At 37.5% G+C, this 72089-nt stretch overlaps 1 protein-coding gene and 1 pseudogene across 1 annotated transcript; one reads left to right on the forward strand and one right to left on the reverse strand.

Annotated features, from left to right (window-relative positions):
* Positions 1 to 469: 469 nt before the first annotated feature.
* LOC117419342 (thyroid transcription factor 1-associated protein 26 homolog) lies at positions 470 to 4018 on the reverse strand. The gene is made up of 4 exons (XM_034032003.2): positions 3639 to 4018; positions 2825 to 3113; positions 2586 to 2682; positions 470 to 2069 (listed from the first exon to the last, which is right to left on the reverse strand). The coding sequence occupies exons 1-4, from the start codon at positions 3796 to 3798 to the stop codon at positions 1893 to 1895; spliced, it is 723 nt and encodes a 240-aa protein (XP_033887894.2). The 5' UTR covers positions 3799 to 4018; the 3' UTR covers positions 470 to 1892.
* On the forward strand, positions 3866 to 28866 carry LOC117419710 (probable methyltransferase-like protein 25; annotated as a pseudogene).
* Positions 28867 to 72089: the final 43223 nt, after the last annotated feature.

Below are 72089 nucleotides of genomic sequence, written 5' to 3' on the forward strand. Positions count from 1 at the left end.
TAAACCTTAAATGATAAGTATTAAGAAATATTACACTGTGCAGAACTGCTGTAGAGAGGGAGTTTTGTTTCAAGATATCCAAAGGGGGGGATGTTATACAAAATTGTGCTATGAAAAAATGATACAAAAAGGTCTAAGTCAAACAATGCACAATACGGGCTGAAATACCCCTCTATTATTTAATGTACCAGGCACTACTCTTAAAAAATGACTTGGCCATTTCAATCTCCATTGTGTTCTCTGAAATGCTCCCCATACTTTCTAGACCCTGTGTGCTCAGCTACAACAGGACCTGTCTACGCTACTTGATAACCTTGGATTATAACATATTTTCTGTTATTTATTTTTTTAGTTTTTACAGATTATTCAACAATATATTATGTGTGCTTCGCTGTTGTGTTTCTGTGTAGATGAATTATACCATCATCCATTCCAGAAAAATCTTAGTATATTTCAGGCAGAAACAGTATAAAAGTAGAGATCAGCTTTTTGCTTTTATTTATTTTTTTAAATCCCTGACATTGTGGCTCATACACAATAACAAAGTGACAAACTACACATTTTAAATTAAATAAACTGTAGGGCACTGTACATTTACAGTCCTCGTGTCAGAAGATACTTGGATCACAACAAAACAAACCTTTGATCACTGTACTTGACATTTACCTTGCAAGTTGTGCCAGTGTTTGGAAAGCGTAAAAGCACACCTGCATCCATACTCTGACTCGTATGCCAAATCTGAAGCATCACTTCATGTTAATCCCTACTGTCCCACATATCATTTACCATTTTAGAAATCGGTGCAAGACAAAGCACGTTGTGATAATTATTTTGAGTATGTACCAACTGTGTAATTTATGACAGACACTAACGTTGTTCGAATATTGTGATAGTTTCTCAGAATTTAAGAAAATCATAATTACTCCATGCCACTGTTTTCACATCTCACTGCTAATCTTCTCTTGTTGATCAACCAATGAATTTTGTGACACATGCCAAAATGAAATCTAATCAGAATGCAAGCTCAGCCAATCAACATGCAGTGTTTATACTGACTTTAATGGTGGCCAGTAGCTAGGAGAGAGAAGTATTAGAAAACAGAATGCGAGCAGCATGAACTATGCTGAATGAAAGCACATTTGAGAAACAATGCACTAGTGTGAATGAACAGAATGCACCCGCATTGGAGGAAAAGCAGATGAAATAAGTCCCGCTACCCAGTACAGGCATTAAAATAAGATCTGATGTGGAGTACCGGCAGAATTTCACCCCTGAATAAAACAAACATTATTATTATTTGTTTATTTAGCAGGTGCCTTTATCCAAGGCGACTTACAGACTCAGGTGTGTGAACTATGCATCAGCTGCTGAGTCACTTACAATTACGTCTCACCCGAAAGACGGAGCACAAGGAGGTTAAGTGACTTGCTCAGGGTCACACAATGAGTCAGTGGCTGAGGTGGGATTTGAACCAGGGACCTCCTGGTTGCAAGCCCTTTTCTTTAACCACTGGACCACACAGCCTCTTACTGTTACATATCTTTACTTACTGTTAATAGAACAAAAATTAAAAATAAATCTAAAATAAACATCTGATTTGCGTGATGATGACATGAACAATGAATGAAATGACTGCATTGAGGAAGTGCACAGCAATAAAGCATTTCCGCAGTATTCCATTTCCAGCCATATTCACCAATACTATGCAATCAACAAAATACATGAGGAAGAGTAAAATACATGTCATCTTACAAAACAGTGAGTGTATATATTCACAACCATGTTTATTTGGAACCAGAAGGTAAGTAGGTACATTTGAAAATCCTTGTGATGTACGACTACTACAATACAGTGAACACTGCGCCTTCTTATACTGGAAGCCATTTGTCAAGTTACTTGCTTCCCTTGGACTGATTGTCTTGAATTTTCTGAAGCAGATATTCCATCTGTACATTCAGGTTAGGCTGTCCCTTTTTAGTCTTCCTGCTCAATATTTGATACGTTTCCATTTTCTTTTGCTTGTATATCCTCAGAGCCTCCTGTCTTTGTTGTTTGTTCTTCTCTGCCTCCTAGAAAAAGAAAAAAAGAGAAAAATACCATTAAGTATAGTAAGTCATAGTCGATTGATGTTCACTGTGCAACATAAGCAGCTTAAACAATTGAGATCAGCAACCAGGAATAACTGTAACTATTAAAAAAGCTTATTTAAAATGTAGCATGACAGCCAACACATTAATCTTCTGGCAAATAGAAGCTTACAGCTGGAAATTAAAAAGGAAATGAACAATTTAAGAGGATTACAAACCTCATGTTATAAATGATCAATTTCATACAAAACACCTGCACGGTCCCCCTAGGGACATCAAACCATAATTACTGTATTAAATTAAATTGCACCATACAATGTGGCTTTGTAGTGCTAGAAACCGTCCTTATGTCCTAAAACAATTATCTAAAGCAAGTTAATACTTTTTTTTTTTTTAAACTAAACGCTGTCCAGTCTCTTTTAGCAGTACTCAGTTTGTGATACTGTATTTCAGAATACAGGACAAGGCTCACAAGCTCGCTTATTTGTAGGTACTCACCCGTCTCTTTTGAGCACGCTTGGTCTGGATCCATTCATACTCCTCTTTCGTCTTTTGGTATGATGTCTTCTTGAATTTCTGTTCTTTTTTATCAGGTCTGAAATGGAAATAGATAGAAAACCTGCTGTCAGTTACGTTTTATCAACAGGGAATTTATAATGCCAACAAATGTTTACAGAGATTGGTGATCTCTCTGTTCAATGTTTCTCTGAAGGACGTGGTGCAGTCATAGTGCATACCTCTTGGGCTCAGTATCAGAAGTAGTCGAAGTAGCCACAGTAGTTGTACTTGCAGGAGTAGCTGCCTCTTCTGGCAAGGGGTTCACATCTCTCGCTCTCCTTTCTTTCTTCTTCTGCTGTTCCTCATTCTTTATCATTTCTTCCTCTGCCAGATACAAGTGCTTCAGATGCTCCGGGTAACTGTCCGTGTACTGCACCACTGGTTGGGATTTTGCTCTCCTTTCCTTGCGCAGCAGTTTCTTGTATTCATACTGAACCTTCTGTTTTCTATGGAACGCAAAGCCCTGTCCTGAGCATAACATTAAGACATTTTAAGATACAATTCAGAATGGCGCGATGGTTTCCTCACACACTGCTGAAGTGAAATTGACCAGGAACCACATCCCAAATTATATTAACCAAAAGATCTTCAACATTGGAACAATTGGGGACGAGTGACGCTGCTGCTAACACTATAATTTAAATAAATAAATAAATAAATAAATAAATAAATAAATAAATAATAATAATAATAATAATAATAATAATAATAATGTAATTCTGTGTGCTATCCCAAAGTTAGTCTGCGCGAGGGAAACCTAATGTGTCTGCAGTTAACCTGCGTTAGCAGTGTCACTCACTCAGAGAAATACAATTCAGGAATTTGATCGAGGCAACATTGTTGAAACATGCAACACATGTCATATGTTTTGGCTGAAAAGCACATATAGTACACTTACAGATCAGATTAGCAAAAGCACACTCATGTCTGTACTCATATAATACAGCGGTACTACGAAACAGCAGCAGACATACAAGTTAACACATGATATACCTTCTTTCACGCTACCAGCAAACGCTTTATCTGGTGGTATCCATTTGCGTTTCGTTTTCATAATACTAGCCGAGGAAGGAAGCTGTCCTTTGTTTTTATAAGCATGGTGGGCAGAAAATGCTGCCTTTTTCGTGTTTTCTAATTTGGCTGCTGATGCCATATTCCAGATAACTTATCAACAAAACACGTTTATACAACCACGCCGTACTTCACTTCAGCTACTTCTGATGAGTTTACAGGAGTCGCGGGTTCTTTGCGTCATCACATTTAGTTCAGACATAGGCGTGAATGCAGAGCCCAAAGGGGAGACATATTTGTTGTGGCAAAATTCACACATTTTGGTCGGCCATTTGGAATACCGTGAGGCAAATGCATTTCGGTACTACCAACATGACTTCTAAGAGGCGTTATTAAAAAAAAAAAAAAAAATGAAAGAAAATCTGCATGCTATTACTCGCGCTTCCATTGAAGCCGCAGCTTTAGAAGGTTTCTGCAAAAGTTAAACTGAAATAAAAAATGTTATCATCGTTAATAGGTGGTATCTATCGAAACTGTGAGAAATAAACTGGATGCTATCAAAGATTTCTCAGTGCCTCGCTGAGGATATTAAACGCTCACACTGTCGATTTTTATACCGAGGATGTTTGGAATGAGTTTGTAGCTGTCGCACCTGAAAAGTCTTGGTGGTAATCACAGGCTGCAACCAGCAGACGGCGCTAGTGCCTGTAGAAGAAGGTAGGTGGCCCACAGGTCAGGACTTTTCTCAGACCAGAGGGTTGTGGTTATATTTAAAATACCAAAGATGAAAAATGCAGTGCTGATAGAACATTACCATTCTAATTTGAATGTGCTTTCAAGGCAATCAAGAGTAGCGTCCCAGCATGTTTATTAAGGAAATGCTCGCTCTCAGAAACCCTTAACATTACAGCACGTGTGAGATCACCTGGAACGCTTTTCTACTTCTAGACAACACTGCCAATCCACTCAGCCACTACCCATCGTAAAGGGATATTTCATATTTGACAATTGGCGATGATCAAAGTACAAGAATATTGAAAGTGAATGCGATATCTTAGATTCCACGTCTCCCACGAATGCTTCACATTGCAAATGTGTCTTATGCATATGGTCGTACATTTAGCTAATACTATATATTGTGTTAATTGTTATTATTTAAACAGAAAGCAGCCTGTGTTTCTGTGGTTTCGGTGATGACTCTCTAAAGTTAGTGGTTGTGGCCAGCTTTCTTCAGGCAGCGAAAGCCCACTCCCTGCCGCATCTTCAGGTGTGCACGTCGCTGGAGGATTTGCTGCAGGGGCTACAAGGAAGGGGGCGGGAAAGCACAGGTAGTGACATGGATGTCCCATCTGTGCATCACTTACATTTTCACACATTTCTGGAGAAGCCACCCATAACTTTATAACACTCAATGAGAATTATAAGAAAACACTTAGAGAAACCTACTAAACTAAGTCAGACTTAGTCTGTAGTTCCTTATGAGGATTAACATATATAAGGAAGCGCGCGCATCTATTTATTGAAAGTGTCTGAATTTTTGGGTCTATGGAGGCATCTCTGTCTGCTTGTCAAACATTTTTACATGGAAATGTTGGGTGAAGAGCATGGCTATGTTTATGCTGATAGCTCTGATTTTGTATTTACTGTGTGACGAGGGATGTTTTCAGAACAAAGCTACCGTTTTTAGTTCTCAAGTGGCATGGAAGCAGTATGTGAAATAGACCTAAGATACAAACAAAAACGGTATTGTAAGGAGAAATTAAAGGAACAGGCCAGTAAGTACTGAGTAACAGGAAAACAGAATGTCAAGTTCAAGGGCTGTTTGAGTGATCAACACACTCTTGAAAATGCCAACACTGTATTTTAATGTTGGCAAGTTAGGCGCACCAGCTGTGTGCAGTCCTCTATTTAAAGGATATCAAGCCAAAGTATTTTTTCTCTCCTTTGCATGTCAGTGTCCATTATACATATTGTTGAGATGCGCTGTTATTTGCAAGATTGGAGCAGCTCAGAGGCTGTTGAAACTATAGTAGTACATGTCAAAGCCTGTTCCTTGCTGTTTACAGTAGCTACATACACAGACCACAATACATTGATCTAAAATGCCTGTATTGTTATAAATGCATTTGAAATATTGCAATGTTCATGTTTTAACCACGACTAAGTTGCTAGTTGAGCCAAAGCAACAGCACATCTTTGGCAATAAATGTAACTTGTACCATCCCTTCTAGATAAAGCCCTGGGAACAGATGACTTTATGAATGACAAGAAATCCCATGAAGTTAAAATCATGTCAGAACTGGTGGCAAGTTTAGCCAAGTACTGCAATATACAGCAGGTAAGTGTTTCTTATACTGTGATCTACTTGCTTCTGATAAGCCAAGTGCCAAGATTCCACATACCTTTCAAATATCAACACTCGGTGCAAAAGAACAGAGAAAAGAACACTGATTAAGCACTCAGACACTTTTTATGTTCTGTAGTTATGAATTCTTAGGTAAAAGGGCTTTATTTTGCTAAACCTCTGTGTAGTTAATGTTGACAGTTTGTGCACAGCACCAACAGATTCTGGTCAGTAAACATTAAACCAAAGGACAAGAGAGCCAGTGATAGAGGAAACTGTATCAGAGATACAGGAAGACCACAGCAGCATGAATGAGGCTGGGCTAACTCCCAGTGAAAAGGTACAAGAGCTGTTAGTCCTCATGCATAAAGCTGCTGTAGATGGACCTGCTGGTTCATTGGACTCCCCAGAGCATACTGTTAAAGTGGGAGGGGAGAACATTAATGGAGAACAGTCGGAAACGGAGGACTTGGAAGCAGATGGCAGCCCATTCTTTGGTATCTTGTCAAGTGAAGTAGTGGAATTACCTACCCCACGGAAAAACCCAGCAGAACTGAGCAGCGAGGAGAAAGAGAGAAGGAAGCAAGAGAATTTAAAGAGAGAGTCCAAAACCAGATGTGACAGCAGCTTGTATTCACCTCTGACCTCCTACATTACAGCGAAAACAGAACTCTAGGAGATCATACCTGTTCTGTGGCACTACTGAATGAAATATAGCTGTCTTCATTGATCTTTGTTACTTTTAAAGTAGGAATCTGATTAATTCTAAGAGTATACAACATAACGTGGATCAAAATCAAAGTAACCTACAGGGTAATAACACTAGGGTGCAGATTTCTTAAACTGTAGTCTGCTCTACAACCCAGTAAGGTTAGAATAAAGCAGAGCAGGCACACATTTAAGTTAGATATTTCTATTACAGGAAAGCAGCATGTGTTAGTGCTTTGCTTCTGCACCACTGAAATGAAATTTGTCGTAACCTGTATGTGTCACAAGGTGGCAGACTCTCCCACGTGGTTGACAATACATATGTTGCTTGCAGTAATTCAAAATAAATAAATAAATAAAATCAAAATGACCAAGTAGTGCAATAAAAATTACATCTTGACACGCTTAGTCAGGATCGTGGAGCTTCTCATATTTAGTTTTATTTTGTGTTGGGATACTACACCTAATACAAGTCCCATTTTAAAGTACAGTAGATATGGGACCTTCACTCGCCAATCATAGTTATGGACTATACTGAGGTGGAACATTGCTGGAGATTAACCACAAGGAAGGCACACAAACCCAAGGCACTACCGTATTGTTGAATGTCTCTGCCTGTTTCTCCTGCATTAATTAACCATCCTGCTGGCTGTAGAATTGAGTGCATGACAGCACAACATATAAAACCCCAGCCTCCTTCACCCATTTCTCAGGACAGTCTTTCAGCTCACATAAGATTGAAGCAACATCTGGAACCGTGTGCATTTCTACACATTAGCTAATAAAGCACATTCCTGAGTTCTGCTTGTAACGAGTCATTGTAAATGTGGTTGTACTGTATATATACAGTATGTATATATATTTTTAGATGTATTGTTGCTTCTGCCTGCCAGGGCTGTATCTCAATGGGAATGGAATCTGTTCTTATAAAATAAAATGAACTGTAGTTTTACTCTGCTAATATAAATCTTTTGTATTTTTTTTGTAGGACTCAGTAATGGTTGGCCTCCACACATGTGGTGACCTTGCCTCAAGCACACTGAGGATATTCACTGCCAAACCCGAACTGAAGGCTGTGTGTAGTGTGGGCTGCTGCTATCACCTTTTATCAGAGGAGTTTGATTGTCCAAGACAAGGTAATATTCAGCTGTCTTTCCATATAATACAGAACACAGTGTAACACTGAGTGTCATGTTGATATGTGGTTAGGGTGCTGCAGTCATCATACATTATTATAAGTATTTGTTATTTAGAAAATCTAATGGTCATAAAGTTTACAGTACTGTTGAATGTGGTTTCTCAGCAGCTAGTCCCTGTTCAGATTAATCACAAACATTTCTAACATTGTTCTTAAGATCAACATAATTACAGATACAGTGCCCCCACTTTATGATGTTAGAGTCGGGAGCCAGAGGTAAGAGGCAAATGACCATACTGCCTTATAGCCTGTTCTGCGATCTAAAGGGGTGCCTTATAATGAGGGAGCGCTGTATGTGCAACTATTCCTAAAAGTAAAGTGTTCTTACTATTATTATTAGCAGTTTAAATGAAGAATTGATCCTTAATGTAAGTGTCTCGTCAGGAAAAAAAACGCATTGAAATGTAAATAATGAGAACTCTCTCAGGACCTAATCCTTGTGTAACTATGGTTTCCATTGCTTTTCAAAGAGAAGCCAGCCTTTACTTAAATTTCAAGTAAAAATAGCAAAGTACTGGAATCCTGCATTCCCAGAACTCTTGAGTAACTTTTCTAATATTAATCAAAAAGTGCGTCCATTTGTCACTGAAATGGAAACTCGCTGTTCAGCAACCACTTCCAAGCTACCAGGCTTGGTGTTCCAATGAACTCAGAGCGCTCAGTGGCAGAGTAGCACTCTTACATATTTACCATTTTGATGTTTTGCTTTTCTTCCGTTTAGTTTTGGTAGTGCCCTGAGGTTTCTATTGAGATTAACTGAACTCGTTTTCAAATGAATGGAGTCATTTAGGCAGTGAGCATCTCTTCATTTAAATACTGTGATTTAATTTTGAGCCATACATAGACATTTGCAAAATTGTTACCTGAGTGTAATGTTGCGTAGTTTACACGCTAACAGTTGTAGATTTAAAGCAAGATTGTCAGTTACTGGAGGAAAGTAATTCAATCGCTATATATATTACTAGGGAATTTTACATAAAAATATGTACTGGATTTAAAAGTATGTACTGTGTTACAGTCCACGTGTCGACTCTTTTGGCAAGTGATATTTTCAGAATCATATCGTTCTGAATTAAAATACTACTTCTGTTGAAAATATAGTACTGTACCAACAAAACCAATACAATACATCTAAATGGAAGCCTACTTATTTTCAAACTCAGTCCTTCAGATTTGTATTTTTGATATTGTATCTTTTTTGTGTTCCCTGAAAAACAGACAATGGTTGGAACAGGCCAAAATGAAATAATCAGATATGCGTCACACGCGTTTAACCGTCACTAAAGTAAACATTTTGTAGGGTCGGATATGTGAGTGCTGACTGTGTACCCCTTCTCCAGTGGCACATCCGACCCACGAGGGCTCGGTACGGTACGAGTACGGGTGGTTCTCCACTGGCTATTTGTCGAGCCGAGCGAGAACCAAACCGTGAAACTCCAGCCTCACAAGACATCTGAATCTGGCTGCAAGCCGAGCCAGGGGCGGGGTTAAGGATTTTCGTCATTTACGTTGCATCAGTCAGTACACTCCAGAAAGAAAAACAACAAACATGCTGGGCAGTGAGTGTGTTGAGAGAAAAGTAGCATTGGGACACTGAGGAAGTGCAGGCTCTAGTTTCTCTGTGGGCAGATAGAAGTGTTATTCAGGAAGATCTGGAGTTGTGCATGAGAAATGAGAAAGTTTATGCCCGAATTTCTGATGATTTGAAGCAAAGGGATATAAACCACAGGTGCGGTACACTTAACTCACACACTCAAAAACACAAAATTCTACCAAATTTCTCATCCTTAACCATTATTATATTCATATAAGAAGAAAAAAAGCAAAAATAAAACAATTCTAAACTTATTTACAAAATATAGTCAAACAAAATACTGTACCGCTGTACAACTATGGCTCTCGTTGCGCTTGCACACAATCTTTTCACCTAACAAAAAAAAGAGATATGTTTGGCAAATCATATTTTTAAAACCTTCTTTTTTCCCCTTCAACAGAACTCATTTAACTTTAGTAAGTCTATATAATCAGTAAAATGTGTTGATTATAAAGACATTCCTAAATATATTTACAAAATATAGTGATCCAAGATACAGCTGTACTGGTGGTCTGTTTATTTTTGAACACCATTTGTTTGCACATCTTTTGGCAACTGAATTCATTAATAACTATCTTTCGTTGCATGTGACATCAATAGCATGGCTCGGCTCTGCAGTGGAAAAACATCCAAGGCTCCCCTTAACTGCACCGTGAGTTCTTAGTACAGCCCTGGAGCAGCTCGGTTGTACAGTGGAAAAGAGGCATTAGATATTGCACTTAACTGCTGTCAGCCACCAACAGACAGCAGTGCATCAATTTGCAAATCTTCTATTCCCACCTTTCCAACTGATGATGTTTTAGTCAGTGGTGGTCTGTAAGATGCAAACAAAAATTGATGGACTCCCACTAAAGTATAAATGAAACACTAGAGACAGTCCTTTATGCCAGAGTGAAACTTTCATAGTATTCTAATCATCATGTGCTCATTTGAACCTAGTCAATTCTGTTTTTTTCGTATACGAAAACACAGGTTTTTTATTTTATTTGAGCCGTTTGCTCCCAGCAGCCTAAAAATTACAGCCCTCAAGAGTGCAAACTAAATCAATAAAAATAATAATAATAAAAAGAGGACTAAATGTGAATTTGTTTTTTCTCAAGGTTTACACAGCTTGAACGTAAACCCTAAAATTCAGATGGTATTTCATCAAGCTTTGTTGACCAGCTTCATGATAAATGGTTTCACTGTAAACTTTATTAACCTGAACTACACATAATTTATGATTTTTGGCCTAAATCTTTACCCAAGAGGCTGAAACCATGCCTCGGACATCTCTTTGTAGCTGTTGCTGCAGTAGTGCATAATGCTTGGCTGCTGTACCCTTCTATTGCTCTTGTGTCTCACTGAACACATTACATATACATTCAACAAAAGCAGAGCCTTGCTTTAATAAAGGAACCTGAAACGTTTCAGCTTTAATGCCAGCTGTATATTCTTGTTAGGTCGGCACCCTTGTGTTTGAATTGCGCAGACCATGTTTACAAAACTTGTGCCAACTATTTGCTGACCAGACTTTATGTACTGTAATGTTACTGTATGGTTAGATGTGTGTTAAATTGTGATCCAAGAACACATCACAGCGATAAGTGCATTGTACTAGTCTGGTTTAGTCTATGTGACAGAAGAAAATATCCCTGCTATATTTTTCTTAAAAAAAAACAAAAAACGTTGCATTGAAGTTTCCAGTGTATACCACTGATATTTTAGATTATGTTATCCTTTATATGTAAAATGTGCTGCCTGTTTTTCTACCATTTGCATTTCAGGCTGTCCTTGAAATTTAAATGTAAATCTCAATAAGCTCCTTCCTTGTAAAGCAAAACTAATTGCATGCCAGTGTAAATAGTCCCTCCTACATTTAAGTAGTCACACAGGCCTTGTATGTTTTTTGTAAATGTATTTTCTTGAACTTTTAGCCAGTTAAATATGGGCTATTTTTCATGGTTGATATCCAAGCAGGAATATACAGACTATGCTAGCAGGTGGGTCTGTTAGTATACCTTTTAAGATACAAATTTGAAAACTGCTAAATGGTACATTGTGGTACATTTCCACACCAAGAAAACATGTGGTTATTAATGTCTGCCCTATTAACGTCATTTGTTACAACGTGCCAATTGAAATTCATGCCATTTTTATCTGGCAACTACCACACTGGCCTAAGAACAAAAGAATAACTATGCTGTTAAAACAAGCATGCTTTTCTTGTTGCTCAAAGATTCAACTAATTTAAATAAATATCCTCCTAAATATCTGTATCATATTAAGCTGCAAGCTACAATACATTATATTTAGTTACATGTTTTTACTGGAACAAAATCTCTTATTTTCACAATTGAAACCCTTCTGAAACATATGAAATATACAGTGGATTAACCGGTCACTGGATTGACATTTTTTCTGTTTTTCTGGATTTACTACTTGTGTTAATGGCTGCATTTTTAAAATTGCATATGGCACAGCACTAAGGATTTTGAATAGCCAATTTATAGCAAATAACAATTGTTTGTCATGTTGTAACAGCTGGTCAAGTCTGAATTTCAAGAGCATTAGGAGTTTGTCGATATTTTTCGTAAAGCTTTTATACTAGGAAGGCTCAGCCATTAAGCCCTGTTTGTACCAAATGCATGCATACATTAGCAGAATTAAGGTTGTCTGAGATTTTGGAGTTACATGTTTATTATTTCCTTTTAAATATGTGTTACAGTCGCTAACAGTAGAGTGTGTTGTTTTGATATTTCAACACAGAGATTTTGTCGTGTGATGTGGTGTGGTCTGAAATCCAGATTTGCAATAAAGGACAGTATTTGAGGTCTGTGGATAAGGTTTGTGTGAATCAAACTGTTTGATATACAGACTTTATATGTGTACGTTTAATCGGAATTCCTTTTCCAAAAAGTGCAGCGGGGCACAAGCACCTGTGTTGTCTTGTGCTTGAAAGCTGTGATCTTGTAGGCTAACACTGATGACTTCATTTAAGTCTCTGCAGAAGGTCAGAGCACTTAAACATAGTGCTTTAGAGATACCTTACAAGCTCCCTGTCTCAATTATACATGTGGCTGGCCATTTTATAGCTAATTTCAGCTGGGCACTGCCAAGGCACCCTGGTCAAATCATCCAGTGTAGTCAGCTGACATGCAAATGTGTGCCAGTCTTTTACATTGAAGCTTCAGAGTGGCTTTTTTAACTGGATTTCTGTATCGTGTTACTTTTTTTCTTATTCAGCTTTGAAAGCAGGCCTTGCCAGATAGTATGTAGATGCACTGCTTTGCCAATCCACTGACAGTTACCTCATGCAGACAGCTGCAGATGATCTCCATTCAGATTTTGGCACACAGGAGGGACTGAGTGCTTCAGCCTCTTTGAGTGAACTTGCGGATGAACTTGGTGGGATGCTGTCCATATGTGGAGTTGGTCTGTGGGTTACATCAGAATTCTTTAATCTGGGTCTGTTAAGAAAGATGGGTCAATCCAGGGTGGGTATGATTGCTCAATCAGACCATTTGTTTAGAATAAAACTTCTCATTTACTAATTTCTTCCCAACCAGTTTCTCAGCCAGTGCAACAAACTGTGTCCAGTACAGAAGAACGCACATTAATATTCCAGTTTTGTTTTATAAATGTAAATGTTGTATTTCAAAGAGAGAGAGGGAGGATAAAGCTTACACCCTGTTGAACCAAGGTGGGACGACTGTCACAGAACATGATATACCAAGTGACTGTAACAACATGAAGAGTACGTTAGTTAAGATACCTGTGATATGGGGGCTCCCGAGTGGCGCATCCAGTAAAGGCCCTCCGCGTGGAGTGCAGGATGCGCCCTATAGTCTGGTCGTCGCGAGTTCGAGTCCAGGCTATTCCTTTGCCGACCGAAGACGGGAGCTTCCAGGGGACAGCGCTCAATTGGCCGAGCGCCGCCCAGGGGGAGGGAGGGTTAAAAAAATAAAAATAAAAAAGGACAGCAGTTGTTGAATAACTGACTTCTTAGCTTTGTAAAGTCTCCTGATCAAGTTCATGATTGTAAGTGTTCTAGATATTACACATATTCTTCCATATTGAAATCTAGACACATTGGAACTGGGAAGCTGTACAGACGGGGCGTGCTTATGCATGAATATAGGACCTCCTGTCAGCCAAGCCATTACTGTGGGCACCTGTTGTGTGTATTTTTTCACTTTTTTCTAAACTTAGAATAACATAAAAAAAATGTAGCAAGCTTGTTAAGTGCACTTAATAAGCATATTAGTTCAGCTTAATATCAAAACAAAAAAGAAAACTGCTATGGTAACCATTGTAAAACAATACACTGTAATGCCATGTAACTGAACTTGACACACTATTAAAAGTGTAATTTATAATTGATAGGATCTGTTTAGATGTAATTTATGGTTAATTTCAATGTTTCATCCTAGTGTATTTCCTTTAACAAAAAACTGTGTAACTGGCATATAACCTCTAATATGTAACTTTTAATAGTTTCATTCAGTCTTATAAATCACTGTCATTATCAATGTATTACCAATACATAATTTGTGAAGCAAAACCCTGTTTTATAAGCAGATACAGTAGTTGGTTTAATTGTATATATATATATTTTTTATTTTTATCATACAGTGTAAAGTAGATTGATGAATATTTTATTGGTTCGGTTTGAACCTCTAAAATTTACTCAACAGTCCTGTTTCTTCCTTTAGCAATCACTACTGATCTCTTTGCCAAATGTAGTAAATCCAGATTTGTTTTTGTAATGAAGGTATTACATTATATTGGATTTCTTTTAGTCACATAAGGTTTAATATTTGAAAGAAAGCAGACCGAATTGGAAAGTAGAGATGGTATGAACCATATGCCTAACCAGGGCTATTACATTTTAGTTAGCTCATCAATTTGATGACAGAGATCTTTGCATCTCTGCCAGCACGTGGACTGTGACTTGAACTTACCCAGGCAGGACTTTACAGTGAAATGTAGATGGGTTATCACTGAATATCCATGAAACCTAACATTCATTACCAAACAGTTCATGAACTAACTCAAATCAAACATTTATGTTACATTCTCCATTTACTGTATTTTTAAAAAATGTAATTTAGTTAGACAATTTGAAAGAAAAACTGTAACACAAGTAAACAGTGAAAAAATAAGAAAACAGAACTGTCCACAAATCAAATTATTCAGTTACAAAGTTGTAATGTATTATTCATTTATTTTTTCCAGTAAAGGAATAAGCAACTATTTTGAACAAGATTTAGATAAATACGTTTGGTGTTTTGACTTCAAGCATGGCAGATTCATAATTTATTGTGTTATCCCTTCTTTTTCTTACTGTTAAACATTCAGAATATTTCTACAGTAATGTGACCTGCCAGTTTGCACTGATTGCTTTATTCCCCCAGGTAACTGATGGTGTGATTAACTGAGTAATCCTGAATCTTACTAAAAAATAAAAATAAAAAAAACAGCTCTGCTCATAGACTTTTAGAAATTCTGTTTTTCACGTATATTTTTGGCAGCTTGTCAGTCATTCTTTTTGGATGTTATCGTGCCTGTACTGTTTGAATTAAAAAGTACCACAGTGTTCGTTCTGCAGTGAAGAGTGAAATCCAGATACATTGCGTTGTACTGTGCAGTCGCTTGGCAGCTTTGAAGATAAAACATATTTTAAAATATACATTTGGTTTTGTTTTTTCAGGTGCAGGTACCAAAAACATGGTCTCTTTAGTGGTCCACATGTGCAGGATTCAAAATGAAGGCTTACCAGTCAGCATAACAAGCACTGCCTCTGTTAAATACAACTTTTTGATTTGGGATTTCTCTGTTCTGAAAAAATGAGAGAGAAAACGAGATTAAACAAAAGTAGTTGTGGTAAAGAATCTCACCCAGTTCAATATTATACTGTTTATTATGCAGTACATGTATGATATATTGTTGAAGATCTAGTGTTTTGAATAACTTTTTTGTATTTCATTTAGGTTTAAATATACTTTATTTTCCATACGTTGTTCTTGTTATATAAACAGAATTCTTCATGATCACACATAGAGTGCTGTGTTTATTTCACTCGTGGGGATGGCAGTAAATAACCCACTTGCTTCCTTTCGGCAATCCTCCTTTGTGGAATAACTGGAATAACAGCGTTCGTGGAGTATCCTCTATATTCTATAACATTATTACTGGAGCTATAGTTTAGGTCATGCTCCCCCCCCCCCCCCCCCCCCCTTTCTTTACTTTTGACCTCCAAATTATATGCTGCTTGTGCTGAATGACATACTTGCTGTAACCCACAGACCAACATACTGATTCCAAACCTTCATTTTGAGACCGTTAGCAAAGAGTGGATCACACTGTTTTACTGTATAGATGTCAAAAATATATGTGAAAAACAGAATTTCTAAAAGTCTATGAGCAGAGCTGCTTTTTAATTTTATTTCATCTAAATAAAGCTAGATCCGCCAGTAGAAATAACCGAAATTAAAAGCAGTTAGTTTAAAAGATCTAAATATTTTATTGATAAAAGTGCTTCTAAGTTTAATACCAAATAAATGAGCACTTATGGAGTGCTGCGTTTATTCTCCTTATGATGATGTCCTTACACAAGCCACTTGACCCCTATTGAGTGCTGGCTGATTATTCTGGATTCCTCATTTAGTTATTAAATAGAGCAGCCCATGAACAGTCAACTGTGAAATACAGGACACAAATGGTATTTTGAGTTGTTAGTAGTCACTGCAACATTTAATAAATAACACAGCTGAATCTTGGGGTTTGGTGTAATCAGTTTTACACTCTAAGCCAGGTCTCGGTCTATAGTCCCATCTAGTGCCTGACGCAACCCAGGCAGGATATCTAACCCACAAGCACCACATTCAAAACACGCCTTCACTTGTGGCGACTGCTTGCTGACGACTGGGTTCAAAGAAATTTACAAAATTGTGCAAAATCAATATTTAGTCTCAATATTTAGGATCTATCTACAGTCTCCTGTGGGGGTTCCGGGAGTGACGACAACTAGTTTAAAATAAGGAGCCGCAAATTGAACAACTAAACGGGCAATCCTGTAATCTTCTCCACAAGATTTTAAGGCTTCTAGATTTTCTGTAGCTGATTGGGGAAATATTGTTAAAGCAGTAAGAGCATATGGGAACTAGGAGCTTTCAAGCCAAGTTCAGTTCAGTGTATTTCTTGGCATCTGGTATTCATCTGCTTTCTGATTATACTGATGTGTCATTATAACTGGATTCTGTTCATAAGTTACGGTACATAGTAAAACACCTTGTACCATGCAACACAACGGTTGTATTGTGTGTTTGTTTATTGTGCCATGTTTTGTAATGGCAATGCTGTTATCTGCCTGCTTGCCTGCAGGAAGTGTTTTGCAAATGAGATGAACATCTCCAGCTAAGATGTTTTGGGGCAGTATGCTTTCAATACAGTACAGTTATTATTTTCATTTATTTTACGATGTGCTGTTGCACCACCGCGAGCCAGGTCCATAATAAGACAGAGTAAATAACTGTGTTTCTGTATGATTAGCTATGTTTATATGGGATTTTGAATCTCATAGTCACCAAAAAGTAGACTTACATGGGGAGTGGATGTGAGCTAATTGAAAGTGAGCATGAACATTTCCACTGAGCAGACAGCTGTACTTTTTATATTGTTAATTTGAAATAGTCCTAATCATAACATTTGCAGTACTGTATTGCAATAATGAAAAATTTAAAACAGAAACCTATGTAGGTAATGCCATACAGTATCTGTTCTGTTAATCATATCAGTTATCTGCAGTTATCAGCTATTTGCTGCAGCAATTTCATTTGGGGAAACAAATACATGAGTTAGAAATGTAAGCTACAGCATAACTTAAGTTCCTTTTATCTTTTTCCATTTTGACACAAAATTAAGATCTCATCACTTTATTGTCCTTGCCTGTTTCTTTCGCTTGTTGTCTAAAGTTAGTGGGGCATATTCCATCACAGTTCTATTTGCGTCGACTTATTAGGAAACATGTATTTATCTAAATGCCACTTGCTATCAGTGCTGAAGTGTTCTTGATTTTAATGACACTAATATGGATTAAGTTAACCGGTTGGAAGGGATGAGAGATACTGCGGTTACCATGCTAGGCTATGGGGAAACTGAGAAGAATCATTAAAGCACTGAGTGATTTCTACAGTATATATGTTGTCTGTAAGGACACAGTTAATGATAAGAACTGCAACTACAGTGCACCCCTTTATATTGAGGCCCTTTGCACTGTGGAACCAGTTATAAGACTTCATCGTCGTGGATCCCATTTCCCTCATAATGCCATTAACACCCCCATTAAAAGGGGATTTCTGCTTTAGTTTGGTACTGATAATGACTACGTCTTTAAACTTTGTTTATAGTGCTTTACAAGCTATTTCAATGTGATGTGTTGGTCAAGGGCAAGTGCAAGGTTACATTTTGTGAAAAGAATAAAACAAAAACAGTTTTAAAGAGCAAGTAGGTTTTTCACATTTCCCTTTTAAAGTCAAAGCTGCAAAAAAAGTTGTTTCTTGTTAGTGATAGACCATTTAATGGTTGTATTCCTTTCAGAAATGGGTTTGTCTATCTGTTTTCTCTGCAGAATCTCCCAATGGCATATGGGGGTTCCCTATGAGTCAGTACATGAAACAACAAAAATGGAACTGTGGGAGAAATGCAAGAATGTCAGCGTGCCTGGTATGATTATGTTTATTTATTTGTTGTAGTAGTGTGCCATATAGAAATCTATTACCCAAGTATACTTTGTTAAAGGATGTGTGTGTGTTAGATTACAGTGTCTTTGTCATATACTAGCAATTCATGTTTTAAATATTCTTTAGCTTCCTGAGCTCCAACAGCCTAGCAGTACCATTCTAAACACACTATGGAAGTAGCTGTGGAGGTGCGTGGCTGTTTGGCTGGTATAGTGGCAATCAGGTTTCAGCTGTGTCTACATTTAGGGAATGACTTGTCAGCAAGGTGCTCTTTCTGATGTGGTATAAACCTGATAAAAAAAGAATGCTGTAAAAATATAGTAAGTACACACCAAAGAATCACATTTTATAACATGAATAAGGATCATGATTGTTAGAATTCAGCATTTGCCAACTACATTAATGTGGCCTTACAAAGGGTAGAGCTGTGTTTCTGAAATTAGTAACACATTTTCACCTTGACTAACACAGACAATGATAGAAACATCATTTGTGTGATTGTTCCGGAACGTGAAGGCCGCAGTTCAGCATAATCCTGTACAAGCACATCATAAAAAGTAGGTCTTTAACAGCCTTCAAGCACCAGTGTTTATGATATAATAATTTAATGGATAAACATGTCACTGCTTTTTCTTTAAGGCATTAGAAAGAGTTGCTGTTGGCCAAGGGGTAAGTCTCTTAGTTTACCATATCACATTTTAATAAATTAAATTTAGCACTGTTATGTAAATATGATCGCTTTCTGAACCTGCAGAGTTGATGTAATATGGTTGCTTTTACTGCTTGTTGTGGCTTCCAGTAAGTTAAACCTCTAATAATGGGACGTAAATCAGGCCTGCGTTCATGCAGTTTAATCACAGAAATCAGAACTACCAGACGTTTCTCATTTGAAACTGCGTACAAACATTCCAGGCATCCTTTGAAGAACTACAGCAGGACAAATAACATTATGTCCTAATGATTAGCACTTTGCTTATGAACTGGGATCGGAGGGGTTCCATTGTGCAGAGAACACCGTCCAGCTTTACAACCAGTGTGTTTATTCAGGTATAACAGTGTTACGAACTGTAACCCCCATATATCTGTTATTTATGTGCAGTGGGATATACGGTTTTGTCCTCTGCAGGGCACTGGTCAGTGTGCTGAACAATAGGATGTTTTAGACATGGCTTATTAACTAGATTAACATGCAAGCCGCAACTGCTGTCGGTTCCACAGTTTGTACACACAGGGCACACTTGACTCAAAGTTTGCCTCTGGGCAGTTTTACAAGATCCAGAACTGGTGCGGCTTCAGAATAGAGCCTGTATTATCCTGAATATGAGCACACACAAATCTATGTGGAATACAAGTGTATTTTACTATGATTTCTTTCTGTTCACATAGGCACGTTATTATTGGTTAATGTTTTTTATGCCTTAAAAAAAGTCTCCACATCCACCAAGTTCTTCTTATATCATTGATTTTTCCAAAAGTATGAAATTAACAAAAAAAAAAAGTTTTTCTCTGTCTTGCCATTAGGGCAAACTCTGCTGCTCGTTAATGTTTTTTTTGCAGCGTTTAAATCACTTTTAGTGGTGGTGTCGAGACATAGCCCATATATAGAACTGTTTACAGAAATCGGTAGCAGTCATTGGTTCTGATCTAAATGTCCAAAATGAAACCGTTGGGAGAAAATTAGAGAAAAGTGAGGAACAGTAGAACAAAAAGTTCAACACTTTAAAAATATCCCTAGACATTTCAGTTATATGAATAACACCCAAATAGTTAATCGTGAAATGGCATAAACTGCTATGCAATGGGAGTCTCATGGGAACCTATCTTTTGATACATTTCATGTTTCTTTTGTTCTTTGCAGCTTCCGACTCAGTCACTGTTTTACAGAGCTGTCTTCCATGTAATTTTAAAGGAACATTATGGTACAATAAAAAGGTAAGCAGTGCTTTATTGACACTTCCAGGGAATGGCTACATTATATTAATCATATTCAACAGGTTAAGGCCTGGTCACACAATCAACTTATGTTGACTTCAATAAGGGGGACAAAATTAAACCTAAAATATGTTTTTGAGGTGTAGCTCAGTTGAATTTCTGTCTGCAGTCAGGATCAGATGTTAGTAGACAGTAACACTGAGGGAATTCAGAGTCACTTCAGTACAGTAGTATTTACTACTATGCACTTGGGGTTGGTTGAGGAATACTAGAACAGAGAAAGAATTAAAAAGGAAAAAACATGAATAAATATTAAACCATGGATGAGTTAAAGGTCAGTATAATGTTTTCTAAACTGTCTATTGATGGAACAGCTGCCCTAAGAATAATTTAAGCCAAGAGACTGTGGCCAAATTAGTAGGCATCTGTATTGTATATTGCAATAGCAAACAGATGAGGGTTAGGGTTTCAGATAACAATTCTGAAAAGATTTTACAGGTACAGTACTTTTAAATATAATTTAGGGTATATTTTTACTTCCAGGTACAATTTTCCCTGGGTAGTGTCTAGTCTAGACAATGTCGGGAACAAAGCAATGGTTGTCTTTGTCATTTATTACCCTGCAGCCTCCTACACAGACGCTCCACCAGGTCCCAATCAGACCAAACTGTGGAATATATTGAACCTCTAAACAGAAATGCAGGAGAATCTTTTATACACATGTAATCAATAGGAGACTTATATAGTGCCAGTTCACATTCAATCACAGTCGACATGTATCAAGGCTTCACTACAAATAAATCAAACATTCATATTGCATTGTTGTAAACTTTAGAGGCCCCGTTTTGAAGGGCGAAAGCAATTTTTAGAAGGGTACAACACTTTTAACAGTATAAAACTAGCAAGAAAATAATGTTCCTCTCTTCTATTAAGTTATTTTTTACTAGTTTAAAATGTATTATTTGTCATTCCTTTTTATGTAGGTATATTCAAAGATGCCGTATAAAAAGGAAGGTACATTTTATGTTTTCTCAGATTGACTTTTTTTTAAAACTATTTTTGAGGTAATACTCTCTGTTTCGTAAGGTGTGTAATATATTGTACGATTTAGCACTTACCCTCACAGTACAGGTCATGATTAATGATAAGGTAGAAGGTGTAAGTTAATAAGGAAATGGATAAGACAACTTTATCATAGTATGACGGTATATTTTAACAGCTGATCCCTTTGACCACTTTATGACTGAGAGTAATTTCAAGCCTAGGTGCCTATGGCTTAAAATTACCTTCAGCTGTGTTTGTTATGATTTAAACCAGTGTCAAAATGTTATCCGAGGTAATTACAATTTATTTCCAGCTCCCAGACAGTCTAATACTGGATTACTATGACAAATACATTCGAGATGGAAGCCTTCAATATGGTAAGTTCTTGAGATCCATATACAGTACTTGGCATATAAAAAGTGACTGCAGTTGTGTTAGAACACATTGTACTTCTGCTTGGTTTTGGTTGATAAATCAGAAACAGTATGGGGAAGATAGAGGATGTTTCTCGAAGAGCTTCTCAGATAACGAGCCATTCAGCCACCACATAAATACAACTCATTGGCTTCTGACCTTCAGCTCAAATCAAGATGTTTATTGTATTTGTGATTGGGACACTCTGGACATACGTCTAGAACATACTTCTTTTGTTAAAATGTATCTTTTTATCTTTCGCCCAGTTACAACCTTCCACCCAGCTTCCCCATTTAGTGAAGACTATGTCCCAGTGTTTACCATTCCTAAGAACAGCAGCTGAACTTTCCCCAGCTAAAAGTTATTGGAATTGGGCCCGATGTGTGATTAGTACAAATGGAAAAAAACATGTTTTGTTTTTGTTGCTTTGATTGAGGTAGCTTGGTGAAAGACTTTGTGTAATGCTTTCACTACATGTACTCTAATAAAAAAAACAATATAAAGTTGACCTTTGGGAGAAGATTTAGAGAGATACGAAATTGAATTCTGCATATAAAAATGTTAACCTCGTCAAAGGAAATAAGGAATGTGGTAAGCTTGAAATACACAAAGGAATCCCTGCTGGCTACTGTTCTGAATAAATGAGGACAGTTCAACTTGAGATGAATACAGAACTCAAGTTTTACTTGGGAGAATCAATGGCTCTCTTTCAGTTTAACATGAGATACGAGAAGTAGAAGGGTTAACTTACCACAGCTTACTCACTGCTTATTGTTCAGCTAAAGGTGGTCCTGGCTCCTTGCATTGAGGGATTAATACTTCTGGACAGACTCTGCTACCTGAAAGAACAGGCAAGTTACCGTGTATGTTATAGTCAACCAGACTGAGCAAGTGCTGTTTCAATAAACAATCAGCAGTCAAATTATGCTCCACAAAAGCATATTATTGATTTCCTCACATTATTTAAACTTATGCACTGCATATGTGTTGGTGTTTGGTAAAGCAAAAAATGTCATGTTTCTTTAATTCTTTTCATAATTACTAGTGTCTGTAGTCTCTATTCTAAAATATTACCTCCTCTGTTATATGCAGACCAAACCTATTTAGAATTCCTGTATTTCAGGATTTACTGTATGTAGAGTTAAACAGCTGTATAGTTTGTCATACAGCCTAATTGCTAATATAACTTCCAGATAATTAATATAAAGTCCAGGAATTTCTAAATTTCAGAAAATAACACTTGATGGCTCACTGCTCTACAGCACTGCTTTGTTCCATCAGTGTCTGAACAGACTTAAATGTGTTGGAACAGGAGAACCTGAGCTCTTGAGAACAATCCAGCAATATCATTAAATCCACATCGCATTCAGAGGGGTGATTATCTTACCTTCGTAATGCAGGGCAGTTATTCCTCAGGGGCAGTTTGATGGAGATGTCTTGCCAAGGTAGTGAGGTTTAGAGAAATTAAATCGATAAAGGTCTTCCCACGCAGACTGAGGAGAAGGGAAAAAAATAAAGAGCTTGTGATTATTCCACATATTGGCCTCAAGACACTACAGTACCATGACAGATCTCTCCTTTGTTTCACATTTGATTTTGCTTTGTACAGTCCTTGCGCTTGTTCTTATTACACTCTGAACTTGGAAAGGACGTTCTAACTAACCCTTCAAATTACAATGTTTGCATTGTGGCAGCATGATTCATGATATTCTTGTTGGTTATTTAGGAAGAGGAAAGATGATAAGTTTAGCCTGAACACTTGTTAGAAGCTAAATTCAAAACTATGACCTTTTTGTTTTTCTTTTTAGGAAAACACCCCATGGTCCACATTGGTGCAATTATTTGATCCCTTGAAATCCCCAAGATATTATGCAGTCGTTGGAGTAAACTCAATCCATTAAGTTTTAATGTGTATGTCAATGAGGAATACGTTTTTACCTGCAATCGTTAAACATTGTTTTTGTATTGTACCAACAAAGAAATTATGGCATTAGTTGTGACACAGGAGACATTTTAATAAATCAAATTTTTATTGTGTGTAAAAAAAAAAAAAAAAAAAAAAAAAAAAGTATGATGCTTTGTTCTATTAACGATGATAATTTCTTAAAACCCGACCATGTTACACAGTTTGGTTCTCTGTAAACCAGTCAGATTTATTGCAAGGATTTGGTATTTTAAAAGTCAGTAAATTGCAAAGGATCATTTCAATGGAGAAAGAGGCTGTGTCTAGTCAGGTGTTCATTTGAATTGATGGTCATGCTATAAAATAGATGTTACAGATAAATCAATTCTGTAAATGTATTGATCAGTCACCCTCCTAATCGCTTAATCAGTTCCAGTAGAACGGCTGACCGCTGCAACAACTGGAACAAATGGAGACGTTTGCGCCAGGGGTAATTTACAAAAAGAAAATCAGCTTTGTTATCCCTGTAACTGAAAACAGCTTGACTTGGAGGAGGGAGCATATAATCCAATTGAAGTCAGGAAAGTCTCTAAAAATAAGTTGATTTAGTACATGCAACATTGGAAGCAGGGCAAGATCTTAATTTAAGGTAATTAAAACAAATTAGGTCATTTAAAAATGTATTTTCTTTTTCTTAAAAAATGGTATGTTTTACGTAATCTTCTGTTTATTTATAAAGAATGATGCTTAAATCTCTGGAAACAAAACAGAAACGTCGCCATTTTTGAGAAACAGTGAAATTGTTTAAATTACCATATTTTATTGGGATTCCCCAGTAAAAATTCAATGCTGACACTACTTCTTCAGTATTTTAACCTTTTTGAGATTCCGACTTTTCAGTATTCTGGAAACTCCTTGGGCAACTGTAAGTGTATCATTTTGGTGACATAATATTGCAACCTTATTGTGAGTTTTATTTATTTATTTTTTTAATTTGTTTACCCCTGTTTTTCTTCTTAAATCAAATGTTGCCAAATCGCAGCAACCCACTTACTGATCAGGAGGACTGAAGAGAATCATAAACAATCTCCTGCTAGTTTAAACAGGAGCTTTTTAGGCAGTTGCCTGGCATTCCTTTAGCAGCTTTATCAAGGAAATCTTTATTGTACACCTATAAAGAGTAACAAAGTCTGACAGCTCAACACAGTTTTATTTGGTGTCTCCCTAAGAATTTCCTTCTTTTTTTGTGCTGTTTCTGTTCAATAAATAACCGAAGTATAAAAGCTAAATATGTAGTTTATACAAAATAGTTTGAATTAACAAAACCAAATAAACCATTACACTTGGTGAACGCCCATTTTAAAGGAATATGTTATTAGATGAATTAATGATAATGAATGCAGTTGACCTTACCTATTAATTGTGCAGCAAACTTTCCGTCTAAATCAATGTGTATTTGGTGATTGTTCAATGAATAATAAAAATAGTTTTTCAGCTATCCTTGCTGAGATGAGAAAAAAAAAACAAATGCAAGTGCGCTTTAAGCTGGTCGGGGCACAGCAAGGCAGTTTAAGCTCTTTGGCCTCCCTGCCTGTTATGTTTCATAATGAATTGATCTAAGGAACTTTTTTTCATTACGTAGTTCTGTGCATTGTCATAGAAACCGCTAAATATTTCATCTAAAGTATGTGTACGTTTTGTCTTGGCTTAAGTTCAGTTAAAAAAAAAAGCTCTGTAATCATTCACTTAAAAGAGGTTCTATTTTGAGTCATTCTAATTCTAAATATTCTCAGTCAACTCCTATTTACAGAGGATAGTCAATTATAAATCACATGACATCTGTACAATATCTGTTTTTATGATTTATAATACGTTTCTATGTTGTAAGTAGAGTGTCTTCTATTAAAAAATCAATATGAGATTTCGCACAGTTTGAGCACTAGATAGGACAAAATGCTTTGTATGGAGATCGTTCTTCCAAACTGTTCAAATCTCTCATACAATAAGAGTCATGAATGAACTTATAAATCGAGTGCCTGAAAAGGTCCTATGTATCTAAACATCCAAACATATTCTTGAAATGTTCTGCACACATAAGTTTATCTAGTTTAATAATACACCAACATATACTCTTTAGTTATTATCCTCACATTGTAGAGGTTTATTCCAAATATAAGACAGCTCTTCATACAGATGAGAGTCCACGTTTCATCCATCTGATGTCCGTTACCACAACAACGTTACTGAAATAACTTGAGTACTGTTCATTTTCACAAAAAAAAGAAATTAATGAACCTTGGAATCCACGTCTGCATGGCTGTGTTTATGCTGGCCTTACTGTTAGTCTATTATTTCATTGCATCCCTCAACTAGAATCCTTTCTTGTAACACATTATTCAGTTACATTAATAGTACACAAACTCAGAATTCATACATATTCCACTGGCAAAGATGGGTCTTGGTTTATTTTGTACCCTCAAAAACACAAGCACCACTCAGGGCATACCACAAACATGGGTGTGTTTTTACCAATGTAGTGTCACATACTATGATCAACATGCAGATGAGCAGGCATCCACCACTTTGAACATGTTTAAAGACAGGATTAAGGAGCAGGTAATGTATAGACAATGTAATTTATGGCACTTATTATAAGACCCATGTACAGTACACAGTCTGCCACTTCATTAAGACCTGTCCACCTGATTGGATTTGGCATTGCCCTGGTGTGGGACATGTTTTCCTGGCAAACCCTGAGTCCCTTGATTACTCTGATAGGTCAAACCAATGCTGTAGTTTAATGCTGTGGTCCAACCTGATATTAAGTGACCAGGCAAGTTTTGATTATATTGTCTGCAAATTAAATGTTAAATGTTGCATCTCACTGGGCTTCTCATCTTCTCAGGGACTTAACATTTTAAATGAACTGATTTTAAGTGTGATCTGGATTCGGAATTAGATGCATCCAGCTCCATATGAGTAAACAGCTGCACCCCAAGCCTATAAGGGAGGCGAGGAACTGCAGTTTACACAACATGTAAAGTGAACGCTTTTATTGAGGTGAACATGTAATTGTAGACCAAGGATGTTTATTTGCACTTAATGAAGGAAACAGATTTGATTTAAGTCTCGGTTCTTCAATACATCAAGGTAATTAACATAATTCCAGTCAGTTATTATGGCAGATGAAAGGGAAGCTTGCTTGCAGGCATTTAATCAACAGTGATGAGTGGAATGCCACGTTTACAATGGGTAGATTACAACATCTAAAATGTAGTTCCAGTTTAAAACAATGGGAAAAGAACCCAACCCACTGCACATTATGGTTATTCAGTTCGATCATCTTGGTGAAAAGTAGCACTAAACTGAACAGAAAACCAGGGGAGCGTATGCTAGGTTAGTATGTGGGGCACCAACCAAAGATCAGAGGGAATTATATGTCGCTTACCGGTTTAATACATTTCACAAAAAATACATCGATTTTTATTGCATTTAAGAAAGAATGTCTGTTTTTTAAGAATCCATTAAGCCTGAATAAATAATCATCCTTTCAGGAGACACCCAGTCGTCTTCAGGATAGATTTACACTAATAGGATTTTCCACAATGGTTTTAAAGCAATACAAAGCTAGGAGCATTTGATACTGATGCATCTTTGAATGGCATTCATCCTTAAATTAATTCAAGGGGCCCTCTACCTCTCTTAAACCATGTTGACTCAGTTTACTGTACCCCCAGGGGCAGACAATGTTTTTTTATGACCTAATACCTATCCATTAGGATATGTCTTATTTTCAACCTGGCGTTACCAAGATTGATTCTGTTTATGCTCCTGTCGTCATGAATGTGTAAATAATGTACTACCGTGGTTGAAATACTGTTTTATTTTTCTCTTCCCTGCCGATTAACGGTCTCCAACAATAAAGTCTCAGTGTGATTTGTGGGGTTTGTTTTTCTTGTCCCTAAGTTCAGATCATAAATGCTAATAACTGATCCCTTTCATTTTCTCAATCATGCTGGGAAAAAAACCACAGTCCCCCAGCATCGAGATGTAGACCCATATATTTGAAGTGCAGCCGACAAAAAGAAAACTTGCTGGGGACGCCTCTTAGAAGTAAAGCAGTGGGGAGGCCAAAGCACCAGGGACGAACGCAAATAAAATGCTGAGTGCCTGACTATGATCCATTCAAAAACAAAATAAATAGGGAGGAAATATCTAGAGAATTAAATATGGAGACTGGGTTTATAAAAAGTGTGAGGGATGATATAATGGAAAGCCCCGTCCCCCGTCCCTCGTCCCTTCTTTCGAAGAAACATCTGAATTGAATGGTAGCTTAACATGCCACTTAGTCAATCTGTGGATAAATACAGTACCTCAAATGTCTTCCTGTTCAGCAGTGAGGAATATCAAAGCACTAAATTACTGTAGTTCCATCCATTGTGACCTCTAACTTAATGTGGCTTCACAGTAGGTCACTGGCGTCAGCAAGTGTTTTTTTATGAAGAGAAACGTTAAACAAAGCATGAATTTCAACTTATAGAATGCATGTTTGAGATGTTTCAAACTTTCAAAAAGCATGATATTGAACCACAGAGAAGAGTACAATCCCTCTGGCACTTGACAACCATGTTCTTTAGGAGTAGCTGACCAAGTATTAACAAGCACCACATTCAAAACATGAGCCCAACAAAAAAAGCCACCCCCATGCATGCAGTGCTGTACCACTCTAAAACTATGTTATAAATTGCAGACAGACACAATCTGGGTTTATTGTAGTCGCAAAATAACTCAATTCCTTCACAGTACCTAAGCAAAGTAGTCTTGCTCCTACACACACTCCGCCTGCACTAGAAGATGCTTTACCTCCGCTACGCTCCCCTGCCTCCAGAGCCCGCTCCTTCTCCACCCTTGCTCCGCAGTGGTGGAATGACCTTCCTACAGATGTCAGGACTGCCCAGTCCCTGACCACATTCCGGTGCCTCCTTAAGATTCACCTCTTCAAACAGCACCTGTAGAACTCCTCTGTTTGTATCCTGGGACACTATCACCCTTCATTTAAATGTGCTTTATTTTGCTCTTATCTGCCCCCTATTTTACTGCATTTAATCCTGTACTTCAGAATACTGGAATCTGCCAAGTGTTTAACCTGTAGTATTTTGTATTTACTCATCCTGATGTAACTATCACTATTATCTGCTGTATTATTGAATTGTGGTTTGTCACACTTGTACTTTGCTTGAACAAAAGTTATTGTATTTCTTGCTCTTATTGTATTACTTGTATTGTAACACTTGAAATGTATTTGCTTACGATTGTAAGTCGCCCTGGATAAGGGCATCTGCTAAGAAATAAATAATAATAATAATAATGTGTTCTTGACAGCTGGTATCGTTTGAGTCATCAGCTCACCTTGAGATACATTAGCATTACAAGCTATGCCAACTATTGTATCAACATCAGACAGGAACACTTTCAATTAGCTGCAGTGTTTCAGTGATTCCAAAGCCTAAACAAGTGTTTTGTGGCCATCTTCCAAATTGCTTTGAATGTGCATTTCAAATTACTGGTCCTTTAATGATGACAATTAACACATATAAAGAAGCCCAGCAAGAGGTTTCAAATACAAAAGACACTTTGAAATGCCCTGACGAAAACATAATGTGAGTCAATGGGTAAAGCATATAAAAGCATAACATAGAAGGTGTACACATAAGTAACTTGCACAGTATTGAAATGCTCCAGATATAAAGTACAGTAGCACAATACAGAACACTGCAATATATATGTCAACAGGTTTCTTTTTAATTATTTAAACAACGGTTCAGATAAGCTGCGTGCCTGCAGTTTTTTACACATTAAAAAATCCAAAATACTCACTAAATTTAAATTTAATGCATAAAAAATATGCACAGCAATTTTGCTGCACAGCTTGTCTGCGTCCCCTCCCGCCTCCCCTAAAACTTCCACTAACAACTACATCTCCCAGAATACAATGTTTTCAGTTACTAGGAAACTGTACACAAGAAACACCAACACGGAAGGTGATTAAGGGCTGAGCAGTCCTGATATCCGTGGGTAGGTCGTTCCACCACTGAGGGGCAAGGGAGGAGAAGGAGCAAGCTCTGGAAGCAGGGAAGAGGAGGCGGGGGTACAGCTAATCTGCCAGTGGAGCGGAGGGGCGAAAGGGGGTGTAGGGTGAAATGAGGGTCTGGAGAGGAGGGAGCAGAAAGGTCGAGACAGCGATAGGCAACTACAAGGGTTTTGAATTGGATGCGAGCAGTGATAGAGAGCCAGTGCAGAGAGTGGAGCAGCGGTGTAGCATGGGAGAGACGAGGAAGGGAAAAGACAAGGCGAGCAGCAGAGTTTTGGATGAGCTGGAGCGGATTGATAGCAGAGGCAGGGAGGCCAGCTAGGAGGGAGTTGCAGTTGTCAAGGCAGGACAGTACCAGGGCCTGAACTAGGAGCTGGGTGGAGTAGTCGGTGAGGAAGGGACAAATGTGTATGTTGCTGAGGTAGAAGTGACATGAGCGCGCCAGAGTAGAGATGTGCTGAGAGTAGGAGAGGGAGGGGTAGAGAGTCACCGAGGGTCTTGGTGAATGAGGAGGGAGAGAGGGTGATGGATTCAAGAGGAATAGAGATAAAGAGAGCAGCAGTGGGGGAGGAAGAGGGGGTTTGGAGAGTTTGAGTTTGAGATGATACGAGTGCATCCAAGAGACAGGTAGAGATACAGGAGAAAATGTCTGAGTCAGACGGGGGAAAGGAGAGGAAGATCTGGGCATCATCAGTGTAGAAATGATACAAGAAGCCATGGTAGGAGATGAGGGAATGTGTGTAGAGTAAAAACAGGAGGGGTCCCAGGACTGAGACTTGGGTGACACCAGGCAAGAACAGTGCCGGAGAGTCCCAGGTCAGTGAGGGAGGACAAGAGAATAGAGTGGTCGACTGTGTAAAAAGGCAGCAGAGAGGTTGAGGCAAAATGGGACAGAGGAGAGGGAGGTGGCATGGGCAGGGAGAAGAGAGTTAGTGACGGAGAGCAGAGCAGTTTCAGTGGAGTGTGCCAGGCGAAAACCAGACCGGAGGGGGTCGAGCAGAGAATGTGTTGACATGAAAGCAGAGAGCTGGCGATGTACCGCTCGCTCAAGGTTTTAGAGAGGAACGGGAGAATGGAGACAGGACGGTAGGGATCAAGGGAGGGGTTTTTAAGATGGGTGTGATGCAGGCCTGTTTGAAGGCAGATGGGAAACAGCCTGAGAGCAGAGAGGTGTTGAGAAGGGAGGAAATGAAAGGGAGTAGAGCAGGGGCTTAATGAGGTTTAATGCAATGCAAATGTATGTTCTGGTGCAAAAGAAATAATAATATTAGCTTCTACTGCTTTATGAATATCTTTGTCAGATTTTTACCTTGTTTATTGATGCTTTCTGGTATTTAACATATGAACTAAAAACTAAAATTAAGAGGTATAAATGCATGACAGGATATAGAATAACGTTTGTGATGAAAAATAAAGACAAAGACTGACTATGTTTTCTTTCTTTTAGGCCTGTCCTGAACTAATAATTCTTTAGCACTCTCTAACTTTGACCACATTCATTTATCATCACAGCAGCGGACATGTCATCTGTAATCATAACTCTATTTTTTATAGGTTGTGCTATTTTGATACACAATGTATTTGATTTCATGTCAGCCCTGACAGGTGTTCTAAGGAGACGAGGACTGCTCCCTATATCTGTAACATGGAGGGAAGTTGTATATTGTATGTTTTCGCACGGCCAAAAAACAGCACCTGCTGTTTTGCTGCTTTAAAAGTTGTAAAATTGATTAATTTCAAATACACTTTGCTAAATAAATCATTAGAACATTTTTTTTTAATTAATTTCCCTATCACATCAAGTCAAACTTAGACATTTGTAAAAGGGAGACTTCCAACAGATAGCTCAACTTAATTGTTTTTTTCAGAGGTAGAATTTAAACAAAGAATCAATGTCTGAGCTGCAGTATCTTTTTCTTTTTTTGGGGGGGGGGGGGGGGGGGGGGTATATTACAACAGACTATGTAATACATAAGAAAATTTCATATTAGCAACAAACATGCATTTCCTTCAGAACATGACTAGGTTTAACAATTTTTTTTTTTTTTTTTTTTTTTTTACATTGCAATCCCTGTATATCTAACCATCAGATTCACTATATAAACGCTTTGAGGTCAGTTCTCCTGGGTAAATAGTGAAGAAGGTGCTTGCTTTTTTCCAAATTCAAGTGTCATTTAAATAAATACATACATGATACTCACTAGGAGCTGGGGGTTTGTTTTCATTAGTTATACTGTAACCTTTCCAAACACATGTAGATGTACATGCACATATGAATACAGTACATTATATGTAAAATATATGTACCCATGTAATTCAATGAGAAATAATGAATATATAGATGCACTGGAAAGTTCTCAAACAGGAATCTGGAGAATCGGAAAGAAAGCACAACCTAAAATGAATAAATTATTAAACATCGAAAATGCATAAATCTGATTTGTTTACAAATATGACGAACTAATAAATTGTAGCCTTATTAGCTGCTATGTGTTTTAACTGGGCTGGTCTGGAAATCCTGTAGTAATGGTATGTTATAGGGTAAATGGGGCAGAAGCAAGGGATTTTTTTTTTATTTATGTTACTTTGTATCCTTTCTTTAACAGCCCTACTGGTTAATGCACTACGCCCAATAGAGGGCGATGTTTACATCACTGCCAAGCATTCCTACTCATTGTGTGAAATCAGCTTGGGGAAAGAGAGTTGCCATGCTTTCATATGCAATGTAGGGCTGGAAAGAGAGTTGCCATGCTTTCATATGCAATGTAGGGCTGGAAAGAGAGTTGCCATGCTTTCATATGCAATGTAGGGCTGGAAAGAGAGTTGCCATGCTTTCATATGCAATGTAGGGCTGGAAAGAGAGTTGCCATGCTTTCATATGCAATGTAGGGCTGGAAAGAGAGTTGCCATGCTTTCATATGCAATGTAGGGCTGGAAAGAGAGTTGCCATGCTTTCATATGCAATGTAGGGCTGGAAAGAGAGTTGCCATGCTTTCATATGCAATGTAGGGCTGGAAAGAGAGTTGCCATGCTTTCATATGCAATGTAGGGCTGGAAAGAGAGTTGCCATGCTTTCATATGCAATGTAGGGCTGGAAAGTTATCCAAAACCAATCCAAGATGTCACTTCTGAGAGAGCTCAGCACAAATAAAAATAGGCTTGAGGAAATGAATACTTCAAGATGTTTAGCATTTCATTGAAAATAAACACATCAAAGAAAATCATCATGCTGCCTCTTCCTTTGTCATTTCCTGTTGTTTTGTCCCAGTGTTTTTTTAGTCACACAATTACAGCGTGTCATCATGGGCGCATTAGCAGATAACAAACACTTGCGTTTCCTGAGCGTTCATCTAGAAAAGGAACAGGAGGATATGATGCAGCAAATAATAAGGATATGATGCAGCAGACAGTGGTGCAACTGAAATAGCTTTCTCCTTAAAACTTAATCATTTTACAGCAAACTTTTCATTTACAAAATACCGACAAAAAAAACAAAACGTTTTGGCTAGAAGTCTTTTCCTATGACTTTAATGATACGGAGAAACACTTCTAGTTAAACATTTGTCCGTCTGAAAATCATCACTTTACATCCTGTTTTCAAGGTCATCATGTAAACCGGATAGATATGCCATTCCCAACCCTTATGCTAATTGCAAAACTCTGTTTCTTTTCTTAAACATGTAATAAAAACAGAACATCTTTTAAAACGGCATTATGAGGAGCTACCCTGTATGCTTATTGCTTTTTCATTAATTTTGGAAGTGGATCTCTTGACTAATAATGTAGTTTCCAAAATCAAGAGCAGAATCAGAATAACAATGTAATAAAACAGTCATGTACACTCTATCATAAAATCTGCCCTCGTATTAGTATACTGATTTTGCAGTTGTGTTTTTACCATGCTTACACTGTGATTTACACTGCTTACCGTGATTCCACGATGCTTTCATTTGCTTTGCTATACAGTCAAACACATTTTCATATCACTACAAAGGGACTGATAAAAAATGGTGACAATAAGCATAGTGACTGCATCAGGAGTTCCCCAATAACCTGACAAAATAAGCATTAAAACAAACATGCCTGCTTTGCTTTAGAACTCGAAATACAGATATTGCATTGATTACAAAAATGTCTTTAATACAGTTCCTTTTAAATATCTGCTGCATTATATTGTACAACACATGGTAATAATTAAAAAGAAACCTGTTGACATACATATTGCAGTGTTCTGCATTGTGCTACTGTACTTTATGTGGAACTTTTCAATACCGTACAGTTTACTTACATGTACACCTTCTATATTATGCTTTTATATGCTTTACCCATTCACTCTCATTATGTTTTGGTCAGGGCATTTCAATGGGATAAGATATTTACAAAAGACTTTTGTAAGGATGAGTACAACTAGAGAAAAAAAAATCCCAGTGTGTTTTGTACTTGAAACCTCTTGCTGGGCTTCTTTATATGTGTTAATTGTCATCATTAAAGGACCAGTAATTTGAAATGCACATTCAAAGCCACTGGCTATAAAAAGCAATTTGGAAGATGGCCACAAAACACTTGTTTAGGCTTTGGAATCACTGAAACACTGCAGCTAATTGAAAGTGTTCCTGTCTGATGTTGATACAATAGTTGGCAAAGCTTGTAAAGCTAATGTATCTCAGGGTCAGCTCATGACTCAAACGATACCAGCTGTCAAGAACACATGAGTGTGTGTAGGAACAAGACTACTTTGCTTAGGTGCAGTGAAGGAATTGAGTTGTTTTGCAACTACAATAAGCACAGATTGTGTCTGTCTGCAATTTATAACATAGTTTTAGAGTGGTACAGCACTGCATGCATGGGGGGCTTTATTTCTTGGGTTTGTGTTTGAATGTGGTGCTTGTTAATACTTGGCCAGCCATTCCTAAAGAACATGGTTGTCAAATGCCAGGGGGTTGTGGTTCAGTATCATGCTTTTTCAAAGTTCAAAACATCTCAAACATGCATTTTACATTTGTTTTCATATCTTCATAAAAAAAAAACACTTGCTGATGCCAGTGCCCTATTGTGAAGCCACATTAAGTTAGAGGTCACAATGGATGGAACTACAGTAACTTAGTGCTTTGATATTCCTCACTGCTGATCAGAAAGCCATCTGAGGTACCATATTTATCCACAGCTTGCCAGATCTACTAACTGGCATGTTAAGCTACTACTTCAATCAGCTCAAATGTTTCTTCAAAAGAAGGCACAGGGGGGGGTTCCATTATATCATCCCTTACACTTCTTATATACCCAGTCTCCATATTTAATTCTCTAGATATTTCCTCCCTATTTATTTTGTTTTTGAATGGATCATAGTCAGGCACTCAGCATTTTATTTGCGTTCGTCCCTGGTGCTTTGGCCTCCCCACTGCTTTACTTCTAAGAGGCGTCCCCAGCAAGTTTTCTTTTTGTCGGCTGCACTTCAAATATATGGGTCTACATCTCGATGCTGGGGGACTGTGGTTCTTTCCCAGCACGACTGAGAAAATGAAAGGGATCAGTTATTACTAATACTAATGTAACTGAATAACGTGTTACAAGAAAGGATTCTTGTTGAGGGATGCAATTAAATAATAGCCTGACAGTAAGGCCAGCATAAACACAGCCATGCAGACGTGGATTCCAAGGTTCATTTATTTCTTTACTTTGTGAAAATGAACAGTACTCAAGTTATTTCAGTAACGTTGTCGTGGTAACGGACAACAGATGGATGAAACTTGGACTCATCTGTATGAAGAGCTGCCTTATCTTTGGAGTAAACCTCTAAAATGTGAGGATAATATCTAGAGAGTATTACATCTGTTGGTGTATTATAAAACTATGTAGTGATGATTTCTGCATGAGGGATTAATTATGTTATTAATTATAAGTTTTACATTATGTGTGTGTTTTTCTTTTATAGTTAAGTTGTTTTTAATCATTATGTTTAAATTGTGTGTGTATGTGTTTTGTTCCTTGTTTTAATATGCAGTATTGTGAAAGTTTCGAGTTCTTTCATTTTCCATCGGCAAAACCAGCTACGTGCAGTTTTGCATAACCTAACACAACTGGAAGTCACAGATAAGTGTCAGAACTAAACGCCAAAAGGCAGGAGATTAGCAGAGATAGTGTGAGATGGGGGAGGGGAACTGAAAGACAAGATGGATGCGCCCTGCTAGGTACAACGTGGTATGCAAACCCCCCCCCCGCAGCAGGAATGTGCAATGATAGAGTGGAAACCCTTATCATTGGACAGAAGTAAGACAAATGAGAGTGGAGTCAACAAGTGTTTACAAAGGTATAAATGCCAAACATTGTAAAGTTTCGTCAGTCTTTTCATCTCTTTCGAATGGACTCCATGGATATCCATGCTTTCTAATACAAACATATGCATTGAGCTGTACTGAGGTCTTGTCTAAAGTCAGTTTAAATCTCGTGCTTATATGATTGTATTGGAGGTATACCTTTCTTGTACATACAGTGTTTTTGAATCAAAAACCATTTGTAAGCTTAATTTCTTCACTACAACTAGACAAACTGTTATGTGCGTGCAGAACATTTCAAGAACATGTTTGGATGTTTGGATAGATGGTACATTCTTAGGCACTGGATTTATAAGTTCATTCATGTGCCTCTTATTGTATAAGAGATGGCATCTTATGAAGTTTGGGAGAAAGATCTCTATAGCAAAGTTTTTTACCTAGTTAGTGCTCAAACTGCGCAAAGTCTCATATCTTGTAACAGGAGACACTCTACAATGTACAAACATATTATACATCATAAAAACAAAGATTGTACTAATGTGATTTATATTTGACAACTATAGAGTATCTGTAAATAAGAGCAATTAGAAGGTCTCAAAATAAAACCTCTTTTTAAGCGACTGATTTTTAACTGAACTTAAGCCAGGATAAAATGTATACATACTTTAGATGAAATATTTAGCGGTTTCTATGACAATACACAGAACTACGTAAAGAAAAAAAGTTCCTTAGATTCATTATGAAAAATAACAGACAGGGAGGCAGAGCTTAAACTGTCTTTCTGTATCCCTGCCAGCTTAAATCATACTTGGAAAATACAAATGTTTTCCCATCTCATCAAGGATAGCTGAAAAACAAATGAAATTAAGTAATCAAATACAAATGTATAAATAAAACTCACAATTGGGCCACAAAAATTATACACTTAGTTGCCTAAGGAGTTTCCAGAATACTGAAGGTTAACCTATTGAAGAAGTTGTGTCAGCATTTAATTTTTACTGAAGAATCTCAATAAAATGTTGTCATTTAAACAATTGCACCACTTCGCAAAAAAGGAAAAGTTTCTGTTTTAAAGACACTGCTGAAAGCAGCAGGAGCATAACCTCTTGGCTTGTAGAACAGCAAAGTAGTAACCAGGTTTCATGGGGCACTGTACCTAAAATGTATGCTTTCTGATGAAATGAGTAGGATAAACTATGCATCTTTAGACAATATGTCGAGTTGATTATCCCTTAAGCACCATTCGTATTAAACATAAGATAACATAAAACACACCATTCCTTCAAGAAAAAAAGAAAATATCTTTAATTTTAAATGGCCTTTTAAATGGCCTAATTTGTTTTAATTAACTTAAATTAAGGTCTTGCCCTGTTTCCAATGTTGCATGTACTAAATCAACTTATTTTTAGAGACTTTCCTGACTTCAATTGGATTATATGCTCCCTCCTCCAAGCCAAGCTGTTTTCAGTTATAGGGATAACAAAGCTGATTTTCTTTTTGTAAATTACCCCTGGCGCAAACGTCTCCATTTGTTCCAGTTGTTGCAGCGGTCAGCCGTTCTACTGGAACTGATTAAGCGATTAGGAGGGTGACTGATCAATACATTTTCAGAATTGATGAATCTATAACATCTATTTTATAGCATGACCATCAATTCAAATGAACACCTGACTAGACACAGCCTCTTTCTCCATTGAAATGATCCTTTGCAATTTTAAAAGGCCAGATCCTTGTAATAAATCTGACTGGAATACAGAGAACCAAACTGTGTAACATGGTTGGGTTTTAAGACATTCTCATTGTTAATAGAACAAACCATCATAAATGGAATTTATTCAAATATCTACAGTGTCACAATAATGCAACAATTTCTTTGTTGGTACAATACAAAAACAAACGTTCATGAGTGCAGGTAAAAACATATACCTCATTGACATTGACACATTAAAAACATAATGGATTGAGTTTAAAAGTCTCTTTACTCCAACGACCGCATAACATCTTGGGGATTTCAAGGTATCAAATCATTTGACCAATGCGGACAAAAATTGAGTTACTGTAATATCTTGAGTTTATAGTTTGCCCTGAGTTTCCACCTGATTGAACCCCCATCGAGCATGTCTGGAATGAATTAGGATGCTCATGTAACAAAGCAAAAGACAACTCTAACGCAACCCCAAAGAGTTGGTAGTTGTGTTGCATGAGGCATGGAATGACATTCCAAAGACTGGGAAGGGTTTTTTCAATGAAGAGATTTGTTTAATTACTATGCTCAGTTCCACCACAGTAGCTAAATAAAGGTGCTACCTAAGCACAAGGTATTATTTATTGAGAGAGAGAGAGAGAGAGAGAGAGAGAGGAGAGAGAGAGAGAGAGAGAGAGAGAGAGAGAGAGAGAGAGAGAGAGAGAGAGAGAGAGTAAAGTACTGCAGATATAGAAAAGAGTAAGAAGCCAGTGTTTACAACAACATATTCAGTGCATTTAAATTGATCTGCAAAATACAAGCATACATGTTTATGCTAGTCTGTGTTCTAGTGTAATTTGCAGATTTATTGTTCCATAGTTCTGCGTTGGAGATTCCATTTAAACCCTGAACAAAAATCAAGGCTAGGAAACTCCATACATGTATAATACCAGTACACAGATAGCAGAGTTAAAATAAAATAAATAAATACAAGCAATCTGCTTTGTTTACAAGCATGCTGTCACTGTAAAGAGAATGACTTGAGCAGAGACTTTTGTCCTCTTCTGTCTTTACATTTGCCCTTGTGTTAACACACGGGAAATAACATCAGTTTGTGTCAGACTACTGGTACTAGAGAACGAAGTCCTCTTACAGTATGTGGTCCCCATATCATGCCAGCCTCTCCACACAGACACACTAATGAGACACAACCCTGCCATGCAGGGCCTGCTCTCAGAGAAGCATCCTTGTGTAATCAGTTCTGATGATGAAGTTGCCACCAGCTGTCATAGTGGTTTTGATACTTGGGAGTTTGTCAGTTGCATGGAGACCACCAGAATGCTCACATTAATTTTGGCCATGTTGTTCAGTCTATTACAAGGCTGTTACATCTGTAAATGTATGTAAATGCTTCAACATTTTGAAAATATCCTTTTATTTTTTATGAACAATTTAGCAAATTGATTCCAAATGTTTCGGTTGAGTACATCGCTTACCTTGTGGAAAAAAACATACAACTTTTGTAAAGTTAAACATGCACTTCAGGTCAAATAAACTCTTTTTTTTTTAAGTGTGTAGGGTTTTCAGTTACATTTGAATGACAGAAGTCAATTCCCTCTCCTTTCGTACTTTCCAGAGTACTTTGGTAAAGTAAATTACAGTAACTTACATCTATGGCTTTACATGTGGTAGCAGTTATGCAGCCGATTGAAGAAAAATATATACAAAAATACTTCGAACTTAAGTCTGAGTGGTGTTAAATACCCATTGAAAAAACACATTTATGAAACATAGTGAAGGTTGAAATTGTTAAATGCATACACAGTTAATCAAAGCATCATACGAAACTGACATATTATATTACACAGCACACCCAAAACAACTCTATACAAATACAGTATATGAAAAACATGGATGTTCAACTAATATTTTTTACAAAGTGGACTATACAGTAAATTCTATTGCAATTTTTAATTTGCTATTCCACAGCTTTTTTTGTAAAGTCAATATGTCTTTCACATGGGTCATGTGGGTAAAATGGCATGCCTTTGAAATTTGAAGTCCACAGCTATAAAAAGCTCAGTCCAGTTAACATTAGGTTTTCAGAAGTAAAAATTGAATAACATAAATAAATAGAATAAAATGTACATATAGTTTCAGAAACCAACACATCTTTAAATTTAAACGAATTCCATTCACAGTGTAGGCACACCTAAACCAATGTTAAACGGTACACGGTGCCAAAGTACCAATTGAATAAATCAGTGAATTTGCCGGGGTGTATTAATGATGGATAATAAAATGATATGCAAAAAAAAAAAGTAAACTAAGTTGTACAATGTATGAAAATGTCCATGGGCGTGGGATATGTCCTTAAACCACCAATATAAGCTGTGTGAGTTGTGTGCAACTATTCAGCAACAATATTGCAGTTGGAACTCAGTGACCTCACAATAGTAAATGACTAACATAATAATAAAGGATAATTAGTGTGCAACAAATGTGCTACAGTGGCCTAAATCACAAAAACCTTCAACACTGGACCTGTTTTCCACTCAAACCTTCCTACAACCATGCTCTACCTTTTGGCCTTTGGTCTGTGCAACTAAAAGAAATGTACGTAGGAGTGCAAATTGCATTGCATTGGTTAATGTATTAAATACTTAGCAGTGACATTCACTACAATCAGCTTTATCAGCTGTGAGTGCCCAATCCATTTGTTATCATCAAGTTTACTGTTGGATTTGTTAGGTGTCTGTGGCAAAGTGCCCCCCCCTGTGTATGTTATATGTTACGTGTTGTGTGTAAATGTTGGTGTATAGGCATTGGTACATGGGATATAAGCGGTCTGTGTTTCACGTGTGTGTAAATTGTATATTTGTAGTTAGGCACGGGGATGGCACATCACATCACGTGCAAGTAAAAAGTAATAGTATGTGAGCACGGGGAATTGCACTTTAATTAATTCACGTGCAGTTGTACCGAGATTCCAATTGAATGATTGACTAGCAATCGAATCTCGGTACAACTGCATAAAAGCTGCATGTTTTCACTCACTGGGGGTTAGGTGTTCGGTGAGTGGAGAACGGGATAGGAGACGGAGGTAGTAATTGTTAGTAAAATAAGTAGTAAAAGAAGCTCACCGTGTTTGTCTGTGTAGTTCGTTTTGTCTGTCTGTTTATTTTGGCGTGTAGTGCCGTGTCCCGTGTTTTTGTACTGTTAAACCTTTTTATTTTGTTAATAAACGCTGAGTGCAGCCATTGCACTCAGCTCATCATCACCACCGTCTCTGTCTGTGTATTCCTGTCTGGTCTGACGCCACCCACTCTGGCCGTCTTTGTGACAGTGTCCTACAGACTAGGTACCACATGTCACTTTTAATAAGATCAATAAGTGATTCTAGTCACATCTGTAGCTTAGCACATTTACAGAGCAATACTATTCTGACTCTGCAGTACCAACTGCCTTCACTGTTGCCCTTATTCCTCCTCATCCATTTACATTATTAACAATATGTGATTTGTTTCAACATTTAATTTGAAAAACCTATTCATTAAAACAGTTGGTTTGTATACGGCAGTAGGGATTTAAATAACAGTGATGAACTAGATTTGGCTGTAAACATGCAGGTGTAAAACGGCCTTTGTGGGATTTGGTCCACTTTCATTACTTATTAACAGTTTTGTTTGTTCTCCTAAACTGAACAAACAAACAAACAAACAATCCAGCAGACTATTTATTGCTTAACAAGATTCAGTTACGAACCGAAAGTCAAGCTAAAGATTAATTTTCAAAGTTTCTAAAAACACACAGGCTCTACATGTAATCCCCTGGAGATTTGGAATTTCACTCTGATTTATGACCACTGTTTTTCTACTTCATTTCATTGCTCTGTATAGCCTGGCATGCATAGAAGCAACTGCTGTAGAGAGTGATAGAACTGGCTTCATCAACCCTGCCATTGCCTGGTGCTTTCTTTTTCATACTAAATCTTTTAAGACCCTTTGGGTCATTCTGGGAGTATTTTAAACAACCCAATATTATGATTCCTTCATATTAATATTACCCACAGCTGCTTTAAATGTGTAAATCTTAGGCCAAGTGGAATATTTGTTCTGGGAGCCATTTTGAAACAAAAGCCTGTTTATTTGGATGGCCTTGCAAACCATTCTGTATACTGAAAGCAGTATACATACTATACTTTTATTTTATAGATCCTTAGGACATCATCTAATTTCTTCAACTCAGTCCACCAAAATGTCTTAGTCTAGCAACTTTCTTAATACAATGCCTTATACCACACTTGTTATGCTTATACTATTGTATACGCTGTTACCTAGAAAGTTGTTTTGACAACTTTTTGACAGTCCATGTGTATTGGGCTCCAGTGCCCAATATAACAGCAGGTTAATGTTGTAGTTGTATTCCTTAAGTCCTAGGTCATAGGTTTGAATCTGGCTTCTAACCAGTGTTCAGGGTTAACTTATCATCTTTCCTCTTTCTAAATAACCAACAGGAATGTCATGAATCATGGTGCCACAATGCAAACATCGTAATTTGAAGGGTTAGTTAGAACCAAAGTCCTTTCCAAGTTCAGAGTGTAATAAGAACAAGCCCAAGGACTGTACAAAGCAAAATCAAATGTGAAACAAAGGAGAGATCTGTCATGGTACTGTAGTGTCTTGAGGCCAATATGTGGAATAATCACAAGCTCTTTATTTTTCTTCCTTTATTGATATAAAGTTCTCTAAATCTCACTATCTTGGTTATATATCTCCATCAAGCTGCCCACGAAGAACAACTTCACTGCATTACAAAGGTAAGATAATCACCCCTCTGAATGCAATGTGAATTTCATGGTATTGCTGGATTGTTCTCAAGAGCTCAAGTTCTCCTGTTCCAACACATTTAACTGTGTGCAGACATTGATGGAACAAAGCAGTGTTGTACTGCAGTGAGCCATCAAGTGTTTCTGAAACTGAGAAATGCCTGGACTCATTACTTTATATTAATTGTCTGGAACTTATATTAGCAATCAGGCTGTCTGTCAAACTATACAGCTGTTTAACTCTGCATACAGTCCTTCCTGAAATGCAGGAATTGTAAATAGGTTTGGTCTGCATATAACAGAGGAGGTAATGAAGGCTACATACACTAGTAATTATGACATAATTAAAGAAACATGACATTTGTGTTGTGGTTTTACAACACCAACACATCTGCAGTGCGCATGTTTAAATACTGATATGAAATCAATGCGCGATTCAGAGTAAAAAAATATTGTGCATTTAAGCAGAATAATTAGACTGCTGATCGTTTATTGAAACAGGACTTGCTCAGTCTGGTTGAGCGTACTTTATCACACACACGCGCACACACACACACACACACATATCCTGACATTGGTGTCAAATCATAATAAACCCTAGGCACCTAGGTTTGAAATGTCCCTGTGATAAACTGGTCAAAGGGATCAGCTATTAAAATATACACTAATACTTTGAAAAAGTTGTCTTATTAACCTACACCTGCTACTCTACACACTCTATTCCAAAGCTTTAAGACTGATCTATGGAAAGATGTGTTAATCATGGCCTGTATTGCGTGTGTAAGCTCTAAATCGTACCTCGTACCATCTATTTCTCAACTTACAAAACAGAGATTATTATCTCAAAACTAGTACAAAAAGAAAGTAAATCTTGTGAGAAAATATAATTATATTTTTTATAGGGCATCTGAATATATCTACATAAAAATATACCTCTGAGAGCTCTGACAAATACTACATTTTAAACTTGTAAGAAATAACTTAATACAAGGAAGGAGCAGTTTAATGACAGTTATTTTCTTGCTAGTATTATACTGTTAAAGCTGCAGTATTGTATTGTATCCCTCTAAAAATTGCCTTCCGCCTTCAACAATGCAGCATGGATGTTTGATTTTTTTGAAGTGGCCTTAGTACATGTCGACTGTGATTGAAAGTGAACTGGCACCATATACAGTGCCTATAGAAAGTCACCTTTTGTTGCCTTATAGCCTGGAATTAAAATGCATTAATATATATATCTATCTATATATATATATATATATATATATATATATATATATATACAGTATTGTGCAAAAGTTTTAGGCAGGTGTGAAAAAATGCTGTAACTAGACATGTTAATAGATTATATTTATCAATTAACTAAATGCAAAGTGAGTGAACAGAAGAAAAATCTAAATCAAATCCATATTTTGCCTTCAAAACAGCATCAATTCTTCTAGGTACACTTGCACAAAATCAGGGATTTTGTAGGCATATAGTCAGGTGTATGATTAAACAATTATACCAAACAGGTGCTAATGATCATCAATTCAATATGTAGGTTGAAACACAATCATTATCTGAAACAGAAACAGCTGTGTAGGAGGAATAAAACTGGGTGAGGAACAGCCAAACTCAGCTAACAAGGTGAGGTTGCTGAAGACAGTTTACTGTCAAAAGTCATACACCATGGCAAGACTGAGCACAGCAACAAGACACAAGGTAGTTAAACTGCATCAGCAAGGTCTCTCCCAGGCAGAAATTTCAAGGCAGACAGGGGTTTCCAGATGTGCTGTCCAAGCTCTTTTGAAGAAGCACAAAGAAACGGGCAATGTTGAGGAATGTAGACGCAGTGATCGGCCAAGGAAACTTACTGCAGCAGATGAAAGACACATCATGCTTACTTCCCTTCGCAATCGGAAGATGTCCAGCAGTGCCATCAGCTCAGAATTGGCAGAAAACAGTGGGACCCTGGTACACCTATCTACTGTCCGGAGAAGTCTGGTCAGAAGTGGCCTTCATGGAAGACTTGCGGCCAAAAAGCCATACCTCCGACGTGGAAACAAGGCCAAGCGACTCAACTATGCACGAATACACAGGAACTGGGGTGCAGAAAAATGGCAGCAGGTGCTCTGGACTGATGAGTCAAAATTTGAAATATTTGGCTGTAGCAAAAGGCAGTTTGTTCGCCGAAAGGCTGGAGAGCGGTACACGAATGAGTGTCTGCAGGCAACAGTGAAGCATGGTGGAGGTTCCTTGCAAGTCTGGGGCTGCATTTCTGCAAATGGAGTTGGGGATTTGGTCAGAATTAATGGTCTTCTCATTGCTCAGAAGTACAGGCAGATACTTATCCATCATGCAGTACCATCAGGGAGGCATCTGATTGGCCCCAAATTTATTCTGCAGCATGACAACGACCCCAAACATACAGCGAAAGTCATTAAGAACTATCTTCAGCGTAAAGAAGAACAAGGAGTCCAGGAAGTGATGGTATGGCCCCCACAGAGCCCTGATCTCAACATCATCGAGTCTGTCTGGGATTACATGAAGAGAGAGAAGCAACTGAGACTGCCTAAATCCACAGAAGAACTGTGGTTAGTTCTCCAAGATGTTTGATGCCAACCTACCTGCCGAGTTCCTTCAAAAACTGTGTGCAAGTGTACCTAGAAGAATTGATGCTGTTTTGAAGGCAAAGGGTGGTCACACCAAATATTGATTTGATGTAGATTTTTCTTCTGTTCACTCACTTTGCATTTTGTTAATTGATAAATATAAACTATTAACATGTCTATTTTTGAAAGCATTCTTACTTTACAGCATTTTTTCACACCTGCCTAAAACTTTTGCACAGTACTGTATATATATATATATATATATATATATATATATATATATATATATATATATATATATATATATTTCATTTATCTACACATCCTACCCCACAACTTCCAAGTGAAAAAATATTCTAGAAATTTGTAGAATAATAATTAAAAATAAAAACTGAAATAGCTTGGTTGGATAAGTGTCCACCCCCTTTTAATAGCAATCCTAAATTAGCTCAGGTGTAACCAATCGCCTTCAAAATCACACACCAAGTTAAGTGGCCTCCACCTGTGTTAAATTGTAGTGATTCACATGATTTCAGGATGAATTCAGCAGTTCCTGTAGGTTCCCTCTGCTGGGTAGTGCATTTCAAAGCAAAGACTCAACCATGAGCACCAAGGCGCTTTCAAAAGAATTCCGGGACAAAGTTGTTGAAAAGCACAGATCAGGGGATGGGTATAAAAAAATATCAAAGGCCTTGAATATACCTTGGAGCACGGTCAAGACGATTATTAAGAAGTGGAAGGTGTATGGCACCACCAAGACCCTGCCTAGATCAGGCCGTCCCCAAACTGGATGACCGAGCAAAAAGGAGACTGATCAGATAGGCTACCAAGAGGCCAATGGCAACTTTGCAAGAGCTACAGGCTTTTATGGCCAAGACTGGTCAAAGTGTGCATGTGACAACAATATCCCAAGCACTCCACAAATTTGGCCTGTATGGTAGGGTGGCAAGAAGGAAGCCATTACTCAAGAAAGCCCACCTTGAATCCCGTTTGAAAAACACTTCTGTAGCCATGTGGCAAAAAGTTTTGTGGTCTGACGAAACTAAAATTGAACTTTTTGGCCTAAATGCAAATGTTATGTTTGGCGCAAACCCAACACAGCGCATCACCCAAAGAACACCATCCCTACTGTGAAGCATGATGGTGGCAGCATCATGTTATGGGGATGTTTCCCATCGGCAGGGACGGGGCACTTGTCAGGATAGAAGGGAAAATGAATGGAGCAAAGAACAGAGAAGTCCTTGAAGAAAACCTGCTGCCCACTGCAACAAAGCTGAAACTGGGATGGAAGTTCACCTTTCAGCATGACAACGACCCAAAGCATACAGCCAAAGCTACACTGGAGTGGCTAAGGAACAAAAAGTCAAATGTCCTTGAGTGGCCCAGTCAGAGCCCCGACCTAAATCCAATCGAAAATTTGTGGCATGACTTGAAGATTGCTGTCCATCAACGCTCCCCAAGGAACTTGACAGAGCTTGAACAGTTTTGTAAAGAAGAATGGTCAAATATTGCCAAATCTAGGTGTGCAAAGTTGGTAGAGGCGTATCCCAACAGACTTACAGCTGTAATTGCTGCCAAAGGTGCTTCCACCAAGTATTAACTCGGGGGGTGGAGACTTATCCAATTATGATCTTTCAGTTTTGTATTTTTAAATATATATATTTTTTTCCCCTCAACAATGTGGCGTATGGTGTGTAGATAAGTGGAAATAAATCCTCATTTAAATGCATGAAACTGAAGCACTGACACAACAAAATGTGAAAAAAGTTCAAGGGGGTATAGACTTTCTATAGGCACTGTAAGTCATCTTTATAAAAGATTTTCCTCATCTGTGGAAGAAAGCAGGGCTGACAAACAGAGCAGACAGACGACATGGCAAAAAAGCTAAAGGCTGCAGGGTAATAAACGACAAAGACAACCTGACACTACTTCAGTAGTTCGGGACAAACACCAATCACAAAATGTTTTAGTACAAATATTTATTGTGGAGAATGCAGAGTTTGCGATTTTACAGAGAAGTATGTTGTATATACACATTCATTTGGCATCAAACCTAACTTGGTTTGAGGGCTCGCTGTCTGGCCTACCCGACGAGGCTGAGACCCCCATTGATAAAACATAGAAATTGTTATTAAGAAAGGTGGAGATGGGGAGGTGGTGGGTTACGATGAAATCGAAACACAACTGAGAGATAAGTGAAGAGGGTATTTATAGTGCTAACAATCTTAATTAGCTAATGTATAAATTGAATGATTCAATTTGGTGATGCAGAGATTGGTGTCTGACCCTCCTCCCGAACTAAATTTCATTTTGGGAAAATTGTATCTGAAGTAAAAATATACCATGAATTATATTTAAAAAGTACTGTATTTGTACCTGTAAAATATTGTTATAATTGTTATCTAAATCCCAACGCTGTTTCATGTTTAGTCCTATATTTGTGTATAAAACAAAGGCCTATTCAAACTTTTACATTTGAAAGATTTTAGGAACAAAAGCAAATTGATCCTCATCTATTTGCTATTGCAATATGCAATACAGATGCCTACTAATTTGGCCACAGTCTCTTGGCTTAAATTATTCTTAGGGCAGCTTTTCCATCAATAGACAGTTTAGAAAATATTATATAAACATGTTGGCTTTATAGTTTGTGAGAGAAGAGCATTGTACTTACTGACCTTTGACTCATCCAGTCCTAGCTTCTTCAGTGCCTTTCTAATGTAATCCACAAATGAGGCAGCTTTGGAGTAAACATTCCCAACATGCTTTTCACTGCAGACATAAAACCACACAAGTTTTAGACAGAACATAGCTTATTTTCCCAAAGTTGTACTGTATATCGTACTATTGTAACTATACCTGGGTATAGAATTTATTTATATGAACAAAGCTAATTCAGTCTGGAAATCCTTGGAACAAAACAGGAAAAGAAAAACAACATAGCTGAAGATAACTTATAAGAGTGATATACATTTTGACCAGTTTTGCATCCTGATTTATCAACATCGATCACTCCCAACTGTATATTAATTCGTTGCCAACCCTCTTAACCCATATCAAACCAGAAGGAATTACTGACAAGACTAGAGTGTTTTGGGTGCTTCTAAACAAGGCTTCATACTAGTCTGGTTCTATTTACAAAGTTATTTAAATAATGCTTTTCAGTGCCTTTTTTAAAGTAAATTAAATGAGGTGTGGTAACCAGCAACACTATAATTTTAAAAGTTTTATGAGTATCAAATTTGCTTTAATTAAAATACATAAAAACCAAAATAGCTCACAAATTAAAACTTTGTGAAATGTTTCATATTTGCAAGTCTGTGTGCCTGGCATGTAAGCAGCTTCTTGAAGGATCCCAGGGTGTCAGCTTCAACAACATTACTGGGGAGTTGGTTCCAGACCCTCACAATTCTCTGTGTAAAAAAGTGCCTCCTATTTTCTGTTCTGAATGCCCCTTTATCTAATCTCCATTTGTGACCCCAGGTCCTTGTTTCTTTTTTCAGGTCGAAAAAGTCCCATTGGTCGACATTGTCAATACCTTTTAGAATTTTGAATGCTTGAATCAGATCACCGCATAGTCTTCTTTGTTCAAGACTGAATAGATTCAATTCTTTAAGCCTGTCTGCATATGACATGCCTTTTAAACCCGGAATAATTCTGGTCGCTCTTCTTTGCACTCTTTCTAGAGTAGCAATATACTTTTTGTAGCGAGGTGACCAGAACAGAACACAATATTCTAGATTTAAATTGAACACTTTTCACTATATAGCTGAGCATCTTGTTGGGCTTTTTTATAGCTTCCCCACATTTTCTCTATTAAATGTCATTTGCCATGTGTCTGCCCAGTTTTGAATGCTGTCTAGATCATTTTGAATGACCTTTGCTGCTGCAATGGTGTTTGCCACTCCTATTTTTGTGTTGTCTGCAAATTTAACAAGTTTGCTTAATATACCAGAATCTAAGTCATTAATGTAGATTAGGAATAGCAGAGGACCTAATACCGATCCCTGTGGTACTCCACTGGTTACCTCGCTTCAATTTGAGGTTTCTCCTCTAATCAGTACTTTCTGTTTTCTACATGTTAACCACTAATCCATGTGCATGCATTTATTGGATCCCTACTGCATTCAGTTTGAGAATTAATCTTTTATGTGGGACTTTGTCAAAAGCTTTCTGGAAATATAAATAAACCATGTCATATGCTTTGCAATTATCCATTGTCGATGTTGCATCCTCAAAGAAATCAAGCAGTTTAGTTAGACGCGATCTCCCTTTCCTAAAATCATGCTGACTGTCTCCCAGGATACTGTTACCATATAGGTAATTTTCCATTTTGGATCTTATTATAGTTTCCATAAGTTTACATATAATAGAAGTCAGGCTTATTGGTCTAGTTACCTTGTTCGGTTTTATCTCCCTTTTTGTGGATCGGTATACGTTTCCAGTCTGTCGGTACAACCCCTGTGTCAAGAGACTGTTGCATGATCTTGGTTAGTGGTTTGTAAATAACTTCTTTCATTTTTTTGCGTACTATTGGGAGGATCAGTCCAGGGGATTTGTTTATTTTAAGAGATCCTAGTCCCTTTAACACTTCTGCCTCTGTTATGCTAAAGTGGCTATAAGGGGAAATGTATTGTATCCAACATGTGATAGGATATAGCTGTATGGTAGGGCCTTTTAATACAGTTTGTGTTTTGTATGTCAACTTGATCCATATGTCAACGTTGATTTAATTTGTTCACATCTTTTCACAAAATTAATCACATCATCCTTTTTAATATAGTTTTTTTTAAAAGGGGAGGAGCCACTGCAGTCTCCAGAGCCACCCTTGTGCCCCAATCTGGTGCCTAGAGGACCGCTCCCTCGACCCGAGCTTCCAGACACCCGACCTTTGTGTCAGGACTTCCTGTTGCTGGGTCTGAGTCTCAGGTCGCTTCACCATCAGGCACAATTGTTCACCATAACGCCTGTTCCACTCCCCCTGATGAACCAGATGTTTCTGCACTGTCACTGGGACTCTCATCTCCGCTGCAGCCTGCGCTCCAGGAGTCTCATTCACGCACTCTAAACCACTCTCAAACAGTCCTCATAAACAAAGCTTAAATATGTTTTTAATTTCAGTAGCAAAATATAGCAGAACTCTCCTTTAAAGGGGGTTTGTGTGGGGATTTTAATGTATTTCATACAACTCTTTAAAATAAAAAAGAAATCAAGAAACAATGCTATGCTTTTCATTTATAGGACAATATACAATATGTATCTGTGGCGTAGGGTGGACAGTTACTGATTATTCATTCAATTAAGCATGAAGATAATGTAGAATCACTACATGCAGTGCCCCCTTTATAACTCTATAGTTGGGAGCCAAAGAAACTGTTCTTCCTTATAATGAGGATACAAGTGGTAGAGGAATGGCATTATGAGGGAAATGGGATCCACGACGATGAAGTCTTATAACTGGTTCCACAGTGCAAAGGGCCTCAATATAAAGGGGTGCACTGTAGATGCAGTTCTTATCATTAACTGTGTCCTTACAGACAACATATATACTGTAGAAATCACTCAGTGCTTTAATGCTTCTTCTCAGTTTCCACATAGCCTAGCATGGTAACCGCAGTATCTCTCATCCCTTCCAACCTGTTAACTTAATCCATATTAGTGTCATTCAAATTAGGAACACTTCAGCACTGATAGCAAGTGGCATTCAGATAAATACAGATGTTTCCTATTAAGTCGACGCAAATAGAACTGTGATGGAATATGCCCCACTTACTTTAGACAATGAGCAAAGGAAACAGGCAGGGGCAACACATTTATGAGACCTGAATTTTGGGTCAAAATGGAAAAGGATAAAGAAAATTAAGTCATTATGTACTAATTTGTTTCCCCAATTAAATTACTGAAGCAAATATTTCAATTGAAACTATTAACATGTAACACTTCAAAACAGAACAGATACAGTATGGTATTACCTTAGTTTGGCAGTCTACATAGGTTCCCATTTTAAATGTTTGTCATTACTGCAATAGAGCAATGCAAATGTTATGGTAAGGACTATTTAAAGTTAGCACTGTAAAACAGAACACACATGGCCTATTGCCTACTATTTGTCATTGCGCTTGTCTGCAATCTGCTCAATGGAAATATTCATGCTCAGTTTCAATAGTCTCACAGCCGCTCCCCAGGTTAAGCATGAATATTCTTGTAGTGTATTGCATTGTAATGTTTATAAAAACAAATATAAGGAAAACATTTTAACAAGAAAATGATTATCCCAAATCAAGGAGAGACTTGCCAGGCTCCAGAGTTAGATTTGTAAGTTTTGCAGACGCTTGCCTTAACAGCATGAATGGAGGTTGTCTGTTGATTGTCAGTCTTGATACACAGTACTAGGCTTATTTAGAAATGCTACGGTGTGTAAATGTGATTGTTTTGTAGTTTGTATTTATTCTTTTATTTAACCAGTCAGCCCAAAGATAAATGGAGGGTTGCATTGTACTGTAAGAAGAGATATGCAGCTCATTTACAAAACACTTCCTGCAGGCAGACAGCAGCATTGCCATTACAAAACATGGCACAATAAACAAACACACAATGCAAACGTTGTGTTGCAAGGTACAAGGTGCTTTACTATGCACTATAATGTATGAACAAAATCAATTTATAATGACACATCAGAAAGCATATGAATACCAGACACAAAGAAATTCACAACTGAACTTGGCTTGAAAGCTCATAGTTACCATATGCTTATTTTCCAATCAGCTACAGAAGATCTAGAAGCCTTAAAATCTTATGGAAAAGATTAGAGGATTGCCTGTTTACAGTTTTTCAATTTGCAGCTCCTTATTTTAAACTTGTCGTCACTCCTGTGGGCCCCATGGGAGACTGTAGATAGATCCTGGCAAGGAGTTTTAGACTAAATATTGATTTTGCACAATTTTGTAAATTTTTTTAACCCAGTCGTCAGCAAGCAGTCGCCACAAGTGAAGGCGTGTTTTGAATGTGGTGCTTGTGGGTTAGATATCCTGCCTGGGTTGAGTCAGGTACTAGATGGGACTATAGACCAAGACCTGGCTTAGAGCATAAAACTGATTACACCAAACCCCAAGATTCAGCTGTGTTATTTATTAAATGTTGCAGTGACTATAAAATACCATTTGTGTCCTGTATTTCACAGTTGACTGTTCATGGGCTGCTCTATTTTATAACTAAATGAGGAATCCAGAATAATCAGCCAGCACTCAATAGGGGTCAAGTGGCTTGTGTAAGGATATCATCATAAGGAGAATAAACGCAGCACTCCATAAGTGCTCATTTATTTGGTATTAAACTTAGAAGCACTTTTATCAATAAAATATTTACATCTTTTAAACTAAAATCTTTTAATTTGGGTTATTTCAACTAGCGGATGTAGCTTTATTTAGATGAAATAAAATAAAAAAGCAGCTCTGCTCATAGACTTTTAGAAATTCTGTTTTTCACATATATTTTTGACATCTATACAGTAGAACAGTGTGATCCACGCTTTGCTAACAGCCTCAAAATGAAGGTTTGGAATCAGTTTGTTGGTCTGTGGGTTACAGCAAGTATATTATTCAGCACAAGCAGCGTATAACTTGGAGGTCAAAAGTAAAGAAAGGGGGGGGGGGGGGGGGAGCATGACCTAAACTATAGCTCCAGTAATAATGTTCTAGAATATAGAGGATACTCCACGAACGCTCATGGAGTACAGCAGTTATTCCACAAAGGAGGATTGCCGAAAGGAAGCAAGTGGGTTATTTACTGCCATCCCCACGAGTGAAATAAACACAGCACTCTATGTATGATCATGAAGAATTCTGTTTATATAACAAGAACAACGTATGGAAAATAAAGTATATTTAAACCTAAATGAAATACAAAAAAGTTTTTCAATGATAGGTCTTGAACAGTATATTCTTAAACACTTCTTGCATAATAAACAGTATACTATTGAACTGGATGAAATGTATAACATATATATTTTTTTAAATTATTATTCATTTTTCAAATCTCTTTTTCTCTCTCATTTTTGCAGGGTGATATCCCAAATCAAAAAGTTGTTTTTCACAGAAGCAGTGCTTGTTATGCTGACTGGTAAGCCTTCATTTTAAATCCTGAACATGTGGACCACTAAATACACATGTTCTTGGTACCTGCACCTGAAAAAACACACAACCAAATGTATGATTTTTTAAAAATATGTTTTATCTCCACGGCTGCCAAGTGATTGCAGAGCACATCGCAATGTAACTGGATATCACTCTTCTACTGGAGAAAGAACACTGTAGTACTTTTTAATTAAAACAGTACAAGCAATATAACATCCAAAAAGAATGACTGACAAGCTGTCAAAAATATATGTGAAAAACAGAATTTCTAAAACTCTATTAGCAGAGCTGTTTTTTTATTTTTATTTTTTAGTAAGATTCACGATTACTCAGTTAATCACACCATCAGTTCCCTGGGGGAATAAAGCAATCAGTGCAAACTGGCAGGTCATATTACTGTAGAAAAAGAAGGGATAAAACAATAAAAAATATATGTGAAATATAGAGGAAGCAATCTCATTGGCTACCTGATCGGATATTTCACAGTATCAGCACAGCTTGGAGCTAGTTGGCTGTTCACGTGACAACCACTTCACTTTGTAAGGGGTGAGATAGGATGGGAAATGCCATTTTACAAGCACAATAACACACTCCAGGGTGTTCACTATGGTTAAAATATCTGCAGTTCTAGTCTGTTTAAAGGCAGTAGCCTTCATCCTGTGCTGAACAACTCCCCCCTACCCCAATGAGAATGTGGATATGTGACAGAGAGCGAATGAATCGTAGTCAACAATCTCCCTCCCGACCTGTGAGGGCGCTGTATAACAGGAACAGTGTGCCCCGGACTGGATGATTTGACAGTTCATTCCAGGGGCAATTGGAAGTCAGCCATCCAGAAAGGGGGCGGAGCCACAATGCCAACATCATCTCCTTAATGCGGTAGGTGATGTGTCAGTCATGGGTTGGAGGATACGTGATTGGACTCGCCACCGAAGCAGGCATTAATAAGGGTATTTCAGGGAATGTGGCCAAACAGTCTGTTCCTCTGTTATGGTTACGGACTAACCAAGAGGAGTAAAGAGAAACCGTAAGTGTTTAGTGTTGTACTGTCTGACTATTAACTGTTATTGTTTTGTTATTTGTAGACGGCTAAATATCTGGGAGCTGTCGCTGTTAAGCCAGCATCAAACCCGGACTGCACTGCACCACTGTATTCACTAGTCACATATTTACAACACAACTTGCACCAAGGAGCACTCACTATTGGACTTGTGATCGGGTGTGTGTTTAAAAGTGTGTGTCTGTTGTTATTATTATTTCGGGACTGAACCCTGTGGTTATACTGACTTTACACATAGTTGTGTATAGTCAGTATTATTATTTAAAAGCAATTAACAAAGCTTTGTTTTCACCACTTGAACTGTTGTTGGACTGTTGTTTCTAATCACTGCATCACCACTACACCTGTGCACTACAAACTACTTTGTCACAGGATATTAGTATGGGGAGCCATGTGTTAAAAAAAGCGTTATTATCTTTTTTTTCCAGATTTAACTTAAATCTTGTATTTTTTCCCAGATTTAACTTAAAGTTAAAATCAGATTTATAAATGTTGTGAAAATATATACATATTTTTTTTAAATATGTACTGTACATTCAGATATAATGTATACATCTAGTTACAAGATTTAACATTTAGCTAAATATTTAACTAAATCTTAAATCTCTCAACAAGATTTAACATTTAGCTAAATATTTAACTGCCCAGCTGAATCTGGAGTTTGTATGCAAATGAGCTCCGCCTGCTTTGTGCTTTCATGCGATTTGTTTGGGTATTGATGCTAATCGGGAAATATGTAAATTTTAGCATTACAAGAGCCAATCAAATTGCGTGAAAGCACAAAGCAGGCAGAGCTCATTTGCATACAAACTCCAGATTTAGCTGGGCAGTTAAATATTTAGCTAAGGGACACTTTGCCTGAATTGCACGGCAATGGTTTGAGGAGCATAAAAGACATCTTCCATGACCAGCACAATTTATGGATCTCAATCCAATTGAACATGTTGGGATTAACTTTATTGAAGCATTCGTCATCATAATCCTCTGTCTAGCTGCTGCACCAATTGCGGGAAATATAAAAAAATGAACATGCCTTGAGACATCATCCAGCACCTTGTGGGGTTTATACCACCTTGTGTCAAGATTGTGATCAGGACAAACTGTGGGCCAACCCGATATAAGGTACAGCCCCTAATAAAGTGGACAGGCAGTGTATGTCTATGAAAAGCAGATCAAGTACATCCACTGTACTTACAGATGAACAAATGGGCAGGCTAGCTGTCACCTGATTTTATGAAATGAACACATATGGATACCCCTGTGCCTTGGACTGACTTGGCCGGGAAACTTGCAAAAGGTCCGTCTGCAAATCAGTGACTGAGCTGGGATTTCACCCCAGAATTTCCTGGCACACAGTCCCGAGACCTAATTACTAATTTAGACTGCCTCTGTTCTTACAAGCATTTTGTGTTGGTTCAGCAAGGATCTTAGATTTCCATTCTCTAGTATCTATTAACACCACTCGTTAGCTAAATCTTCACATTATAAATAGCTGTTTTTAGTTACATAGGCTATTTAATACAAACAAGACCTACACTTCCTGATGCCCTTGAGTGAAAAGCCCCAGTCTTTTAATACTTCAATACTTTTTCCATCCTTTTTTAAACCTGAAACCACACTGGTTTCTCACAATTCACTGCAACCACAGCTTGCAGTTATTTAACTTTTGGGCTACAAAAAGAAAAAAGATACTTGGTAATACTTCAGATAGTTATAGAATCATATAGGCTGTGTGGTCCAGTGGTTAAAGAAATGGGCTTGTAAGCAGGAGGTCCCCGGTTCAAATCCCACCTCAGCCACTGACTCATTGTGTGACCCTGAGCAAGTCACTTAACCTTCTTGTGCTCCGTCTTTCGGGTGAGATGTAATTGTAAGTGACTCTGCAGCTGATGCATAGTTCACACACCCTTGTCTCTGTAAGTTGCCTTGGATAAAGGCGGTTGCTAAATAAATAAAGTAGTAAAATGATTTGTCCATTATGCAAGTAATTGTAAGAAATGAATAGTGATTCTAAATGCAATACATTTTATTTGCCATTATAAATGGGTTGTCATGTATTTTTCTATCAGAGAAATAGGATGTAGATCAGGGGTGGGCAACCCTGGTCCTGGAGGGCTGGTGTCCCTCCTGGTTTTTGTTCCAACTGTACCCTAAATTACTTAATTGGACCAATTAAGGGTTTATTAATTAATTTAGGGTACAGCTGGAACAAAAACCAGGAGAGCCAGGGTTGCCAACCCCTGATGTAGATGAAGATGTAATACATTTAGGCAAACTTTGAGAAACGTCTAGTTGTAAATTGGATTATAGACTGCAGATGGAACTGACAGCAGGCACAGTTTGATATTGGAATGAGATCTGCACCATGGTTCCACCAGAAGTAAACACACTGAAATCATTCAAAGTGTTTAATAATGGCTGGTGATCTGAGGCGGATGCTGAGAAAACATGTCTGACACATGAGTCCCATTTCAACCCAGTTGTAAATTAGAATTGTAAGGTTATGCCAACCATGCATTGTACACTGTAGAAATTCAACAGGTACTGTCAAATTCCAGGGAATCTGTGCATTCCTTGTGACCGTAGAACCCTAATATTCAGAGATGGAATTTTTCACCATGTGTTCCAGATATTTGAACTAACCATTGGGCAAAAATGATACTCTACTGTAAAACAGCCAATTGGACAAGCTGTGAGACATGGAAAGCACACTTTATCGACTGAAGGGCAGTTATCATTGACAGCCTAGCACTATCTTCCCTCTTAGAAAGACTACTGCACAAAAGCCCCTGTTATCATTGGTTGTAAAGGTTGATATGTTATATAGTCTCACAGGACTAGGCACAGGATGGAAACCCCAAAACTAATTTCCCACAGACACTCAATGGAACTGAATGGAAACAACTTTCAGGTTACACGGACCTGCGGTGGAATCAAAGACTCAATATCATATTCCCATTCTCCCTTCCAGTTATGAATACTGAGTTCTGACAGAACCGACTGTGGATTACATACAGCTGGTATTAGGGCTCAATTACTCTTATCAGAATACAGCATTTTAAAACAAATAGTTTGTTCTGGCTTGGATCCCATAAAAAATAATTTGTATCCTTTGAAGTATAAAGTGAAGTATAAGCTAGCAACCTGGAATATATGCATAATTTTGTTGGTGTCTTTTTATGTATTGTTTTATTATTATACAAGCAAGAATGTATTAGATAACTTTAAAAAAAATATACTGTGCTAGATTCTTAGAAAACTAGAAGTAAACAACAAGAATGCCTGAGAGCTTTGAATGAAATTCAGTTTTATCATAGCAAACCTAAATTAAACAACTGGATTCTGAGAAGAACCTTCCTTAGATTAAGCATCTGGCTGCTTATCAATGTGGTATAGTTTAGCCCAATGTGGTTTGCCAAATCATTCTGGCGTTGGATTTTAATGAAAGCAAGTCAGATTTATCTTACTGTAAATATTTATAACAGGTTCTATAGGCACACTCCCAATATATTCTGTATTTTCAAATGTAATTGTATTTTTATTTACAAGACGTTCACAGGTTAACTCAATAGTGCAAGCCCTCATTGAAAAGGAGTAGATGCCCAAATGCAACAAAACAATCATCCATAATTTGACAGAACATGAGAAAAACCACTTACAAATGACTTCTAAGAAAATATAGCAGATAATTCAAAGAACAAATCACTCAACTGAAATCAAATTGAGTCAGTTTTATTACAGTGTGTACTAGCATGTATACATTCTAACCCAAATGAGACACCAACATTTGAGGTATGAGGTCATTCAAGGCCTGATGATAGCAAGCTGAAGAAAAATAAACTTCACTGATAATGTGTCTGTAGTGCTGTCCTTTAACATACAAGTAAGAAAACATAGCAACATCTGGAGTTAGCCACCAGTGCAAGAACATTCTTTCAAGTTTAAAGGTGATAACATTAAACTGGGGTTGACGAAAGAGACACAATGGCATTAGGGAGTATTCTGAGCCATATTCACAAATCATTTAACACCTGTTTTGTTTCTAAAAAGAAAATGTTAAAGTTGACTTTGAGGTTAATTTCAGAGCTCCTACACACACATTAGCTGTAGCTGTTTCTTGCTGGTTCTGTAATTTCAGCATGAAAATCATAAACCTGTCCCCCCACTTCCACTGTGTTTGTATTGTTTTTAGTGAAAATAAGAAGGTCAATAAATCAACCCTGTAATTTATTACAGTAAACTAGCAGGAATAATCCAAAGGGCGGTGATATTCAGATCATTGAAACAGACCCCTCTTTCCACAGTCTTCTGAGGTTGGGACCAGTCTGGTCTTGAGAGATTGTTTGATAAACATGTACAGAGCATGTACATTTTCTATGATTCTTCCATTCATGTTTTTTTTTAATTCCACTGTTTCCTTTACTTGGGATCATGCCTTTTTCCATTCATCTTTTCTGTCTCGTTCTGGAAAAAAACATTTCTTTTTTAAGCTTCTTCTGTAAAAGGAAGGGTTATTTAGTTGTGGGCACATACTCAAGTTGTTTTATTAATTTGTATTAATTGACACAGATGGTATAGGTTGTCGGCTCCAAGGTAGCATTAGGAGACTTTGTTCTTTGACCTTGAAATGCAACACAGTATTAAGGTGATCCTCTCGAAATACAGTATGTGTGTTTGTGTGAGTCACGTGGCAAAAAACACTTTACTTTCACTATTGATTTACAAATTCCTGATAGAATGGAAGGAAACACACATTAATTACATTCCTTTGAGCACATTTAATTTATTGTAAGCCTGAGTTCTTTCACAGGCACAATTATTTTGCTTAAGCTTCAAAACAGATACAGTTCTGATAGTCCAATCCTAGTTTAAAGTCACTACTTCAATTCCATGTACCTATAATAATGTAATTAAAATGGTATGTATTCTATTCATTTTATTTTAACTTTAATTGTTAATTTAAAAAAAAAAATCAAATAACCACATAAATGTTTTGGATAGATTATAGTTCAAGCTTCTCAAACCTTGTCAAATGTATGTAACATTGTTTTCTAAAATAATAGAATCAGGATTTTTCTTTTCTATAATATTTGTTTTTAACCTTCAAATCTTTCTTGTTCGGAATCCGAAATAATTCCTTGAATGTTATGAAGTATAGTATTGTATTTCAATTTCATGCTTTATTTAAAGTAATTTGCTTTTTGTCATTTTAATACAGCCCTAGCAGTCTCCAGATGTATTATTCCATGTTATATTCCTATGTTTTATTAAATGACAGTCAAAGTTTGGAATTTAGTCAAAAATTATATTAAAAAGAGCTGGATAACTGGGAATCGTCTTGGTCTCCCCCCCCCAAGCATATCAACCAGTACTGTATAGTCTGACCTTAATATAGCCTTTCTAAAAGTGTGGTGGGGGGGGTGGGGGGGGAGTGTTTCAGGAATAAATTAAAATATTATTTTGAGAATTAACTTTTATTTAAAAAAAAAAATAATAACAATGTTTCAAAGGTACAGTATGATGAATACTTAGCATAATTGCTTTGAGTTTAGGGCTGGTTGAGTGCAAATTGGAAAATGAATCATCCTCTAACATACTAGCTCTATAAACAGCAAGAGTGACAACGATCTTCTTCCTGAATTATCGGACAAAAACAAAGTTTCCTAAAAGTAAAACTCAAATACAGTGTACAAATGGCAAGTGTTTATGTTTCGGAAAAATGGTCGATGTTCAAATGTTGAGCCAAGAATTTACATGTAATCTCTGTCCTCATACCCCTTCTGTCGAGCCGTAACACTGGGTATTATGCCCAGAGCGTATGGCTTCCCAGATCACGCACTTTAACAGAGTCAAAATATGCCGCATCTTTGCTTCAGCTCTCAGGCGATTATGTATAGATCAGATTATGTATAGCTCAGATATGGAGTTTCTACATTCCTTCAAATATTTTTTTGAGAAAAACAGTCTACATTTAATTTAAGACATACTCAAGGTAATAACAGAGCCTGCCCACCACCCCCATTATTATCTCCATTGATACAGTTATATCAGACAATGTTCATAGGGGTTCGTAACAGGGCGAGCAGCCCTGTACATTGTTTTGTTTATTTTTAGAACGGAGTCCCCTCCGCCCATGTGCAGTGTTATTTTGTATTTGTTTATTATGATTTATTGTATATATGACGGCGAGGCGCCGTGTGTTATTATTTCTGTATTGTTTTATTTGTATTTATGTATTGTCGGCTTAGCCGTGTTTTTGTTTATATTTTGTTTAGCGTGGATGGGTAGTCCCATCCACAGTTTAAAAAAAAAAAAAATTGCTAATTGGGAGATGGTTCACCTTAATAAAAGCCTGCAGCTCTCGGCACTCGGGGGTTGGGTGTTAAAGAGGAGAGAGCGAGTAGAGAGACGGAGAGCGAGAGAAATTTATTTAAAAAACGAAACTAACCAAGGATAGCGTCAGTGAAGGTGATTGCCCAGCCTGACGGGTTGTAGTGTTCATGATTTGTTTTTGTTTGAAACCTTTTATTTCGCTCTTTGAGCAAAGTGTTTTCTGTTTAAATATTTTATTTATTTTTGTTTGCTTAATAAAAACGGCAAAAGCCACTTGAACTGCAGTACTTGCCCTGGTGTCAGTTTTTGTTCCTGCTTCTGCCTGACGTCAGACCATCGTCATTCCTGTCACACGTGGTGTCCTGCATGGGATCGTAGCGCCTCCAGGACGCAGGCAGAAGTGGGTACTGCAGTTTTTGTTTTTCATTTTTTTTTCGATTATTGTTTGTGGAGTGAAGAGGAGGATGGAAGATGGGAGGAAAGAGGTTGGAGGAAGCTTCGTGGTGCCTGCACTTCATGGAGGTGAGGCACTACCAGAGGGAAAGTGCTCCACAGAGGCCACCTCTCCAGATAAGGATGGAGAGGTATGAGAGCTGGCTGAGGGACCCCAGCGCCCCGCTGTGGTTAAAAACAGAGGGGAGACATCTGCTGGGGGACAGCAACCTGGAGCCAGATAATGTTAAAAAGCATTAAAGAATTTCTATTTACAGTTTGTTTATATGGAGAACAAACTAGCAACTACAAATACCATTGATCCTCTTGGTGGCAATATGATATGCATTTTGCCTTTTCTGCTTTGCATGATTTTTTCCCTTTCCATTGTTCTTTTGGGGGATATAGTTCTACTTTCAATGGGCAAGTTTACCCCAAAGCCACAAGGGGAAATTTCTCAATAAAGGCAGGAGACCAAAAACATTGTGAAAGTTTTCAATCTCACTGTGTTAATACATTTCCAGAAATGATTACCCTATTGCAAAAATCAATAAATACATAAATAAAAATCTTGTTCCATGTACAAAACTCATAAGTGACTTGTCTGAGGTTACACACAATCATAACATGCACTAAAAATATAAAAGTTTGTCCCACCTTATTTGATATTAAGTGCTAAAATCTACATTTAAAAAATCACATATGACAGATTCAGTAATCCAAGTTTCTTCCTCAACAGACATCAAAAAGAAACAAAACTAAAAAAAGAGAACATTTGTATTGCAAACATCAACTAGAATTAAAAGGGATTCAACCCAGTACTCCAGAAAACAGAAAAACGTAATGCCTAATGGCATAATAGCATAAAAGCATGCGTTACTGCAGAGGCCAAATGCTTTATCTTTCTTTTAATTTCACTGCAGCACTGGCTATTATTATCCTTCTCTAGACCCTGAATAGCAGTAAAAGTCACAGCTACATTTCATACACACAGCAAGAATACGTGGGTCAGTCGGCTAAGTCTTTTAAGATGAATTGACATTTGTATGTGGAAGATATGCAGGGTCCCTTGTGGTATTAAATAAATAAGTTAGTGGAATTTTTGATAGACAAGTTTTGACTGAAGTTCAAGGGAGTTCAACGAGACTCAGACTCATAAAGGTCCTCATAAACCCCACAGAAAACCAAATTAAATGTAACCCTCCGACATTTATGACACATTGTTTGATTTGTAGGGGATTTGTTCGTGGTCAGAGGGATATATAGGCCCAAACCCCTTGACCAATAACATCCACCAGTATTACATCCATCGAGGTGGATATAGCCTTCTATAATATAATTAATTCCACACTTTGTATTTCTGCTCTGATTGCAACTGTAAGAATAATTTTTACGTCTTTGACTCTTTGGGGAATGTCAGTTTAATTAAATGAGTTTGGAAACCATGGAAATCCACATCAACAACTTTTGTATTAGTATTCTGAGCTTATTTCCATTTACCAAGCTCTCAGTGACAGAGTCCCTTTGCACCCTCAGTGTTTGCCACTGTATGTGCTTAGTACAAATCAAAAGCAGTTCTAGATTAAGCCTGCAATTAAAATATCTGGCAGCTATACAAAACAGCCCCAAAAGCCCCTGACAGCCATTTGTTGCTAGTACAACTGTAAAAACCTGTTATTTAGAAAGGAAACCTGTTTTATACAGTACAGCTGTTTCTATGGGGCAGGAGTTGAATAAGTATGTACTTGTGTATATATATATATATATATATATATATATATATATATATATATATATATATATATATATATACAGTATATTAGGGCTGTCAATTAATCACAGTTAACTTCTGCGATTAACGCGTTAATTTTTTGGAGATTAATTATTTTAACGCGTGTTAATTGCACTGCTGTGTTTTGATCCTTTCGGCACACTGTACTTCAATCCCGGCCATGGCAACATTGGATTGAGTGTGCAGCACAAAGGAATATCCACTAGAAAGTGTCCTGAGGGCATCAGATGATTCTTAATGGTTAGGTTTAGGGTTAAGTATTGGTTTTTGGCTGGGGTTGCTTAAGGTTAGGGTTGGGGTTGGGTTAGGGTCAGGATAGGTTGATTTCATAGAGTTGCCGTGCTCTGGAAGTGAAAGGTGGGAGTGCTGGGTAAATGCCCAGAATCATCTGATGCCTTCAGGACACTTTCTAGTGGATATTTCTTTACGCTGCATTGAGTGTCTGAGTGCAGTTATTGTTTAAATGGAAAGTTAATCACTAAACCGCGTAATGGAGCAAAGCACAAAAATGAAGGGGAGTTGTTTTTTTTTCTGACGGCTCATTGGACAGCAAGATGCTTACTTGTCCGCTGTTAAAGTGAGTTCCAGTATCACACTTACAGCATGATTTTCAAAAGGGGCGAAATAAGAACTAGGTGGTAAGCTGATTTGGGTCACTAATGGCTTTCAAAAGGTTTAGATGAAATGAGGCGTGTATTCACTTGCTGACGCTTTAACAATGTAAATCAAGTGATATGATTACATTAATCAGGCTTTAAAAATAAAGCAACCTCATTCTTATTTTGCCCCTTTAGAAAATCATGCTGACAGTATCACACACGATAATAATAATAATAATAATAATAATAATAATAATAATAATAATAATAATAATAATAGCATCAGTAATAAAACAAATTTAAATTAGATTGATGTCGTAATTGTATCAATTTAATCTACAATTAAAACCGAGATTAACGAAGATAAAAAAATTAAGATAAAAGATTAATCGCGATATATATTTTGACAAACGGTTTGGTCACAATATTCCATGGGGACAACACATTGGACACCACACAAGTATTATTGTTTAAACAGGACAGTGCCTGGATCTTTATTTCAGAGTTCAATACTCGTAATGCTTTGTCCGTTCCAAAAGTCCATTAGTACCATTCTACTTATGGTCTAGAAATGTGGTATTAAATAGGGAGTGTGTTAACTAAAGGGAACAGAGCATCATCCAAACAGGAAAATGTAGGTGGCAATGTGCACACGACCTCTGAGTTAACTCCACTGCTCAACAAACAGATGAAGGGTAAACCAAACAAACCACATTTGATATATTGGATTTGTGTGACCAATCAGAATCAGATATGTTTCGATGCATTAGAAAGCCAATAGCAGGCCCACCTGCAGGCAATGAAATTAGTGCTTCTACATCACAATGTTTCCTCAAGCTAGTCATTGGTTGTGTTGCAATGCCCAAAACTGCCAAAGGTGGCTATTTTATTTGTTTAAAAAACACAAAGATTTTGATGCACATGAGGTTACACAGTATTTTGGCAGGATCTATAAGAACATAAGAACATAAGAAAGTTTACAAACGAGAGAAGGCCATTCAGCCCATCTTGCTCGTTTGGTTGTTAGTAGCTTATTGATCCCAGAATCTCATCAAGCAGCTTCTTGAAGGATCCCAGGGTGTCAGCTTCAACAACATTTCTGGGGAGTTGGTTCCAGACCCTCACAATTCTCTGTGTAAAAAAGTGCCTCCTATTTTCTGTTCTGAATGCCCCTTTATCTAATCTCCATTTGTGACCCCTGGTCCTTATTTCTTTTTTCAGGTCAAAAAAGTCCCCTGGGTCGACATTGTCAATACCTTTTAGAATTTTGAATGCTTGAATCACATCACCGCGTAGTCTTCTTTGTTCAAGACTGAATAGATTCATTTATTTTAGCCTGTCTGCATACGACATGCCTTTTAAACAGGGGATAATTCTGGTTGCTCTTCTTTGCACTCTTTCTAGGCAGCAATATCCTTTTTGTAACGAGGTGACCAGAACTGAACACAATATTCTAGGTGAGGTCTTACTAATGCATTGTCAAGTTTTAATTATTTCCCTTGATTTAAATTCAACACTTCTCACAATATATCCGAGCATCTTGTTGGCCTTTTTTTATAGTTTCCCCACATTGTCTAGAGTCTTAGGCATCCTGCATTGGGAGGGTAGCTTCAAGTAAAGCCTGCCAGGAATGAGTGCCTGTGAATTTTTCTCAAGCTTATTTTTTAAACAGAGACAGGAAGACATGCTATTGTTTGATGTAAGATTGTTGAAAACTTCTCGCTTATTTGTCTAAATGATATTCAGATACAATTACAGTTAATTTTCATGCATTTTCTACCTCCCTTCACTAATTTAATTCCATGTTATTCCAGCAACAGATCTGATATGGTAAGTGAGCATAATAGGCGTATTTGTGCATAGATGCATTTTCTTCACTGATGTGATAAAAACAGCAGATGGCAAAGCATATGCTGATGCATGTTTTTTTTTTTTTTTTAAAGATTACCTAAATGAAAAAAGAATAATAATTGAGTGATGATTTAAGAATTTCTACAGCCTCAGGGTCCCTGAGTGGCTCACCTGGTAGAAGTGCAGGTTCACGTCCTGGCTGTGTGAAGTAGGCCGGTCTTCGCTGCGGACTCTGAAGGGAGTGTTGCATTGGCACAGACGCTCCTGTGGGTTAGGGAGGTAAAGCCGACAGGGACTGGTTTTCCTCATCGCTCTACAGTGAACCCTGCTGGCCAGGTGCCCAGTGTGTTCAGGGCGGACACCTGCAGGGCTGGCCTTTGTCCTCCAGAGGTCGGTAGCTTGCTGACATCCGCTCTCGAGTTCCTGGGTGAAAAAGGAACTCGGCTTGGTTGTGGCATCGGAGGACGCCAGCTGAACCTTTGGGTCTCCTGAGCCAAGTGGGGAATTGCTGCGGTGAGGAGAAAAGCAATTGGACGTTCCAAATTGGGAGAAAATCGAGGGTAAAAATTGTAATTGGACACACTAAATAAAAAAATAAAAACAAGAATTTCTACAACCTCTAACTCCAGGGCCTCTTTGTACATATACAGTAGTGCGTGTTTAACCCACATTATATTTAACAGTATTCTTGTGCTAAACACACAGCATACATGTATTGAATTACTACTGGTCACAAACAGTCAGTATGGTAAAATGCAAGCTCCATTGAGGATACTACACAATTAGAAAGTTTAAATGCTTTAGTTAAGTATATGTACATGCTTTTACATGATAGTCTCCACATTTACATGCATCATATTCATGAATACTGCTGGAATGTATAAATGGATGGACGTGCACTGACTGTAATATGCTTGCTTGTATTCGGATTTCTGTGTTTTACATGACACATCATTTCTATTACATTCTTTTTTTTGTTGTTTTATTTAAAATATTTAACCTAGGAAAAACCTACTGAGATGAATAATATAGTTTACAAAGGTGTCCAAGACCAGAATATTCCACATATGTTATTTAGTATAATGCTATCAGGAATATTGTCAAATTAAGTTGGAAATTTCCCACAGTGGTTTAGCCTTGTCAGATGGTGTCAACTAGTTATATTGATTCATAAAAAGAAAGTACCATTTTGGTCTATTTCCTGTGAATCCAGCATTGCCTGGAAAGCCGATGCACATACAGTGAGTGGATCCTCATAATCACAAAAACAATTGCATGAAATCAACAATGTATCAGATTCTACTCAAGGGCAGCAGATTCTACTCAGGGCAGCAGTGTGGAGTAGTGGTTAGGGCTCTGGACTCTTGACCGGAGGGTCGTGGGTTCAATCCCTGGTAGGGGACACTGCTGCTGTACCCTTGAGCAAGGTACTTTACCTAGATTGCTCCAGTAAAAACCCAACTGTATAAATGGGTAATTGTATGTAAAGAATAATGTGATATCTTGTAACAATTGTAAGTCGCCCTGGATAAGGGCGTCTGCTAAGAAATAAATAATAATAATAATAATAAATGGCAATCTGAAAGTTCTATAGGAGGCTGTTCTAGAAGCTCAGAGACAATTGTTACAATCTTGTGAATCAATGATCTTCCTGCTGGACTTTGTTCTGTAGCAGTACACAATCTACTCATTGAATCAGTCTATTCAGAATGCATTGCAGTATTTCTCCAAAAAAAGAAAGAAAGAAAAAAACAGCAGTTTTAAAGTCATATTTGTGAAAGCACATATTTTATGTACTACAAACTACAAAGACTTCAGTCATCCCAGTAGACTTCATTAAACAGTTCAGATGCTCCCTATACTATTTTGTCAACCTTCAGTACAGTAAATCTTATTATTTTCCTGTTTCAAATAAATAAATAACACTGCTGTATAAATAATAAATACGGCCGTGACAAGCTACATTTTGAAATAACAGTAGACTCTTATGCAGTATATCGAGCAGAATACAGAAATGCCTTTGTAACAGGGAACCGGGTCGCTGGTTCCTGCGCAAGTGTGTGCCTGTAGAAAATCAGCTGCAACGCGCAGTTGGAGACTTGTTGCTAAGCAACCAGTTGAGTGGCAGGCTCGTCCTGAGCTAAAGTGATCGGGAGGTCTGGATTGGCTGGGGGGTGTGCCTGGGGATGCTGCGCAGAGCTCAAAAAGCGGCTGCGCTACAGCTCGGGGCTGCTGCAAGGCCATTGCTGTACAGACGAGAGCTGTGAGTTTGTTTACATCCAGGAGGGAAGCGTCCGCTCTGCGGGAAAGACTACTACGGAGCCCTTTAACTGCAAGACGGGGCCTGTGAAGGCGATTGCCCAGCCAGGACCGTCAGAATGGCCCGGAGTCGCTGGGAGGCCAGGACTTCAGAAATAACACAACAGAAGTAGGTCAGCTTAGGGGAGGTGGATCCCAAAACAGTATAAACAGGGTTACCGTAGAGTAGTAGGTTCCTGGAGCGGGACGTTCCTTTTAGTGGGACTAGCGCTCGTCATTTTGTGTGGCAAACTTTTATTTTTAGCTTTTGTTTCTTTGTTTTTCTTGCTTTATTAAAAGTGACACTAGGTCTACCATCGCTGGTACACTAGTGTCAGTTCAGTGTTAACATTAAATCTGCGCGCCTGAGCGGCGCATCAACACCAGTGCTCTGTGTCTGTCAGTATTTTCCAGTGACTATCCACACATGTAACACTTCACCCTGTTACAGCCTTATTTAATTATTTTCATGCCTTGGCCATGCCCATCAGGCCTCTTTCATGACCTGTTGCTGATTGGGTTTACTAGCACAAAATGTAATGTCTTCCTATATAAAAACACACACTGCCAAGGAGAACAAATATGCCAACAATCTGTGCATGGATTTGCAATGCTACCTTCTGGGACCCCGATAAAGTTGGTATCAACCACAGAGCGGTCCATTACTTTACCCAGGTGCAGCTGGCACTGCCCCAATATCATCCAGCTGGAAACCCACTGCAGGCATGTTATAATAATTTAAAGGAAAATGACCACAACTTGCTTTTTAAGTCAAGAAAAAATAAATCTGTGATCATGAAGTAAAATGGATATATCAAAAAAGATTTGTATCAGGAAGCTCTCTGTAATGGAGGACTGGTGTGTAGCTTAAAGACTGCTGTGCTGATGGTCCCTCCTCCTTCCCCCCAGATTGGTTCTCTATCTCCAGAAAGTTTACAAACGAGAGGAGGCCATTCAGCCCATCTTGCAAAGACTTGAGACTGACAGTCTTCACTGCCCTATTAGAGCCAGGAGCTGATTCAATGCTTTTTTTAGATACTTTTTTTCTGAATAACGAGTAATAACAAAATTATTTGTATTACTAGTACTCGGGAAAATGTCCATACTCGTTACGAGTATTCGTTTGTACTCCTTTCTCGGCATGGGCCTAATCATTATTATGGCCAGAGGCTAAAACAATACCACAATATCCATGACCAAACTTGACCTGGATAATCAGAGAAAGTATAGTTATGTATTGTATGAAGACAATGGGTATATTCAATTGTTCTAAATAGAGTCAGATCTCAATACCACCACCACTAAAATCATTCAAAAATAACTCTTTACAACATATAAAAGGCTGAAGTCCCCATCTGATATTGGTTCGAGGATATTTGGAAGTTGAAATAGCAGTGGATGCTTGATAATGACATCCAAGAACTGAAAAGATGTCTTCTAACAGTTCTTGTGCATGTATAGATTGCAGACATTTTTAAGAGAGAGTCTACTTAGTTGTAAGAAAGGGTTAAATAAGTCTTTGCTTTCTAAAATATTTTAATCTAAATAAATGTATTTTTTCTCATGATGTATCATATAGTCTGCATCTCCCAGAGGCTCACCTAAATATTTTCTTTTATTATTATTATCATATTTTTTTTTTCTTTAGTATTTTAAATGTTTTTCATATCCCTCACTAAATCCCAAACGTCACATAACAATTAACGAACTACATAAATATAAAAGTGAAAAGGGAAACTACAGTAGTAAATGGAAACATTCACCTTGGATAATAACATACTTTCAAAGGGTCAATAACTTGAGCCAGGCATTATCAATAACACATTTAGTATTAATGATCATTTTCTCCTCTTCACTTACTTTCAGGACCAGGCATTTTTCAGTGGGATGCTCCTTCAGGACCAGGTGTTTTCTGACTGTATTTGACTCTCTTTCTATAAAAATTCACAAAAAATTTATTTTTTTCAAAACGCTCTGGGGAACATTTTAAAGTACTTCAGCAACTATACAAACTTTTGGACATTCTCGTTTTTATTTTGTTTGTTTGTTTTTTTAAATGTTAAGTATTTTTTATAATGTATTCTGCTTTGAGATAAATGTATAAAAACATGTTTTTCTATGACCTGATACAATACTTCCTGAAAGTTTTGTTGAAAAATATTGATGTTTGGGCAATTACAAGACATTGTTTCATCTGAGTGATTGCAATGACATAATACACATTTATTTGTAAGCAATAATGGACACTACTCTCAATTATTTTCCCAAAACAAATATTTATAAATAAAACAATAGTTATTCATTCCAATATTATCCGTGTTTTTCCATGTCTTTCTTACCTCTAAACAAGTTTCTCTAATGCAGCCTGTCTCCACCTTTTAGACACTAAATGCCCCTCTCAGTTATGTCACATGAAAAAAAAACTATCAGGAAGTGAAATTGAATCCCTCCCCTATCCAATGATATGTGTTTCAAGCCTGTACTGTAAAGTACGGTGGCCCTGTAAGTCATGAAAACGAAGTGAGTTTCTTTATCGTGTTTACACGATCGTGGTCCTAGAAGTCCACTTCAGTATGATCGTGTTAACACGATCCCGGTCCTTAATGCTTCCCTTTTTCATAAAACTGTCTTTGGCTCCAGTATAAATCCTTACCAAACTCCCTGCCCCTTGACTAATGTCACAGGTCTAGCAACCTGTAGCATTCAATCCTAAATCAATACTTGTATGCTCTTCTCAAAGGCAAACTAATGAAAAAAAAAAAACAACTAACAAGGATTCAATTGAGCAAGGGCCCATCTAATAAAGGATAAATGCTTTTAGCGCTGTTAACAGACAGAAATTACCTCCAAAGAGATTGGGACTAAGACTACTAATTCCATAGGGGAACCGATATGATGTACTGTCGTTTTAAGTTTGTTTTATCTACTGAAGGAGTGCTGTATAGCCGAAGATTCAAGTGTTTACAGAAATATAAAAAATCGCTCTTTAGTGCTCATGCCTGCTGTTTGTGTTACTTCTATTATGAGTTTGCAAATTTACTGTATACATAAACACTTAACTTGTTGAAAGGTATAAAGGCATACAAAAACTTATAAAACAAAAATAATTTATGATCTGCAAATGTTCCGAATAAATAATCTGAAAGTCTGCCTAGTCCCTTCCTTCCAGACATTCTGTAGAAGACAATTGTTGGCAGCTCTACATCTGCAATAATATGCAATATTGTGAAGCAGGATCTGATTGCACGAGATGGCTTACCACTGGATAATGTGTGGTGTCACGGCTAAGGGTTTGTTCTTGGGGTCACTTGTTAATGTTATAATATTGTATTCTGTTAATACATCAACATATCTACAATTTATAGCATACATTGTAATGGAGGCTGGCAGCAGGATTTGTTTGTTGCTGTTTGCACCAGCAGAGCTATGCTCCTCCTCACCCTAACCTGTGCTGACTGTGCCACGTGTGGGGAAAGCGCCCTAGGGACCACCAGGCTCAGCTGGCAGGAAACAAGGGGGTGCTGGGCCTGATAGAAGCACCCTGCTTGGCCAGCCGGGTCTGGGGCTATATCAGCAGCCTACGTGCCAGCTTGGGTGTGCTGTTTAACCTTTTATGTAAAATAAAAGAACCTGCTGTTTTCAAAGTACTACCTGCTTCTATACTCCATTCTTCCACAAGCTTGTTTCAGTATGTTTGACATCTTGACATAGTTCTCAACTTTAAGAACTGATTTCTAAAATATTGACTGAGGCTCTTTTTCTCTTTGAGGTATTACACCCAATAATTACTTAACAACCCCCCCCCCCCCCCCCCCCCACCGAAACAGGCAGACAGGTCACATTATTATTGTTAAAAATCACTTCAGGAAATCATTGCCATAGACTGAACATTATTGAATTGAGTGATATTTATGTTTCCATGTGTAATGGAGAGTAGACAGGATTCAAGGACCACACAAAACTCAGCAGTCTCACTTTTTAAATAAAGGAGAGTCTAGAGATTGTATATGAATTTCCATGGAAAGAACAACTCACCCTTAGAAACATTTATCACGTCAGAAAAGTGTTGTGATTAATTAACCACACTAAAAGCATATTGAAATTGAAATAAACTCTGTTCTGTAATTGACCGAGTCGAGTTACAATCGGTGCAATATTTCGTTTTCACCCGATTGTGACCAGGGGGAACTTGTACCTTGTAAATAACCTCAAACAGTCTATGTGAGTTTATTTCTGAATTCATAAAAAAAAAAAAAAAAAAAAATTGTTTTTCAGAAGCATTACTTAGCTGAAGTATTTATTCAAAAGTGGGTTATTTGTTCAGTATCAAAAGTTATTTGTATTTCACTTTCATTTCAAATGTCAAGAAAATAACTTTGGCATCCATCTGGAATACAGTTTTTAAAAATGCAAGCAATCTTATATATAAATTACTTTGACTTCAGATTTACTTGCACATTTATTAAGCTTAGTGAACATGCACTTCATTTAAAACATTGTATCAACATTGCTAGACATTTTAAAAATGAAGCACCTACTGTACCAATTTCTCTATAAACAGTAAGCAACCAAATGTGAACTGAACACGCACGCACACACACACGTAC

The sequence above is a fragment of the Acipenser ruthenus genome, chromosome 14 (assembly GCF_902713425.1).
Source record: "Acipenser ruthenus chromosome 14, fAciRut3.2 maternal haplotype, whole genome shotgun sequence".
Taxonomy (NCBI): domain Eukaryota; kingdom Metazoa; phylum Chordata; class Actinopteri; order Acipenseriformes; family Acipenseridae; genus Acipenser; species Acipenser ruthenus.

Bases quoted from the DNA above. Each gene is read 5' to 3' on its own strand.
- LOC117419342 (XM_034032003.2), bottom strand. From the start codon at position 3,798: ATGGCATCAGCAGCCAAATTAGAAAACACGAAAAAGGCAGCATTTTCT. The intron at 2,683-2,824 runs GTATGCACTATG...TTTCCATTTCAG, and splicing joins TCTGATACTGAGCCCAAGAG to ACCTGATAAAAAAGAACAGA. The intron at 2,070-2,585 runs GTGAGTACCTAC...TTCTTTTTCTAG, and splicing joins AGCGTGCTCAAAAGAGACGG to GAGGCAGAGAAGAACAAACA.